The 72,089-nt window shown below is 36.5% G+C and overlaps 5 protein-coding genes across 5 annotated transcripts; all 5 read left to right on the top strand.

Moving 5' to 3' along the window:
* Positions 1–20,465: 20,465 nt before the first annotated feature.
* On the top strand, positions 20,466–32,976 carry LOC113775336 (SNF1-related protein kinase catalytic subunit alpha KIN10-like). Its single transcript, XM_027320166.1, has 11 exons — positions 20,466–20,730; positions 22,009–22,202; positions 24,518–24,702; positions 29,014–29,196; positions 29,272–29,403; positions 29,478–29,663; positions 30,887–30,976; positions 31,049–31,132; positions 31,533–31,613; positions 31,706–31,963; positions 32,565–32,976. Exons 2-11 carry the CDS (start codon positions 22,016–22,018, stop codon positions 32,676–32,678), a joined length of 1,500 nt encoding a protein of 499 aa, XP_027175967.1. The 5' UTR covers positions 20,466–20,730; positions 22,009–22,015; the 3' UTR covers positions 32,679–32,976.
* A 1,550-nt stretch (positions 32,977–34,526) lies between these two features.
* On the top strand, positions 34,527–36,237 carry LOC113774032. Its single transcript, XM_027318611.1, has 2 exons — positions 34,527–35,468; positions 35,623–36,237. The coding sequence occupies exons 1-2, from the start codon at positions 34,527–34,529 to the stop codon at positions 36,235–36,237; spliced, it is 1,557 nt and encodes a 518-aa protein (XP_027174412.1).
* Positions 36,238–37,955: 1,718 nt separating this feature from the next.
* On the top strand, positions 37,956–38,573 carry LOC113774031. Its single transcript, XM_027318610.1, has one exon. The coding sequence runs from the start codon at positions 37,956–37,958 to the stop codon at positions 38,571–38,573; it is 618 nt and encodes a 205-aa protein (XP_027174411.1).
* Positions 38,574–41,570: 2,997 nt separating this feature from the next.
* On the top strand, positions 41,571–41,921 carry LOC113774030 (protein FAR1-RELATED SEQUENCE 5-like). The gene has a single exon (XM_027318609.1). It carries the CDS (start codon positions 41,571–41,573, stop codon positions 41,919–41,921), a length of 351 nt encoding a protein of 116 aa, XP_027174410.1.
* A 9,674-nt stretch (positions 41,922–51,595) lies between these two features.
* On the top strand, positions 51,596–63,537 carry LOC113773013 (protein kinase and PP2C-like domain-containing protein). The gene is made up of 12 exons (XM_027317525.1): positions 51,596–51,776; positions 51,883–52,000; positions 52,157–52,323; positions 54,051–54,118; positions 54,334–54,557; positions 56,409–56,460; positions 57,500–58,034; positions 59,126–59,195; positions 59,285–59,504; positions 59,616–59,720; positions 60,652–60,747; positions 63,136–63,537. Exons 1-12 carry the CDS (start codon positions 51,662–51,664, stop codon positions 63,328–63,330), a joined length of 1,965 nt encoding a protein of 654 aa, XP_027173326.1. The 5' UTR covers positions 51,596–51,661; the 3' UTR covers positions 63,331–63,537.
* The last annotated feature ends 8,552 nt before the right edge of the window (positions 63,538–72,089 follow it).

Genomic DNA, 72,089 nt, shown 5'->3' with positions numbered 1-72,089 from the left:
CAACAATGTACTGGGATGTTAGGGAATATGTTAAAAATTGTGATGTTTGTCAAAAAATTGAAAACATATTAAGAAAAAATGAAATGCCTCTTACAACTTTTTTAGAAGTTGAATTAATTGATGTTTAGGGGATGAATTTTATGGGACCGTTTTCTAATTCTTTTAATAATAAGTACATCTTAGTAGTCGTAGATTATGTCTCCAAATGGGTGGAGTTGCTCGCTTCACCTATTAATGATACTAAGGTAGTATTTCTATTTTCTAAAAAAAAATATTTTTAATAGATTTGGTAGACCTAGAGTCATAGTAAGTGATGAAAGAAAGTATTTTTATAATAAAAAACTTGATTTCTTATTGATTAAGTATAGTTGTATGCACAAGACATCACTTCCATACTATTTTCAAGCAAATAGACAAGCGAAGTTAGCAAATTGAAAAATCAAACTCATCTTGGAGAAAATAGTGAACAAATCACAAAAAGATTGGACTAGAAAACTCGATAATACACTTTGAGCTTATTGGACGGCATTTAAGACACTATTGGAGATGTTGCCATATTGGTTGTATGCACAAGACATCACTTCCATACTATTTTCAAACAAATAGACAAGCGAAGTTAGCAAATTGAAAAATCAAACTCATCTTGGAGAAAATAGTTAACAAATCACAAAAAGATTGGACTAGAAAACTCGATAATACACTTTGACCTTATTGGACGGCATTTAAGACACTCTTGGAGATGTCGCCATATTGTTTGGTTTATGAAAAAGTTTATCATTTACCTGTGAAAATTGAACATAAAACATATTAGATGATTAAATCAATTAACATAGATTTTAATCTTGCAGATAGAAGAAGATTGCTTGAGTTAAGTGAATTAGAGTAACACCGACTACATGCTTTTGAAAATACCAAAATTTATAAAAAATAAGATCAAATGTTGATATGATAAGCATATTATCCCTAAACAATTTGAGGTGGAGCAAAAAGTACTTTTGTACAACTCACGCCTTAAATTATTTTCGAAAAAACTCAAGTCAAGATGGTCGGAACCATTTGAAATGACTCAAGTATTTCCTATTTGGAAAAAAAAAGTATTTCCTTATGGAGCGGTTGAAATAGTTAATGCAAGAAATGAACGGTTCAAGGTCAACGGAATTAAAACCCTATTTGGCGGGTGAAACATCCCTAAGGGACTTATATGTCCTTTGGGTGATTCTTCTTCAACCTAAGGAGTCAATGCTTTTGGATCGAGCCAGCAGCTATGAACAAAAGCGCTAATTGGGAGACAACTTAATGTTTTTATGATATATATTAATTTAGTGTGATTTTGTGTTTAAATTATGTATTTAAATTATGTATTATTTTTGTATTGTTGGTTTTGAATATAGAAGCAAGGATGATCATTTGATATGAAAAAGATGAACTTTAATCAAGGAACTCAACTCCTCGATTTGAGCAAATGTTGTTTTTGATTCGTTAAAAATGGGTAAAATGCATGTTTTGATCATTTTACATTGCGCGCATTGATTATTTTGACAAAAGAATGATTTAGAATGTATTTTGAGCAATTGGGGCAACAAGTATAATTTTAGGAAAGTTCGAAATTTCTGCAGAAAAAATGCAGAATGAAGCAAATGCGGGCTCAATACATGACTTAAGGGTGCGTTTTCATAGTCACGTATTGCATTTTGCAATTTTTCAACAGAAAATGTGGACATCAAAACGTGACCTAAGATAAAGTTTTCTTGAACCCGCGTTTTGTCTTTTGTAAATTTAAAGTAGAAAATGCGAGTTCAAAAATGTTAGCTCAAAGCCACATTTTCTTGCCGCATTTTCAATACTTCTTTTAAAGGCACTAAAGTGACTAAACGTGGGTTCATTTTTCTTCTTCTTCTTCTTCTCCTCCTCAAGGTCACGTATTCTCACACACTTCTCCCACACTATTACACACACTTTACAAATCTTCATTTTTATTCCAATTCCTTGCAAACAAATATCAACCCAACACCTTTTAACCTTCCTAGAGTCTTTTTTAACCAGTTGAAATTCAAGAAAAACAACCTATATTTTGATTTTTAAGAAATTCGAAGTTAGGGTTCTTAACTCTTAAATTCATCAATTGGGGTGTTTTTCATAGGGTTTTTTGTGACAGCTCCACCCTCTCCTAGGGCATACCCTAGAAGATAGCGGATTGCCTGTCTGGCTCTCGCCAGGACTCATTCACTAATATTAACTTCAGGGATAACATTATGGTATACTAAAACCACACGTTCAAATTTTTTACAATGCCAAGTTCAAAACAAAAATTTCAGCCGTGGTATGATACTAGATAATGTACAATTACAAAAGTCTTCTTGTTATCTACCTAAGATCCCTCGTTCGTTCCCCGACCACCAACTCCTGTAAGAAAAATAAAACTAAAGGGCTGAGCTAAAGCTCAGTGAGGTTTGCCAAGCAAGTAACATTTAATAAACACTTAAATCAGTACAATTAAACAAGTAGTGCACATTTCACTATACAATCACTTTCATTAAGCAATTGGGGAAACACTTTACTAAATAATCACTTTTAAAAGGATACGATGCTCGCATTAGAGCCACTTCAATGTCATTGAGCATTCATTTTAGTGTCAAGAGACACTCATTTCACTGTCATTGTACATTCAATTCAATATCATTGCACATTCCGCCAATTCACCTCCTTATGTCCTCCAAAATAATAAACAATCCCCTACATTCAATAATCAGTTCAACAATCTCCCAACCTCATGGTAATATTCGAGTATACTGAAACATTTATCCAAAGCTACCGTCCTACCCGACCAAGCCCTTTGTTGGCTCGAATAGCCCGTTGAACAGAGGGTTTTGGGGCCCAGTTCAGCCGATGCGACGAGACACACATACGGCTTACATTCATGCACACTTACAGTAACATTCAGTCAATTATCGACCTTCAAACTCAACTAAACCGAGTGCGATAAAATACACCCTCGATTTAGAAGGCGAGGGACAATTAAGATACACTTCGCAAGAAATCATTTAGTAATAATTCATAATGAGCACAGTTGTCACATAATTTCACTTAGATACACATAAACAGTTAAACACATAAATTCGGAAAACACTCACCCCAGTCAAAAGTTACACTTCGATCTCGGGATTGCTTTCGTGCACACCGCTGTCTCCTGAGACAAGTTATAATTACCATAATTATTTAACTACTCATTTGGTGAAGTTCTAAACTATAATCAACGTGTGTTTATATTCTAGCCTCAAGTCACCATTACACCCAAATTCTAAGTCATGGCTATATTCAAATAAGGCGACTAGTGCATTTTCTCACACTCACTTGTCACTTCGACCTTTAATGTCCAAAAGAAAGGAAGTTTATGTAGCAATTCCATTAATGTCACTTCACTACTTTTATTTTGTTAGATTTATTGTACTAAAACTCAACATTAACTTTTAACGAGGTAAGTTAGAAGTAGCTAACCTTAAGGTACTTTCTTGTCCCATTCTTCCATCTTTTATTAACCAAGACCACATGCATACCTAGTTTATTACCTTAAGATATGTATATGATTTATATAGAGCCTATTAAACCAAGTAATAGTTGGATATCTTCTTATATAAGTAACAAAGCTCCTTTGATTCTTATAGTTGCTATAGCAACCTTTCCCTTCCATTTTGACCATTTAGATTTTATTTCTGGCCACCAATCACTCACCAACAAACTCATAATACACAAACAAGTACAAATCAAGCATTTCCAGCAAATTTTATACCAAAATATCCATTCAAATTCCAAGAAATTCCATCGACTAAGCTGTAAATGGTTTATCAGCCTAACGGTCTTCCAAACAAGATTCCAGCCATAAAAATCAAATTTTCACCCAAAATTCACAAACATGACCATCTAATGATATCATAAGGTGTAATCAACTATAATATGAAATTTTACAGCCCAAAATCTATAGAGAAATATCAGAAAATAACCCCTTCTCTCTCTTGGCTGAGGTTGAAAAATTCCAGCAAGTAGGTAGTTTGGAAAACAAGTTTTCTCTACAAAATTCTTTATTTTACTCATTCAAACTCAACATGCAGGTGATAATTATTATTCTATGAGGTGTTTTGAACCACAATATAGAATTTACAGCCAAGGTTTGAGGATAAAAATTGAAGAATACTCTCTCGGCTAAAGCTGAGAAACTCCTGCAGCTTTCTTTGATAATTCATGTTAGGGCCGGCCCGGGAATAAACAAACTAAAGTTAGAACAAAATAAGCGGTATAACCGACCATATAATGGTTAGGCGGTAGACACCAGCCATCTAATAATTAGGCGGTAAAACCGACCATATAAAAGGATTGTGACAACTTAATAAAGACAAATAATAAAGCAAATAAAAGACACAAAAATTTACGTGGTTCGGTCAAATTGACCTACGTCTACGGGCGAGGGAGGAGCAATATTTCTACTATGAAGAAGAAATACAAAAGCTGTAGGAAAGTGGTTCCTAAGCCAATAAGGCACTTACAAAAAAGTTTAGAAAATATTCCTAAACTCAAAACAAGAGAACCTAAAATATTTGACTATAAATGGGCTAGATGACTCAAGAAACTAATAGCCCATATAATGCTCTCTTGAGTGGTGCAAATCAAACCTTCATAGGAGCCCTCTATTTATAACCTTCAGCAGCCGACTTTTCCTTGCCATTGTTCGATGTGGGATTAAAATTATGTCACACAAAATCAAGAATTGCGGCTGTAGCTTGAAGTCAAGAATTGCTGTTGTGGCTTGACAAATCAACAAATACCCACCTTGGCATAATTTTAGTTCCACCATCAACAATAATAAAACTGCTCCACCCTCTCCACATAAGCTCCAATGGGCGTAAATCACCAACAATGAATACCAATCAAGTCTAAGCACTGCTTGAACTTGTAAACTGGAAGATGTTTTGTAAACATATCGGCTGAATTGTCCTTAGTATTGATTTTCTAAATAAGGACTTTTTCCTCAACAATGATATCCCGAATGAAGTGATACTTCACATCAATGTGCTTCGTCCTCTCATGATACATCTGATCTTTAGTCAAGTGTATAGCACTTTGACTATCATAGTGAATAACAGTAACACCTTGATGTAGACTAAGTTCGCTAAACAAATTTTTCAGCCACAAGACTTCTTTGATTGCCTCGGTCACAGCCATATATTCTGCTTCTGTAGTAGACAAAGTTATGACAAGTTGTAGAGTAGCTTTCCAACTAACAGCACAACCGCCAATGCAAAATACATAGCCTGAAAGTGATCTTCTCCTGTCAAGATCCCCATCGTAGTCTGAGTCTACAAAACCAACCAAAGTGTTATTATTTCTTCCAAACTCCAAACTTGCATTTGAATTACCTCGCAAGTATTTGAGAATTCACTTCACAGTCTGCCAATGTGTTTTACCAGGACAAGAAATATATCTGCTAATAACACTGATTGCATGTGAGATATCTGGACGAGTACAAACCATTGCATACATAACACTGCCAACTGCACTGGAATAAGGAACTCGTGCCATATAATCTTCCTCTTCATTTGATTTTGGTGATTGAGCAGCAGATAACCGAAAATGGCTAGCAAGAGGAGTAGATACTGGTTTAGCATCTTTCATGCCAAAACGCTTCAAGACTTTCTCAAGGTAATTTTTCTGGGTCAAGAACAATTTCCCTACTTCTCGATCTCGCTTGATATCCATGCCAAAAATTTTCTTAGCTGCTCCCAAATCTTTCATTTCAAATTCACTATTTAACTACAGTTTCAAAATGTGAATTTCTAACAAATTCTTGGCAGTAATGAGCATGTCATCAACATAAAGCAGCAAATAAATGAAAGAATCATCATTTAATTTCCGGAAGTAAACACAACTATCATACATGCTCCTTAAATAACCATGACCCAACATAAAGGAATCAAACCTTTTATACCATTGTCTTGGAGACTGTTTCAATCCATATAAGAATTTCTTCAACAAGCAAACATGGTCTTCCTTACTTTCAATTTCAAAACCCTGGGGTTGTTTCATATAAATTTGTTCTTCAAGTTCACCATGCAAGAAAGCTGTCTTAACATCAAGCTGTTCTAACTCCAAATCATACATGGCAACTAAAGCAAACAAAACACGAATAGAGTTATGTTTAACAACAGGTGAAAAAACTTCATTAAAATCAACACCTTGTACCTGACTATAGCCCTTTGTAACTAATCGTACTTTATACCTTGCATCTTCAACCCCTGGAATACCTTCTTTCTTCTTGAAGACCCACTTGCATCAAACAATTTTCTTATTTGACGGCGGCTTTACAAGAAACCAAGTTTCATTCTGATGAAGAGATTCAATTTCTTCATTCATCGCAATCAACCACTTTGCAGAATCATCACAAGAAACTGTTTCTAAATAGGTGGAAGGCTCACCAACTGCATCAGTTTCTTCTGCAACAGACAAAGCATATGCAACTAAATTTGCATATCTTTGTGGTGGTCGAATGTCTCTCCTTGTTCTATTTCTGGCTATGGAATACTTTTCTTCTTCTGAACTATCTTCAATAGTAGATTCAGGTGCATCTACTGACACTTGCTGAATAGAAGATTTGGTCTGAGAAGGACCAGAACTGCCAATATCAAGCTCCACCTGCTTCTGTGTACTATCAGTAGTACAAGGACTAAAAGACTCCTTCTTGGAAGATAACATAGACAATTCATCAAAAGTAACATCTCTACTGATTACAAATTTTGGGAATTTAGGATTAGGACACCATAATCTGTATCCTTTCACCCCAGAAGCATACCGAAGAAAAATGCACTTTTTAGTCCTAGACTCCAATTTTTCATCATTTACGTGCATGTATGCTGGACACCCAAAAACTTTTAAATTGGAGTAATCAGCAGGAGTACCTGACCAAACTTCCTCAGGAGTTTTGAAATCAAGAGATGCAGAAGGAGAACGGTTGATAATATAACAGGCCATATTGATCGCCTCTATCCAAAAGTCATTTGTCAACCCTGCATTGGAGATCATACATCTCGCTCTCTCCAAAAGCGTTCTGTTCATACGCTAGGCCACACCATTTTGTTGAGGCATCATCCTGACGGTGTGATGCCGAACAATTCCTTCATTTTTACAAAATCTATCAAATTCACCTTCACAAAATTTCATGCCATTATCTGTTCTCAACCGCTTAATATGTTTTCCTGTTTGTTTCTCAATCAAAACTTTTCATTGTTTGAAAGTTAAGAAAACATCATTTTTATGCTTAAGAAAATTGACCCAAACTTTTCTTGAATAATCATCAATGAAAGTCAACATGTACCTGGCACCACCTTTAGAAGGAGCACAAGAAGGACCCCATAGATCTGAATGAATGTAATCAAGAGTACCTTTTGTCTTATGAATTGCTGGTGAACTGAAGCTGACTCTTTTCTGCTTCCAAAAAATACAATGTTCACAGAATTCCAATGGCCCGGTACTTTGTCCACAAAGAAGTCTTTTTTTGCTCAGTATGCCCAAACATTTTTCCCTCATGTGCTCCAAACGCATATGCCATAATTTGGTGATGTCTATAGCTGACAAAGATGATGTTGAAACAGCAGCAGCACCTGTAACAGTAGATCCCTGCAAAATATATAAAGTACCAGATCTGTGTGCCTTCATAATAACAAGAGCACCTCGAGTGATTTGGAGAACTTCACCTCCACTAGAATACCTGCACCCAATAGACTCAAGAGTGCCCAAAGAGATGAGATTTTTCTTCAAATCTGGAACATGTCTAACATCTGTGAGCGTCCTCACAATACTATCGTACATTTTAATCCGGATTGTGCCTTTGCCAACAACTTTACAAGCGGCATTATTACCCATTAAGACAACTCCACATTCAGTTGATTCATATGTTAAAAACCAATCCCTATTGGGACACATATGATACGAACAACCCGAATCTAAAATCCACTCATTGTTAGTCCTAAAATTATTTTTCATTGCACAGAAAATGGTTCTATCATTCTCATCAGCTGCTATACTAGCTTCAGCGGATTCAGCATTTTTCTCAACAAATTTTCCTTTTTGCTTTTCTTTATTTTTCAATTTAAAACAATCAGAGATAACATGACCCTTCTTTTTACAATAGTTGCGCACCACATTTTTATGTCTGGACTTGGATCTACTTCTATTTTCTGTGTTTCTCTTTTCAGATCTACCCCGAACAAACAAGCCATCGGCTTGACTCCCACTAGTTTCCCCAGTAATATCCCTATCTATCTGCTCTTTAAATTTTAATGCAGATTTAATTTTTCGATACGAAATTGTTTCCTTTCCATAAATCATAGTATCACGAAAATACTTAAAGGACTGGGGAAGGGAACATAAAAGTAATAGGGCCTGATCTTCATCATCAATTTTTGAATCTATATTCTCCAAATCCATAATAATGGAATCAAATTTATCAAGATGGGAGAGTATAGATGTATCTTCAGACATCCGAAACATATACAAACTCTGCTTCAAATATAGCCGATTCTCGACTGTCTACTTCATATACAAGGCTTTCAATTTATCCCACATAACCTTGGCCGAAATCTCCGTTGCTACCTCATGCAATACCTCATCGGAGAGATTTAAGATTATGCCGGATCTGGCCTTCTTATCCATATCGGCGAAATCCGCATCATTTACATCTTCTGGCTTTTTCTCAATTTCTTGAATTGCCAAGTCAATTCCGTCTTGAACAAGAATGGCCTCCATCTTGAGCTGGCACATTCTGAAATTGACATTCCTATCGAATTTCTCGACAACCGTCTTTGTTATCGTCATTGTTGCCACAAAAATTTGTAACCTGAAGTTTGTCTCAAAAAAACTGGCCAAACAAATATGCAAGTCTCGTGAGCGGGCCCCACAGGGTGAGCGGGCCCCACGGGATGAATGGACCCCATAAAGGTGAGCGGGTCCCACGGATAAACGGACCCCACAGGATGAGTGGGCCCCACAAGAAGAACGGGCCCACCAGATGAACCTGTCTTGCAAAATATATCAACCAACTCTGATATCAGTTTGTTAGGACCGGCCTAGGAATAAACAAACTAAAGTTAGAATAAAATAGGCGGTATAACCGACCATATAATGGTTAGGCGGTAGACACCAGCCATATAATAATTAGGCAGTAAAACCGACCATATAAAAGGGTTGTGGCAACCCAATAAAGACAAATAATAAAGCAAATAAAAGACACAGAAATTTACGTGGTTCGGTCAAATTGACCTACGTCCACGGGCGAGGAAGGAACAATATTTCTACTATGAAGAAGAAATACAAAAGCCGTAGGAAAGTGGTTCTTAGGCCAATAAGGCACTACCAAAAGAGTTTAGAAAATATTCCTAAACTCAAAACAAGAGAGCCTAAAATATTTGACTATAAATGGATTAGATGACCCAAGAAACTAATAGCTCATATAATACTCTCTTGAGTGGTGCAAATCAAACCTTCATAGGAGCCCTCTATTTATAACCTTCAGCAGCCGACTTTTCCTTACCATTGTTCGATGTGGGCTTAAAATTGTGCCACACAAAATCAAGAATTGCGGCTGTAGCTTGAAGTTAAGAATTGCGGCTGTGGCTTGACAAATCAACAATTCAAGCCAGTTTTACCAATGTTTTTACTAGTTTCACAGATAATTATCCTATGAGACCAGAGTCGAAGATGTTTCATGCATTCCTAGCATAATTCTCCAAATAAAATTCAGATTACATGCTGCAAGTCTAGTTCCATACTCCCTCGGCTATCACAGAATTTTTTCCAGCACATGGTCAGTCATTAAACAAGATTTCTTCAGCCAAAAACTCATTTTTCTTAGCTAAGACTCATTCCCTTACTAATATTCAACATGCAACCTAGGAAGTCAGCTATACCAGATGAGATTAAGGTTATTGCAATCACTTACCTCTTCCGTTCCTCCTACAGTTCGAAGAAAAAAAATGCAGACGGCACGCTTGGTTCCTGCTTCAGTTCCCCTACTGCTCCAAACTCCTTTTCGTACTCACTCTTGGCTCACAATTCTAAGGCTACAAACTAGAAGAATTGCAGTTAACAATATCTAATTCTCTCCTCCTCACTCTCTCGGTCGCAGCTGGATGAAAGAAAGGTGGTTTTGGTCTCTCTCTTGGTCTTGCTCCTAATATATGGTTGGTAAGAAAGGAAATGGAATGTGTTTCACTCGGCCACCGCCCAAGCATTGTCTCCGCTGTCTCCTTTCTCCCTTGGTCATCACTTCATTTAGCTAATGGACGGGCAGTTGTCATCATAGGTGTTATCCACCGCCCAAGATTACAAGCCAAGTCCTCCTAATTTCTTCCTTCCACCGTTTAACTTGGTAGGCAGCTACCTAGCTTTCATTTGGTTCCAATTCTTTCAAATATTTTCCCTTTCTGGGTTCTGGACTTGTGAATTTCTGAGGGTTGGTTTCGTAATTGCATGGTAGTTAGTCCGAAGTTACATGGTTGTTTTGGTCTTTTCATTTTAGTTTATTTGGTTACCCCGAGTCCGTAATTTTATTTGTCTCACACATTGACTCAAAATTTTGTTTGTTCTAATTTGTACGTACCTTGAAAAATTTTGCTTATATTGATCCAGTAGATTTTCACTCATTTGGCTTTAAAGAAAATTAATTAGTCATGTAACTTATTCAACTATATAATATATTCAAATGGCTCAAATTACAATATGCATGTCATATGTTTATTTGATTTATATAATTTTTTTTTACACCATTCTAGGATATTTCTAAGTTCTCAATTTTTATATGAATTCAATTAGGCATTTAATTTAACCATTTATTCGTTATATATAATATTTCTAATATCAAAGTAATTAAAATAAAAGAAATTCATAACATACATATAATTTTTCTCGAGTTCTCACACTTTTTGCATAATCTTCTTCTCCAAGCATCTTTTTACGTGATTGAGATAAGTTTCTTCATCAAATTTTTGTATTTTAGAAGTTGGCATTTTTCAATTTCTTAAGCTTTCTGGCATCTTCTAATTTCACATTTTTGATGATGTTTATTGATGTTTTTGGCTTCTAATAGGCTTATTAAGGTTGTTTAAGTATGTTTAAATATTCAAATGTAGCAGTTGAATGTTTTATTAGTTGTTTAAATTTTAAAGTTGCTATATTTGGATAAAATCGAAAAAGTAATTTAGATTGTTATTTGAGCCATTTTTATTGTTGATTATGACTAACAATGGTTGGTTGATAATGTTTTAGCATGTACATTGTGTATAGAGAGTAATTTTAATGAATTTTATGATTTTTGGGGTAATTTTTGCTTAATCATATTTATGGCTAAATGTGAATTATTGTTACTAATTAATGCTTGCTATAAATTTGGTTATTACCAAATTCATGAATTGGAAAATATTTGTTTCCATATTTTAATAAATTGGTGATTTTGACAAATTTTTGATAATTTGAATGTCATGTCTTTCATGTTATAATATTATGCATTATTGAATATTTAATTGATTCTTTATGACATGGAGATGTGTATTTGTGGATAATAGAGCCAATTTTAGTCCCTATATATGAATGATAATTCTATAATATGCTTATGGTTGCTATAGTGGCAAAATTCTTCTTTAAGCATTTTATAAGAATAACTTCTTGTATGATATGTGAGGTGTGCAAAATTTTGGTCTGGTATAAGAAACTGATTATACTTTCTTTCTTAGATACCATGACAAGAGGAAAAAGACATGTTATTCGTAAGCCTTCCTCTTCGAGCACCGAGGATAGTGAAGGAAGCGAAGAGATGGAGGTGAGTGAGGAGATTGAATAAAGTGAAGAAAGGTCTCCTTCACCCCAACCCATGATGAGGTGTCAATGGGAGAGTATATCTAGACACTCGGAGGCGAATGTTTATGATGGTGCTAGGTTTTCAAGTCGAAGGAATCAAGAGTAGCACGAAACACATGCTAATTTGGAGTTCGTCTTTGAAAAGCATATTAGTTCAGAAATTGAGACGGTTTATCATATTTGAGACGTTTACCCAGCTTGGTTGGGTGCCTATTCTCACTTTGCCGACTCATTACTATTCGGACTTAGTGCATAAATTTTATGCCAACATAGTCAACAAGGCAAGTCACAGTGGAGAGTTGGTGGACTCCTGGGTGCGCTGTACTCAGATTTGCTTAACTCGTGATCTCATCACGCATATTTTGGGTTGCAATACTGGTTCAGTTGTTGATTTGAAGAAAGGGTTTGTTGCTCCCAATAAGAGATGGGATCCATTACATGCCATGTCTCAATTTGATCTCGAGTACCAACCTTTCCGCTCCTCCAGGAAAGAGACAATAATTGCTAGCATTTTTGACACTCGCCATCGCCTCATTATCTATATGATAGCGCGCAATGTGATTCCAAAAAAGAGTGGTCACGGCGAGGTCTGAAAAAAGTGACATCTACTTTTTGGACTATATGTTTCACAATTGGAATCTTCCTACGCCTGCATTCCGCTACCAAACATCACCATCAGTTATATAAGGTTGACGGTGAGATAACGCACTACTTCTTTCAAACTTGCATTTTCCCATCTCCTATCGTTAGTGCTCAAGCGAGTGGGAGATAATTTGAATGGAGTAACTCGGATAGTTGTTCGTCCCAATATAGAGCTATTCGTTTTTTCATTTCGTGCCATGGGAATTGCTATAGAGCATATTCTTTCGCCTACTCAGGCGTGACCACAGAAGGCACGTTATAGCCAAGATGAAAGTGGACCATCAACTGCTGCTCCACCTCCACCATCTCAATCCAATTGGTAGCAACTTTTTAGTCGATTGAATACAATTGAATATTAGTTGGGGTCAATGGATATTCGCATGCAGTGAATTGAAGAGCATTTGGGCAATATCTCCACCTCACCGTGATGATGATGACACCGCCGATAATTGAAGATGCGCCGGCCTCTTGATACCTTTTGCTTTTGCTTCCATGTTTCTTAGTAGTTTTCTTTTTATCTTTTCCTTGTAGAATGTTTAACTTGCACTTGGGACTTGTGGCGGTTCTAATTGATTTTGGTCATTGATTGTCGATGAATCATGACTCAAGGTTGAACTGGATCTTAGCCATTGATTTGGAAAGTAACTTGTTATTATTTTCTTTATTTTCTTTCCCTACATATTGAGGACAATGTGTATATTAAGTGTGGGGGGAGGAATGTCCTAAGTAGAAGTTACTTTTGTATTTAAATGTTGGACATGTCATTGAAAATTTGTTTTGTGCTTTTGAATTGTTGATTAGTAGGTATTGCTAACAGGGAGTTTCGTCCAATTTTAAGGAGAAACTCTGTCAAAATTTTTCCAATAAATTCTTGTACTGAGTAACTGAGAATGTTCATCTACAAATATCAATTTTCACATAAAAAAAGTATTTAAATTAAGTATAAATAAGTGAAATGTTGAGTAACCGGGGGTTTTCATCTAAAAATGTCAATTTTTACATAAAACGACACTTTCACCCTTTTAAGAATGAACAAAAGAGAAGTAAAGTGAATAGTTCCCTCTTAAGGTTCGTAAAGTTAACATTTCATTTTAAAGGAAGACACTCTAAGGTGACTATATAGGTAAGTTATTTGTGAGACTACGTGAGATAGAGAGATTGACTTTGTTAGATTGAATTTTAGGTATGATTATCTTTCTTTTGCATGATATGATGAATATTGAGGGTGATATGAATGGTTACATCATGAAAGCTTGCCTAGTCAAGAGAGATTGATGTTCAAATTCATTTGATTCGTTTCATTTCTTAAATCATTGTTGGATCATTTTTCTTATTGCTTGATGATAAGCAATGATTTAAGTGTGGAAAAATTTGATAAGTGTTTATTATGAGTGTTTTTAAGTAGCATTTTATGCCTATTTTTGGTACAAATTAAGATGTTTTAAGATGTGACTTGCTCTCTAAGTTTCTAAATTTTATGAGTTTCAATTGAGCAACTTAATGTGCAAAGTTGGTTATATTTGCAGGAATTGAGGTGAATTATCAACGTTGGATTAAGATGGATTCAATTCAAACTCATTAGTGCTTGACTCAACGGCAATTTGGGAAATAGAAGAGCATCAAATGCAAGTATTACTGGTGCAATGCCTGAACAAACCCGGACATCTTGATGTGATGATAGCGATCAACTGAAGCATAAAAGAAGCAAGAAAACGTACATGAAGGCAATACGCGACCTCAAATATGTGGGCTTAGGTCGCGAATTACAGGGTCGCGTATTGTGTCCTGTTTTTCTACAATTTGTTTTGCAACTTGCTCGATTTTCTTACTGCTTTCCAGCTCAATTTTAATTCAGAATTTCGGCTGCACATGCTCAAGATTCCTTAGGGAAGAAAAAAAGAGGTTTATATTGTGAAGACTCACAAAATTTATCTATTTTAAACTCCTAATTCTAGCTCATTTAATTATTTATTTGGCCAATTGCCCCGAATATTATTTTCTAACCTTTTTAGACCTAATTATATGGATCTATAGCTTAGTTATATTTTTAAAGTGACTTGTTCAAAATTTAATTTTTGAAAGCTCGTTAAGTGAAAATAGTGAATACGCGATTGGAGTCAATAATCGATTCGAGGATACAATAAGATTGGAAAATTGGAGACTTGTACATTAGCCTTAAAATAGGTATTTTTATATTTAAGTGTTCAAGTGTTAGTTAGTTATACTATCGTTATAAGAATTTCTTGAAAATTTCACTTTATCGCGCACAAATCGGAAGTACGCGTTTTTATGCGCGCGATTAATTGAGGGACTTAAGACCTTTATTTTTAGATCATTAAGAGTGAATAATAATAGTATGAGAATAAGTACATTAGAGGTATAGTGCACAAGTGAAACAAACTCGAGAGGAATCGAGAACGCGCGCGGAGAGGGTTGACTTTTGAACGAATCGTAGCCACACATTAAAGCTTCTCTTGGAAGCTTCATTTCAGACCAAAACCTCTCTCTCTCTTGCTCTCTTCTAGCTGGCCACCCTCAAGAAGAAAACAACCAAGTTCTTCAACTTTTCCTTCATCAAATCTTTACCATTTCATCTCAAATTTCACCTACACTTAGCTAACCACTTGGAGACCACCTCAAGCTAGGAAGAGAGCTTGCTTTCCACGATTTTGTTGAGTTTCAAGAGGCCAAAAATTTCTGCTTTGTTCATCAAGAGAGGTAAACCACGATCAACTACAAGAATCTTAGTTTATGAAGACTATCTTGCACTTATAAGCTTATATAATCATGTGGGTAGCTTTATTTATGTTGAAAAGTTGGTGTGTGGGCTCTATGAACTCCCACTATGGCTTGATGGACTGATTTGTTGTGTTTTGATGTTATTAATGTTGGATTAGTGTTTAATCTAGTGGAAATTGGTTGTATTGTTGAAGGAAAACTCAAAGAAAGTGATGAGGGAATTTTTTCATTTCTGCCCCTGTACATGCCGTGGCCCTTAGAGCAACTTTTTGTGGTTCTAATAACTTGTTTATGATGTATACATGTTGTGTGGGTTGTGTAGAAAGTTTCATCAAAAAATTTCGGGATTTGGATGGGTAGATGTTGAGTTTTCGAAAGTCTAGTAAAACTGGAATTTTTCCCGAAACTGCTCTGGCAATGTTTTTCAAACGGCTATAACTTTTTACTCCGATGTCGAAATCGAGTGCTGTTTGCTGCACTGGAAACTAGACATTCCCAGATTTCCAATAGTATAAAATGTACATTCTGATTCCACCTGAGTAGTCTATACCAATCGTTTGAACATGACTGTCCTGTTTCGCGTCTACACTGGGAGCTCTGTTTTGAGCAGCGAATTGATGCTCAAATATGAGCTAGCTGTGGACAGATTTTGAAAATGATTTCTTCTAAGAAATTATAGCTTTATGAATGTAGTTTTCAACGCCACTGACCACACTCGATTTCAAGTTGAATTGAGTGAGTTGTGGCCGAAATTCAAAACTGACTCAATGATTGAAACCCTCTTTTTGGCTAGTAAATGTCTAAATCTTGATTGGGACTTGTTGTTTCGAAATTCTTGGTGTTAATCACCTACCAAATGCATCTTGGATGTTTCTTAGACATTACCTACAGAAAGGGACCGTGGTTGAGATATTTTTGTTGGCCAAACGTTTTGAAAACGGAAAACTCATGTACAAGGCAGATTTGCCTCGGAAATTTGGAAACTTTGGTGATCTGGTTAACCAACTTTCCATGTGTATTTTTCTATGAAAATTGATAGAGGAATACCCCTCATATGGTAGTATAATACTACCAAATTTGGTGCCATTCCGAGTTCATTTCGATACTCAAACAAAGTCCCAAAGTTTGTAAATTGAACCTGGAAATTTGCTTAACCGTCTCAATTTTTTAGCAGTTTTGAGCCACTATATCTTGGTGCTCAAAACTCCGATTCTTATTCCGCTTGTTTTGTTTCAAACTTTGATTGCAACTCTAATTGATTTTCAAATCTGAGAGGCTAGTTCAAATTCTGTGAATTTTTCCGAATTTCCAAAATTGGCGAAAAACCAACTTCAAAACTGTCTTGCAAGCCTAAAACAGTAATCTTGAGCCAATTTTTGAATGCCTTCCGTTAGGAATCATAGGAAAATGTATTCTAGGAACTTTTAGTACTTTGGAAGAAGTTTCCAACGGTACCAAGTTTTTCAATTTTGGACTTGTAATGAGTGAGATACGATTTTTCAAAGATCTCGTATCAAAGATGAAATTTTCGAAACTTAAGGAAATGGAGTTTTTCGAATTCTCCTTTTCCCCTCGATATCACTTGAACGTTTTACACTTGATTTCAAAGATGAAAACTCGATTTCTCTTGTGCTTTAAAAACCCCACTTTTGAGCCTTGATTCGGGAGTAATTTAGGCTCGCTTTCGTGAAATTTTCTTAGATTGTACAAGTGTACAATCATTCGGGATAATTGGGGTTTATACATGATAGTTCATTATTAATTGCTCAGGCTCGCACGAGAACTTTCAAGAGGATCCCACGGTGAACGCCTGAACTTCAAGTGACATTTCTTCCTTGTTTGCTCGGTGAGTGTCAAGTGTATGAATACTTGATACATGCTTAATTGCAATAATTGATTGGAGATTTTGAAAATGGAGTCGAGTGTGTACTTTACCGCACTCGTTCTTATTTGAAAAGAATGACTCATGATTGACATGAAATTAATGAATTATTAATGACTTGATTGAATGGAATGAAATGAAATTGTATGCTATGGCTGCATACGTCGTTGGAGTGAATCTCCTCGACTCTCAAATGTACATGGGGGACGCCCAAACTCATAGGCCGACCTTGGGACTCGAGCCGGCATGGGTTTGGTCGGGAATCTCGGTGAGCCATGAGAATAACATGATAAGCTTGATCTATTGAAGAGATCTTTCTTGGCCTACTCGTGCAGTAGCGCCTTTATCGTCGTTCGGGCCCGGTGGGGGTTTGTAAGGTGGACGGACATGAGAAGTAAGTGGAGTTCTACGGATTAGAAATATCGACCCGGTTGACGGAAAGTCATCACGGGAAGATATACGAATGAAATTTGCAAAGCAAGTGGAAATTAGCTCATGAAAGCTACAATATCCTTGAATTGTTTCTGTTTACTTTTCTCGCTCGAATTATTATTTATTGCAATATTATTGTTCTACTTGTTAAATTGGGATTGTTACTTGAACAACGTGCCTGCATGTGTGTTCTTGGCCTCACGAGCGTTTCGCTCACCCTGTAGATTTGTTTTCCTTAACAGGGAAAGATCTGGAGTGAACCTCGGAGAAACCCCTTTTGAATGTACTTTGGTATTAGGGTTTTCAATGTACTGGGTTAGACTTGATTATTGTATATTTTGGGATTTAATGTAACTTTTGAAAACTTGATGTAAGGATTGGATACTTGACGTATTTTAGGATCCGTGATGTAAGTTTGAATGTTATTTATGGGAGTGACCTCCCTTTCCTACTTATACCATCGTGATAGCTGGTATTTCATTAAGCTTGAACGGGATTTGTCTTGAGTCTTTGCGAGAGTTGGGCAGGCGTCCCGCGAATACCCTTTGGTTCGCCTTAGGGAGAAGTGGGGGCGTCACATATATCATATCATTTTCCACTTTTTGACTCTCCTAACATTATATATGTAACAACCATTGAAGAGAGAAAGAGTTCTTGAAAGTTCTTGCTAGTTCTTGGTAGAAATTAGTTGTAGTCTTTTCTTCTTCTCTCTAGTTAGAAACTTATAAGAAAAACTTGGAGAACTCATTGTATCACTCATTTTTTTGAAGAAATAGAAGATTGGGAGTTTGTTCATCACTTTGGCTAAATTTTCTCTATCTTTCTTTTCACTTGTGATTTATTATGTTTGAAATGCAATGAAGTTATGCTCTTTATGATCTTATATCACATGAGTGGCTAAATTTCTAAATCTAGAGAGCAGATGAAACTTATAACTACTCGATATGAGCTGAATATAATTTACACTTGCTACCTCTTGTATTAACTTGTTCATTTATGCATGCTTATTATTTGTTATAGCTTGATCGTCAATAACAAGTTTTTAGTTGTTCTTATTCAATGAAAATTGGTAATAATGATGGAACAACATAAATCGAGTTTAAGAAGCAGACTCATAAGAATAGAGGTACACTTAAGTGAATTAACCTTGCATTTCATGAAGAACGAAAGAGTAGATCTAGTTATTCACCATGAGAATAAGAAAAACTAAACTATTCTAAGCTACTATATCATAAGAGTGAGTTTTGATAAATTTGGAAATAAATCTCTAGTTAAATAAGAGTAGTGACAAGAGGTAAATCTATTCACTTGTATCTTTTGTGCAATAAGTGGACTCTATTTTTCTAACTCAAGTATTTAGCGACATTTCTCCATTATTATCTTGCAAGTTATTTAGTTAAAATAGTTAGTAAATATTGTTATTTCTATTACCTTTATTTGATAGATCGTCTAAATAATAGATCAAGCAAAGGATCTAGTACTTGTAATAGTTGCTCCTCTTGGGATCGACTCGATATATGCCAAAAACTACTATTTAACATGTATGCTTGCACTCAAATGAGTATATTTTGGATTAACTTGCACTTATATTGAGAACCCGTTAACTGCATTATTTATCATAATTTAAATTAACGTTAAAACCAAAAAATTCAAAAATGGAGGACTTGGGCAAATTTCATTTTAAATTAATTTTGTATTTTCAATTGGAACCTAAAGAAATTTTGAAAGGATGATTGATCACCGTTTACGAAAATAGCACAATTTTTAGGAGAATTTTTGTTGTACGTAATATCAGATTGTAGGATTTGGGGTTTATGGGTTTGGGTTTATGGTTTATGGTTTAGACTCTAGGGTTTAGTACTACAAAAATTAAAATTTTATATTTAAAATAAAAAAATGGTAGCCACTATGAATAAAAATGCTTCACCGCATGTCAAATGGGTGGCAAAGCCTTTTCAACAAATAAAAAAAATCGTTCATTTTTACTTCCTTAGCAGCAAAAAATAAAAGAAATTTAAATCAAATTTTTAATGAAGCCTCAATTGTCAATTGCGGCGACCCTTAGATTAGAAACCAACCTCAAATACATCACTTTTGTGATATTTTCTTGTAGGGACAATATATAGAGAAATTCGCCTACAAAACACCAAAATTGTGATTTTTTAAATTAAATATTATTGGTTGAAATTTGTCTCTTTCTAATGTACGCTCTGAGTACTTGTTAATACATCTAAATTACATTTAATTTATCATGTGAGTGTACAAACTCACATTTATTGTACTCCTGCATAGGAGTGCAAATGAGTTTAAATATATTGAACACCCTAGTGTTCAAGTTTATTTGATTATTTTGACGAAATTGAATTTTGTTCAAATTTGTCTTGTTTTCTTCTCGGGTCGAGATCGAACAAACTTTCATCGAATCGAACTCAAGTCAAGTTCGAGTTGCTTGAATTTTTTACACATACATTTTACTTATATGCTAATCAAGCTGAGTTCGAATTAAATTTAAAAGTTTATTAAACGCAAGTTTTTATTCAAACTTGATTTGATAAATTAGCGAATCAAATTTGAACGAGTTTTAACTCGATTCTAGTAATTGTATTTGTCTTTTAATTCTACTCTTATATTTAAATACTCTTTCGAATTTATTTACAAAAAATAAAGACGCTTAACGGGTGCCAATTAATGTCCCTTAGCCAAACTCAATAATAAATAAGTACTTTAAAGTATGGGATGCTTGAGTGTCTCACATTTTTTTTCCCACCGAATAAAGCTCTCAGGCAGTGCGAGTGTAGAATTCCAGCAACTAGAAAGCAAACACATATGGCTTTCTTGGCATGGAACATTTTCTAGTACAAGAACTACTATTACTTGTAGTATTCTATATTGCCTTGTCACCGTCTTTTCTTCACTTTATTTTTCCTTTCTCTGTCGTTTTCTCTAGCTCCGCTCATGTAATTTGTTACTATTCGCGTTGGTCTGACGTTGTACCCAAGATGAAAAGATATGCTCAATTGATTTTGTTAGCTTCTCCTGCTCATCAACAGATACATAATTGTCCCAATTCAGTTGCATCTATGCATTTCCAAGGCGTCTACAACTCCTTTCCTCTTCTCTGTTCCTGGATTTTGGACTAGGTTTGTATCAGTATGTTTAGTTGATTTGAATTCTGATGCATGCATGATTAAAGTTCTTGTTTAGTTTCTATGGGTACATGTGTCGAACTGGTGTTTTGTTTTGTGTAATTCTTTAAAGCTGGATTGAGCTAATCAGTTGTTTCTCTGTGGCTCTGCTATGCTGGCTTTGTTCTGAGACGATTCTTGCTTCTATGTTTGTGATTTTTTGAGTTTTGAGCATACAGTTCTTGAAACTTGCTTCTTTAGGATCATAATTTCTTTGAAAACGGCCACTCTGCTCTGTATTCAAAACTCATCAGTTGAAAATTTTTATTTTATTATGTGCAATTCTTTGTAATTTGAATGAACAAATCAACTACGTCTTCCCCCCTCTGCTACATTGCTTTAGTCTAATGGCTTTATTCTGAAATAATTCTCGGTTTTAGTTATGTGGTTGATTGTTTTTTGACTATACAGATTTTGAAATTTTTTTTCCGTTAAGATCATAATGTCTTTGCTCTGTTCTGTATTCTAGTCTCATGAGGTGTGATCAGTTTAAAGCCCTTATCAACTGGTTTTTTTTCGATGGGCCATTTACTAATCGTACACAGGACAGCAATCAAAAATTAAACTTGTTAGATTTAGAATTTTCAGAAGAAAGTATATATCTAACTCTTTAATTTGGAATAACAAAAAAATAAAAATAATGAATGGTGGAAAAACGCACTGTATGATATAAAAGAGAGTCTGTGATCCTCAAACAAATTGGTAGAAGCAATATGCAAGAAAAGAAAAGACAGTCTTAAAGGAGATGGCTCTAAAGGAAAACTGATAGCTGATGGAAGTAAAAGTTATTTGGTCCTTAAAACCCTTAGTTGTGTTTTAGCGCTTGCAAAATCTCTGAAGAAAAAAATGAAAATGAAAAGGGAAAAGTACAAATTCAGTGTTCCTCTCAATAATATCTGAGTGTTGTCAATTATTTTTGATCTATTCAAGTGACAAGGTGATTGAACTTACTTTTGCTGATGTTGGACTTCAATATTCAAAGTGATTGTGTCATAGCTATTCAATGTTTTCAATTAAGTATTACAATAAGGATATGTTGATGTCTATTCAGAACTTTTGAATGGTGTACATAGATCAAAGAGCATAGGGTACTTCTTCTTTTTCTTTTTCTTTTTAACATTGATAGATTTCTTGAGTGGCTATTGTGCAAAAGCATATTTAGCTGCCAGTTATGTGATTATGAATTTCTTTTCATTTTGGAAACCTTAGCAACTGAATGGTTAATTGGTGCAGCTTCAAGATGGAGGGAAAAGCAAGTAAGGAACGCAAGTCCTATAGGAGTGTTCTATCAAACTACAGGCTGGGCAAGACATTGGGTGTCGGATGCTTTGCTAAAGTCAAACTAGCTGTTCATAATTTGACAGGGATTAAAGTTGCCATAAAGATCCTTGATCGTCAAACGCTTGATGAGTTTGAAACTATGAAAGGTACATTTTAAAGTTACAAGTCTTCTGATAAATGGACCACTGCGTATGCTTCATTGTTTATCGGGTCTTTGCAAGAATCTGGTTTTATCTTGCACTTAAACAGACTTCTTGATGACATGCATGTAACAGCAGTAGAAAAGAAACAAAATCTGTTGCAGTCCATTCCTAATTGTCTAATGATGAAATTATGTTAATGAACATTAAAGTAAAAGGACTAAACATATATTGTCTGCATGTTTACCATTCTAAGTGTTCCAACTGAATTGGTTAATTTTGAATATGATAGGGAATAAAGTTTCTAAGTCACTCTCTGATAGACAGCTATTGAACCTGAAACAATAGACCAGTGGACCCTCCAAAGCATTTATACATCAGTGTCATTACGGTTATTTGTTGGACATACTGAGAGTTCTTTCTTGAGAGCAGGTTTATAACATAAATTTCTTGTATTTTAGTTCCTTTTTATTTTCTTTTTGTTGGTGAATTTTGGTGGGACAAGCAGTACAGCCTGTAACTCAGAAATAGGCCCGCCTATTTTCCCTTTATGCTTAATCATTCTATATGGAGGCACAAAGCAGGGAGCAAAATTTGTAAGATAAAGCTTTAAGGAGTTATCAGTGAATGGACCATCTTCTTCAGTAGAGTAAATTCTCAGCACGAAAAGAGTACTTAATTTTGATTTAAAATACCGAAAGTGAATCTGGTGCTGTGTATAGTAAATAATTCAGAATCTAACATCACTGTCCACCAAAATTTCATCTTTTCATATGGTCTGAATTAGACTCTAATTTAGTCCAATAAAAATATTTTATTTTTTTTTTGTATATTCACTTGCAATGTATATCTTCAAAACATTTAATGTCCTTCTAAAGTAAAGTGTTCTATATGGCAATGTTCATCAATAAGGTACCTTTGATTAGTTTGAGCCCACAACATATTAATAAGATTATTTCATAAGATTTTTCATCAGTCCAAGATTTGCAATTTTAGGTATACAGTTCACTTGCCTTAACTTCTATGCCAGCTATCTGTGTTTGATAGGCATTAAATATTCATTGCAACAATGAATACTCTAGTCATGTATGGACTTTGATTAGAAACTGTGAGCAGTAATTTGTTCTTGTACTTAAGCTCAGTCCATTTGACGAAATTCCAGTGCATTTAAACCAACATGGGTATTTGTTGTTTCAATAATATATCTTTAAGCAGAATATGTTCTTACTTAAACTTGATGATTGTGAAGTTTAGGTTGGCTTTATTGCTTATGTTCTCCATGATTATCAGAAAGCAGCAGAATTTGGGTTGTGAAATGCATGTTTAAGAACATTTAGGCGACAGAATTTGACTGGATTCACATTCTGAGTGTGTATCTAATCATCCTGACGACACAACTATTTTGAATAACCACATAAGTTTTTTCGAATAGATGCAGTCGAATGGTTTTCCAATTTTATGACAGCAAATGCGCTTTAGCCACTAGCTTTATCCTGAAGCTTTTGGGAATTTTTTTTCCTCCACTGTTCCAAGCTCACCATTGCCTCCTTAACTTGATAACCACCACAGCAAGTTTGATATGTGCCTTGTCCCTGACGAATTCCATGGTATTATTCTTGTTAATCTTTATTCATCAGTTAGCTAGATCTATCTTGAGTTTGGATTAAATATCCAAATTTGTCAACTGATTCCAGGTCTGTGACAGTGGGCGTTGGATTTAAACCAGTAGAATAAAGATGGTCTTATGTGCTCTCTGGTTGAAATGTTGTTGCATATATCATTATCTGAATTGGATATGTGAATCTGAGCTATCAATTGATCATATTCTCCTCTAACTTGTTTTCAAGTTTGTGCCTCCTACTTTTCACCAACAACCAGGAACTCCACTTGGTGAAGCTCTGCCTCTTACCTATCCCATATATCTCTTCTCTATTTTTCCATCTTGTGTTTGAAATGAACTCAAAATTTTAATGAGCAAATAAAATTCCAGAAACATGGCACTTGGAATTACTGGAAATTTTGAGATTATAAATTTCAAGTATGCTTGCATTAGAGGAAGACTGTCAAAATTTGACGGAAGTCATGGCTTTCTTGGTTCTGTCGATATGCAATTTCAGTATTTCCTGTCATTCGCAGTATGCATGACCTATGGAAAAAATTACTCAGTGTCGAACCAATATTCTGTTCAAAGCGTTTCATGCCACCAAAAAACTTGCTTCTTGATATAATTGATCTTTTGTCCTAATTTATTACTAGAAGGCTGAAGCCTTTCTAAATTTAATATTTGACCAAATAAACATCCTTTTCCTCTTCTGGTCCAGTTAGAAGAGAAGTTAATATAATGAGGCAGCTTTCACATCCTCATATTGTTCGGCTCTTTGAAGTTATAGAAACAACTTCCCACATATATGTGGTTATGGAGTATATGAATTCTGGTGAACTATTTTACTACATCACAGAGAAAGGTAGATTGAATGAGGATGAAGCCCGCCACTTCTTTCAACAGGTACGTTCAGTAGCTGTAATGGAAAATTCATCCCACTATTCATTTTCTATATGCTTATATGTTATTTTATTCAGACACGTGTTATTGACTAAACAAGCATGCACCTTGAATAGTTTAAGTTTCTGCACATCTTGGTTAGTTTGATTCAAGTAGCTTTTTTGTTTCATCTGCTTTGATATTTTATGCAGCTGACATCAAATATAAGTGGACAATCAGAAATCACTAGCTTGGTCTTTTCAACTAAAATCTTCTCATTCATTAACTTAAAGGGATGGGACAGATGACAAATGTGCCATAAAAACTGAAAAGGAGCTCCCATATATGCAAACAAAGAGAATCTTAGATTATGTAAGAATGGAAAAGGGAAACAGGAGCATCACCTGAGATGAATCAATCATTCAAGTACTTTCACAAGCCAAAACCAAGATATGATTCTTATTCATAATTAAGAGATTGAGAAGGTCGAAATTGTAACACTAATAAGATATATGAATATTTACTCCAATGAACATAAGACTATTATCTGGAAATAGAATTTGAAAAGTCATTTATCTAGGAAAGCTAGAGTTAGTAGCAGAAACATATTTAGCAGGGCAAGGCAACCTGGATAGGAGGCAGAAAATAAATGTGTAAAGGGAGTCAGATGCTGGTCCTATGCATATTCTCTACTTAGACCTTTTTTTTACCCTTTTCTCCTGAAGTTTGAAACAAAATGGTTGCAAAAGATGTCAAAGCAGATCAATGTGCAAGAGTTCAATGAAGTATGGATGAAACTCTAGTGGCTATTAATGAAATGAGGGTTTTCTTTTGGTTAGTGAAAAGTTCAACCAAAAAAATCCTCAAATTGTCAGCTTGAACTTTATGGTGGCACTAGCTGTGATTATAAAATAGCTCACCAAAAGAAGGTGTCAACTTTCTTGGGGTGAATGAACCCAGAAACATGTTGAAGCCAAAATCAATGGCCTAAAGTGGTTGGTCCCTAGTTGCTATTAATGTATTGGCTGTAGTTTACAACTTTAGTTGCAGAATTAGAGTATTTCTCAAGTGTTGAATTGGAATGTACTGGGGAGTACTAATTCTCATCTAAACACTAGTACCAATCAATATGCTTTATGGTACTGGAAGGAAAGTTGGATGGGTACTATAAGGAGCTAAGACTCCGACCTATGCAGCAGATAGTGAAAAGTTTTGGGAATAGAACTGTTTTGGGCATAGAACTGTTTTTCTTTGTTTGAAAAGTTTTGGGCATCACTTTCTTTATACCTCTTGCAATGGCTTGGGTATAGATGGTCAATAATGAAGGCTCAAACCACTTGTCTAAAACTCCTTAAGCACAAGTCTGCATAGAACCATTGTAACCATCTCCATAGAATATATGTCTGACAACGTATTACATTTCAGTTATGCTAATGGTTGAATTAAGCCACAATATCACTTGAGATTTTTCTGTCCTAGTTGACTTCTACATGTGATTAATCAACTTAAAAGTTTGACTTCTAACAGTGAACGAACCAAACAGAAGCATATCATGTAAGGGGCAGAGAAAGACTGGGATAGAAAACACTCATAGGCACTTTATTGGCATTAATGTTTGGTATGTAATTTCTCGTGCAAGTAACATAAAAGTTTGTAGTCAAACTTCTCCTTGGATGTAATTCATCTCAGAATTTGGATTCAAGAGATAACTTAAATGTGTTTCTTTCAAGTGTTATAGAAGTTACAGTTGGCCTGAAAATGGACTGATTAAGATAAATAAACATTTGAACTTCATTTGAACTCTTTTCTTCCAGGTTGAAGCATTTTTTTTTTATTTCAATTTCCAATAATACTGTCATACACTAACAAGGATTGTAGCCATACAAGTCTGAGAGAGCATATGCATGTGGAAGAGAAGAAACATCTCGCTGGTATAAAAGAATGATTGCCATTATATACGTGTAACTCATACTTCTGGCCCAAAAACATTTTGATTACTGATAACAGAGATTTTAAAGGAATTGCTTATTTTAGTTTCTCGTATTCTGGAATAAAGCTTTCTGCTTCTTTGGCCTGAAAGTATGTTTAAACAACATATCACGGACTTCACGCCAAATTGGAGACTCTGAATTTGGACTAGATAATTATTACTAAAAAGTTTCACATCAATTATTTGTGGATCCTCCTTAGCAAAAGATTCAAGTCCTTCGGCTCGAGGACAACATAGTGGAGAATCTTCACTTTAACCTCCCAAGCAAGAAAATCTTCTGGTCCTGTCAAACTCTTGCTGTAAATAATAGTTATGTTTGCCATGTAAATAATAGTTATGATGTTACATGGCAAGCAAAGCGGGCCCTGACTAGTCTAGGGTGCAGAGATGCGCTCATAGTCAAACACAAGCAAGATATAAATTGTTTTGTTGACAATTACACAGATAATTCAAAATTTCTTCAAAGAGTGCCATTCATTTGAAAGTAGTTGAAGTATGAATCTTTCTTACAGGTTGTTTGTGGGAAAGAGAGCGGTGGAGAGGCACAAGGAGGAGAACTATTATACAAAATACTGAACTGCATTATATTATATTACAGATGTGGAGTTGCTTGTATGTGGGGTTGGGGGATGGGAACCTGTGAACGCCTTGCTCACATGTTTACTTAGTATATGGTGTCACTCATACCGTAGACTTAGCTAAAACCTAATGCATTAGCCTCTGATGTTTATGAAGCTTGCAATCTATTAAATATGCTTTATCATCTTTGCAAGTTAATGCACATATAATTCCTTGTATAATAGTACGCAATGAGATTGAATGCTTGGAAAAGTAGTAGTTAGGGAACAGATACAATGGGACGTTCTTTATGTTAAAGCATCCTTCAACAGTTTAAACTTAGGATAAATTATATTGCTCAAGCTTTTTTGGATGGTTTCACACTTGGATGTGTTGGATTCTTTACTGTGGATGACTTATATGCCACAGTTCATAATACTTAATTAAAGGGTTAAAAACATAAAAGCCCCCTGTAGTATATCTATTACACATAAAAACCCCTTGTGGTTTCAAATCATACCTATCGGTACCCTATGGTTTGAAAGAAAGTGCATTTTCGACGGAAATCGTTAAAGGAAACGGAGGTCAGTGAAAAGACATAAATGCCCTAACAATATAAGCGAAAAATTGGTGAAGGAATTAGTGCCCTCGCGAAAAATTGATAATTGCCCTCGCGGTTCTTATCAAAGTAGGAAGAAATCCATGTTAGTATGAGTGCCAGCTCCAGTCTTCCTCATGGGGGTAAAAGGAAAGTCATGAGGAATAAATCAAAACACATTGGCGGAACTCCTTTTTTCATGCCGAAGTTAAGCTGGCTGGCTCGACCATGGGGAGAAGAAGGGAAGTAATGAATTTCCTTCCTTGCTTGTCTGGTAGTTGAATGGAGAGCGAGAGAGAGATAAGGCATGCAGCCAGGGAAGCGGATGATAGACCTGCAGAGGCGATCACTTTGATTCAGTATCTCAGATGTTGAGGGCGGCTTAATGAAAGGCTGCGGGCTCCGCCGGGGCCTACTCGCTCGAATCGCCCGGGATTCCGTTTTTTTTTTATGGATCGAGGAGAGGTATTCACTTCGAGGGTTCAATGCAGCTAGAGAGCTGCTGCACCAGAGCTTCTATGGCTGCATGTCCATTTATGGCTATCTAGTCCCAGGGAATGGAAGGTGAGAAGCATCATTTTAATCCCGATTGCCAGGTACAGTTTCATCTCTATCATCCGAATCCCCAGCTCCATCTCTAGTAACCGAGAGAGAGAGAGAGAGGCAATTATCAGCCAAATTCCCGATTGTTATAGCAATCAAACTCCGACAGCGACAGGGAAAGCCTGCAGATTTTCCTCCTCGATCTTAAGGAGGCAAGAGCTTGAGCAATTCTTCGGTCAAAGAAGCTGGGTTGCTGCAAAATGCCGAAGAAGCTGATTGGCTTGAAGTTTTAATAAGTTGTCAAGGGCACAAGAGGTATATCAGCTCAAACTTTGAGTTAAAAAACCATTTTCCGAAGCAACCACGCTCCTTTTCAGTGCGTGGTTGATAATCGCGTTTACTTTAACGATTTCCGTCGAAAATGCATTTTCTTTCAAACCATGGGGTATCGATAGGTATGATTTGAAACCACAAGGAGTTTTTATGTGTAATAGCTATAGCACAGGGGGCTTTTATGTTTTTAACCCTTAATTAAATAAGAAAATGTTTCAACTTTAATTCTTTGGATGTAATCTAATATGCTTTCTAGATTTTGTTTAAGAGATAAATGAGGTTGTCTGTACTAATCAGATAAAGTTTAAAGTAGATAATCTCAGGTATTGAGTATTGCCACCATCACATGGTGGTTCATCGGGACCTCAAGCCAGAAAACCTACTGTTGGATTCTAAACGCAATGTCAAAATTGCTGACTTTGGACTTGGGAATATAATGCGTGATGGCCATTTCCTCAAAACAAGCTGTGGGAGCCCAAATTATGCTGCTCCAGAGGTTGGGTCTACATTCTTAATTGGTTACAACTATATAATGTTGTGCACAATGACAATTGCATTGTTCTGAACTCAGGTTGTGGGTAATCGACTTTATGCTGGTCCTGAAGCTGATGTATGGAGTTGTGGAGTTATCTTATATGCTCTAATCTGCGGAAGGCTTCCTTTTGATGATGATAACCTTCCTGGATTATATGCAAAAATAAGGGTAGGTTAGATAATTGAAATTCTTTTCCTAAATGTTCACTTTTCACTCAGCAGTCTTGGTTCTTTTGCTGCTAGAATGGTAGTTACACAGTCTCAAATCACATGTCAAGGGGTGCAAATGACTTGATTGCAAGGATTTTTGAGGTCAACCCTGTGGACCGCATATCCATTCCTGAAATACGCCAGCATCCATGGTTTCAGCAACACATCCCGCGGTATATATCAAATGCAACAATTGAGTCATTATATGATACAACAAAGGTGATATGAGCAGTCTCTCGATCACAAAGTAGTCCAATTTTTGGTAGATTGCATGTCTGCCATTGTTATAATTTTAGTTTTTTAATTGGCAATACTGCAATAGCAACTTATTATAGGAGGAAAACATGAAGGATATTTGCCTTAGAAATGAGGAACATTTTGAAACATAATGAGTTAGTTTCTTTCAGGCTTAGATCTCATCATTGGATTCATGCTATTATTTATCCATCATATTCTACAACCTGGTAATGCAGTTGCATTGATAGGATTAGTAAGGTGCTTAACTTTATTTTGTTTCTCTTTTGTTGTTTTTGTTAAAAGCCAGTGTTTAAAAGTAAAAGGTAATTATTTGTCAGATAGGATTGGTGTCATAATTAATAAGAATCACATTACCTGTCTCAATAATGATTTCCTTCTTATGCAAGGGCATGCATGTTAAACTTTGTCTCTGTCACTGACACTGTCACAATAATTTACCTATGTGATTTCTCTAACCAATGCTTATGCGCACAAGAAACATTAATCAGTGCCCCGGAATTTTGAGTATTTTTCTCCAACTGCTTGTTATATGTTTGGTACCAACTATTTTATTTCCTGCATATTTCCAGTAGCACTTGTCTTAACTATAATACCCTTTGGTTTTCCCTAACAGGACTTCAAAATTTTCTTCCCAGAATATAAATACACTGGACATTGAAATGTTTTTCTAAAATATATATTTCCAAAAGCTCTGATAAAAACAGAATCATGTTCCTTAATTCAACTTTAGGTCAACTTGAAGGTTTCTTTTTCTTCTTGAAGTATATTATGAAGCCATAGTCCCATATATATGGAATCGCACCTTACATTAATTATGTAAACAATGAAGTGCTTGACTTGAATATCATTCCATATTTGGTGTTGTGGATTATGCTTAACAGCCATTTCTGAAGGACTTATCTTCTTTACATGAATATTACACGCAATCCCAAGCGTAATTGACTTAAATTATTTCACAAATGGTGATAAGTCCAATAACTTTATTACACTTGCATGCTCAAATATTCTATTCATTTTTCTTGGTCTATTTTAAACATTGTTAGGATTAAATCTTAAATTATTATGCATTTGTATGGTGAATTTTGTATTGCAACAAGTTTCTGCTCTCTAATTATTGCATGTACTTGGTGATGTCTGATCAACAATTTCCAGCAATTAACCAAGTTTTCTGTTGACTTTGACAGGTAGATGAGGAAGTTGTTAGAGAAATGGTTAACATGGGCTTTGATATTTGTGAAGTGATTGGGTCTGTTCTCAATCATCTGCAAAATGAGGTGTTAAAGCTTTATCAATTACAATCTGAATTCTCAATTTGATTGGTCGTCTGACATGCTGTAAAATTTCAGATCACAGTCACATATTATCTGCTGTTGCATCGTCAGTTTCAAGGTCGCTTTAGTTATGGTAGAAGCGAGCTTCGGGAATCTTCCGTAAGTTGATTCTTTCCTCAATCCCATCTGCACCAAAGGAGGGGAAGAGAAAAAAGCAACCTAATTGAAAAAAAATTATTTTGTTATGTAGATGAAAACCATTTTCTTATGATTTTTCAGTGGAAGTTGTGATAGGAATATTTATATAAATGGCCTGGGAAGGTGGGGTGGGAAGGTAAAGCTGGAAAATGAAGGTAGACTAGAGCACCACTTTGTCTTTGATAATTGACAGATTCCTTGTAATTCCTGTATAAAGTTCTATTTGACTAGCAAAATTGTCCAAGGCCAAATATTTTCTGACAGTAACAACAGATCCTTGAGACAAAACTACATAGAAAACCATATCATGCACTAGTAAATTACTTAGCAAAGACTTTCAGTTGAAGTAATTTTGTTGTAGTCGCAGGAGTTGTTCGACCACACTCGAATTTTCTTGAGGTCTGTTTCTGCTCTTGAACAGAAGTGGACACTTGGGTTTAAGGTAACATTGATCAATCATGCCAACATAATTTTAGTTGTGATAACGGATATTCTTCTCTGAATTTAAACATTGCTGGTTTCATTTATGTCCAGTCTCAGGCATCTCCGCATCAAACTATGATGGATGTTTTAAAAGTTTTTCATAGCATAAATGTGCAGTGGAAGCGAATAGGACCTTATAACATGAAATGTCTATGGAACCCTCCATCTTCCAAAGCTTTAAATGGAAAATTTGTTGATCAGTTCCCCCAAATACCTCAAACAAAGCCTGTCGATGGCAAAACAGAGCCAAGTACAGCTGCTAATGGGATGGGCATTAGAAAGCATGATGTTGTTAAGTTTGAATTGCAGGTGAGAAACAGTTTTTGGTTTTCTACTTATGTTCTTGAACTTGAGAAATGGAAGATCATGAGAAAATGTTGTTACCATTTGGTTATAAGTTTACTGCATAATCCACAAGGCAGCATGGTACAGCATGTTGTACTTGACTACAATAGCCACTTTATGTTCAAACAAAAGTGGCTCTGATAAGCAGTTTTTCTTGATTTTGAGTCAAAGTTGATTAGGGCCTTCTAATTAGTCTGAACTTGTGTGATCTTTGATCAGCGTCAGGCACTAATTGTACCAGTCGTTGAGTTTATGTGCTTGCTTGTTGAGGTAAAGCTATTCCTTCTAATGGATGAATTAAACAATAAGAATAATGCAGTGTGTAAGAAGAAAAGCATCATTATGCACTAACAAGAAAGATGAGATTTCCTTGTTTTCATATTTAGCCAGTAGCTGGTTTACTCGTTTTTGATACTTGAGGAACTAGCAATGTTCAGTAATCACTCAGCTAAAGCATAGAAACTGTGCAATAAATTGCAACGTTCTTCAGGACTTGTCTGTAACATATTTTTCTTTTGCATGAGATCATATAATTTCATGAATTAACATTCCTTTTTCCCTACAGCTTTACCGAGGTAGCACAGAGTTGTACGTTGTGGATTTGCAATGGTTGAACGGGCCACCATTTCTCTTCCTTGAAATCTGTGCATCGTTTCTTTTTGCTGTTGGAGTAATGTAGCCTGCTGGATGCAGAGTGCAGAATGATTTACAGCTCCCTGAGAAGCTTTTGGCAGTCTGCTGTCTTCTTTGCTGAAGAATTTAACCTATACAGGTGGACTGATAGGTTAATTCATAACCTCTTGCTGTTTCATGAGGGTACATCTTATATTGGTGCTACCTTTGGATGTTTTAGCATGATGATTATACAATAACTAGTGACTTCTACAGATGAGAAATCTTAACGTGTATTTGACGAGTGCTATGGTCATTGCTCAACATTTCACGTATACAGAAATTTGTCTTTGATTTATTCGAAATTTTTGCCTCTTATATGTGGGACTTTGTTACTTTCCTTTGTTTCTGGTTCAAGATTCTGTTCAGTTTGGAGAGCTTCCATGCATACAACAGCCTATATGCTTAATTGCTTATGCAAAGATTAGACAAGTGATGAAAAGGTCCTATGTCGATGGCAATAGTTGATAAGGAACCATAGATTTTTGTTTTCTAAGACCTCTAACAGGATGAAATTCTGTTTAGTCATTGTGTGCCTGAATCAAGGACAAAACCTTGCATGGAGAGACATCTCTTGGTTATTAACCAAGTTCCCCCTTCCAGCTTCCACTTCTTGAGAAAAATAGAGGTGTCATGACTCGTTAAAGTTATTTTTAGCAAGATTTGATGAGACAATGCCTCTGTACCTCCCTCGCTTCTCCAGAGCTTCAAGGGGCAGCCCTAACTAAAAGGGGAAAAGTTTCCAATTGCAATCCGAACAGCATAACGTGAGTATTACCATTACAAAGGGCAATCCCTTGATCGAGAAAGTTTGTCATCCAAGTATGTAACCTTGTCCATGTCATGAAGCAGAACTTAAGCTACAGGAAATGTGAAGGCGTGGTTCCAGAAGAGAAGACGTGGAATGAAGTGAAGAGGAGCTACGGAAGGCGTAGAAGTGAAGTCAAGCTTTCACTGGGAAAACAACTCAGAGAACGTGACGTGACTGCAACAGTGTAACAAATTCTAACATCAGCAGGACACGTGGACCAATAGGATTGTAGCAATAGGAAGTTAGTTATCAGTCGTTGGCTTTATATAGGAGCTTTTTGTATGGTTAAGGGCAGAGAATATTCAGAATTCAGTGTATTGATTTGAGAGATTTTCCTCTCATTCTTTACTTTCCTTTTCTCTAGTTTTCCTGCATTTCTGTTCATCTTCTTCACTGTAACCACCAATTCTATATCTGAGCTTATTTCCTAATACAATCTTATTCACAATTCACTCAAGTTAGCTTTACTTCTGTTATTATTCCATTGCTTCAACCTTAAGCTGCTAGAGTTAGTTGCCCTCTGGTTTGATACCATTACAGTGGTATCAGAGTCACCTACGAGCCATTGGGATGACTAAATCACAGGAAGACATCAGGAAGGACCTTACTGACTTGGGGAGTGTTATGAGAACCTTTGCCAATAAGAGTGATGGACTGGAACAGGCAGTGAGGGCCATAGAACATCGACAGGAAGGTACCGATAAAGCTATTAAAAGTCTGGACCAAAAGTATGAAGGGATGATGAATATGATGGCTCAGATCATGGCCAAATTGAATGACAAGGGAAAGGAGGTAGAAGGGGGTAGTTCTGGGAATGATCCAAGGATGGACACAACCACAAATAAGGCTGAGAGGATGGGGGGAAAATGGGGAGCCAGGTTACCAAAGATGGATTTCCCTTCATTTGATGGAGATAACCCCAGAGAATGGGTCAGGAGGGCAAACAAGTATTTCCAGATCCACGGAGTAGAAAAGGGGATGAAATCAGACATTGCTTAGCTCTATTTCAAGGAGAAGGCAGATATCTGGTTCCATGAGAGGGGAATGGTTCCATGGAAGGAGCTTGCAGTAGCAGTGTGCGAGAGGTTTGGAGAAGGAGATCCAGAAGAGGCCATAGAAGAGTTTAACAAGCTGATGCAGACTGGAAGTGTAGCTGAGTACCTGGAGAGGTTTGAGCAGCTGAAATCCATGGTAATGATATCCCTTCCTGGACAACCTGATTCTTATTATAAATCATGTTTTCTCAGTGGCTTGAAGGAGGAAATAGTGAGTATGGTTAGGATGACAAAACCCCTTACCTTAGCAGACACCATTGAAGCTGCTAAACTGCAGGAGAAGAACCTGGAAGCCATTAGGAAAACACAGGGGACGTTGATGCAAAAATACTCTTCCTCATCCACTAACCCACCTGTTAACAAACAGAACTTCCCCCCACATACTAAAATGAAGTGGCCTAACTTCCAACATAAGAGGCTGGAACCCATTCCCAATAAAAATATTAGAATAGGAGCTCATACAACAGATCATTTCAAAAGGATCACTCCATCTGAACTTAGCTACAGGAGGGAAAAAGGGTTGTGTTTTAAGTGTGATGAACCATATACCTTGGGACATGTTTGCAAACAAGCTCACATGAATTATATACTGGTGGATGAGTCTGTGGGTATAGGGGGGACTCAAGAGGAACAAGGGAACGATGCAGAAGAATTCTGTGACTGTCCTGAGGAGGAGTTGAGTAATGAAAACATAGAAGTGTCTATCCATGCATTGGCAGGGGGAACTGAACATAAGACTCTTAAACTGAATGGTAGACTAGCAGGGAGAGAGATCATAATACTGGTAGACAGTGGCAGTACTCACTGTTTTGTTGATGAAAAGTTGGCAGAGACCTTACAACTACATGCCATTGGGACACCCTTGATTGTCAAGGTTGCCAATGGAGAAAAATTGGAATCTAGACAGTTGCATGGGACTTTGCGGTGGGAAGTACAGGGGTATAAATTCGAACATCAGTTCAATACATTAAAACTGGGGAGCTGTCACATGGTTTTGGGAGTAGATTGTCTAGCCAGGTATAGCCCTATTGAGTTTGATTTCAGACAACTCTCCATGAGGACAACTCTCCATGAGGTTTCTGCAGGGGAGGCAACCAGTGGAGTTGAAGGGGGAAGTTAGTGAGCTAAAACTTAGGGCCATCAAGGGAAGTAAATTAGCCAAATGGAAGAGAAAACAAGCATATGGGATAACTGCCCAGCTATATGTAGTAGAGGAGGAAGGTGAGGACCCTGAAGTGATACCAGCAGAAATGAAAGATTTACTAGGCAGATTTGAAGGAGTATTTGCTGAGCCACAAGGCATGCCTCCAATTAGGAGCCATGACCACAGTATTCCATTGAAGGAAGGAGCTGCCCCATTCCAGATTAGGCCATACAGATGCCTCTACGTACAAAAATCAGAGATAGAGAGGTTGGTGAAGGAGATGCTACAAATGGGAATTATACAACCTAGCAATAGCCTTTTTGCATCCCCAGTGCAGCTAGTTAAGAAGAAGGATGGTAGCTGGAGGTTTTGTGTGGACTATAGACAGCTTAATGAGCTTACACTAAAGCACAAATTCCCTATGCCACTGATAGATGAACTGATTGATGAACTACATGGATCCAGATATTTCACCGAAATCGACTTGAGGGCTGGTTACGATCAAATCAGAGTTAAGATAGAGGATAGACACAAGACAGCCTTCAGGACTCACTAAGGACTATATGAGTTCAAGGTCATGCCCTTTGGCCTGACCAATGCTCCGGCAACATTCCAGAACCTCATGAATCACATTTTCAGGGATCAGTTGAGGAAATATGTCTTGGTTTTCTTTGATGACATATTGATCTACAGCTTCTCCTTGGAAGTACACATCCAGTAGGTAGCAAAAGTGCTGAACATACTGAAGGAGCAACAGTTGTATGCCAAAAGAAGTAAATATTCCTTTGCACAGACAGAGGTGGAGTACCTTGGCCATATTATCTTAGAAAAAGGAGTAATGGCAGATCCTAAGAAGGTGGAGAGTATGATGAACTAGCCCAAGCCAGTCTCTGTTAAAGAACTTAAAGGGTTCTTTGGCTTAACAGGGTATTACAGGAAGTTTGTGAAGGGGTATGGAACGATTGCAAAACCTCTCACCATATTACTGAAGAAGGAGGGATTTCACTGGAGTGCAGAAGCAGATGAGGCTTTTCAAAAACTCAAGTTAGCAATGTGCAGCACCCCTGTGCTGGCCTTACCTGATTTCACTAAGCCTTTTGAAATGGAGACTGATGCTTGCTATGGAGGTATTGGAGCAGTGTTAATGCAGGACAGGAGGCCAATAGCATTCTTAAGCCAGAATTTGGGACCCAAAAATTTGGGAATGTCCATTTATGAGAAGGAATTTCTAGCCTTGGTAACTGCTATCAGAAATGGAGGCACTACCTGGAGGGGAATCACTTCATCATTAGGACTGATCATCAGAGCTTTAAGTACCTCCTAGACCAGAGAGTCACCACAACACTTCAGCAGAAATGGCTCACCAAGCTATTAGGACTGAGCTATGAAATCCAATACAGGAAGGGGAAAGAGAATGTGGCTGCAGATGCTCTATCCAGAAGAGCAAGCAAGGAGGAAGGAGACTGTACTGAATTGACTTGTGTTGTTCCAGAATGGATGAAGAAAGTCATAGAGAGTTATCAAGGGGATGAAGAGGTACAGAATCTGATCAGGCAGCTGTTACTCACACCTGGTAGTCCACCAGACTACTCTTTATCAGGATGAAGTGCTCAAGTACAAAGGCAGGATAGTAGTTGGCACAGCAGGAGAAGTAAGAAGGAAAGATCATTGCTACACTACATGAGTCCCAGCTAGGAGGACACTCGGGAGTACAAGCCAGCTATCTCAGGGCCAGGCATGTATAGGGACATCAGGAGTATTGTGCTGCAATGTGATACATGTAGAAAGTGCAAGGATGAGCACACAGCCTATCCAGGACTCCTACAGCCACTCCCTATTCCCCAATACTCTTGGAGCCATGTCACCATGGACTTCATTGAGGGGCTACCCACATCTGAGAAGAAGGACACAATTATGGTAGTAGTAGACAGATTCACCAAGTCAGCTCACTTTATCAGCTTATCACACCCCTTTGATGCACCAACAGTGGCTAGGTTATTCCTAGATCAAGTCTGTAAACTACATGGATTGCCTCTCAGCATGCTTTCTGATAGAGACAAGGTATTCACTAGCCAATTGTGGACTGAGATGTTCACTCTGCTGGGGTCTAAATTGGACCTAACCACTGCATACCACCCTTAAACAGATGGCCAATCTGAGAGGGTGAATCAAGTGCTGGAGATGTACCTGAGGTGTATGACTCACCTAGAGCCTAAGAGCTGGCTCTCTCTCGCGGAATGGTGGTGTAACACCACCTACCACACTGGCATTCAAATGAGTCCATTTGAAGCTCTATATGGAATACCCCCTCCCCAACTGGCACTAGGACCTTACACTCATCCCAAGGTGGCCACTGTAGAAGACCATTTGAAAGACAGGCAGAAACTGGATGAGCTACTTAAAAGGAATCTACAGGAGGCTCAAGACAGAATGAAACTGTATGCTGACCAAAAGAGGAGTGCGAGAACCTTCAGTGTAGGAGACTGGGTGTACTTGAAGTTGCAGCCTCACAGACAGACTACTGTGGAGCTCAGGGGAAACACCAAGTTGTCTGCCAAATATTTTGGACCTTATCAAGTGATACAGAAGATAAGGAAGATAGCATACAAGCTTAAGCTGCCTGAAGGATCCAAAATACATCATGTCTTCCATGTGTCCTTGTTAAAGAAGAAGGTGGGAAACAATACAACTCCTGTACTCCAGCTGCCAAATGTGGACGAAAAGGGACATCTTAGAGTTGAACCAATGGCTGTACTAGATCGAAGAATTGTCAAGAAGAAGAATGTTGCAGCTGTGCCATGGCTCATTCACTGGTGGGATACTACACCAGCTGAAGCTATGTGGGAAGATGCTGAACGAATTGAAAGGGAATTCCCTGAGTTTGAATCTTGAGGACAAGATTGTATAAGAAGGGGCAATTGTCATGAAGCAGAACTTAAGCTACAGGAAATGTGAAGGCGTGGTTCTAGAAGAGAACGTGGAATGAAGTGAAGAGGAGCTACGGAAGGCGTGGAAGTCAAGTCACGCTTTCACTGGGAAAACAACTCAAAGAACGTGATTGCAACGGTGTAACAAATTCTGACATCAGCAGGACACGTGGACCAATAGGATTGTAGCAATAGGAAGTTAGTTATCAGTCATTGGCTTTATATAGGAGCTTTTTGTATGGTTAAGGGCAGAGAATATTCAGAATTCAGTGTATTGATTTGAAAGATTTTCCTCTCATTCTTTACTTTCCTTTTCTCTAGTTTTCCTGCATTTCTGTTCATCTCTTCACTGTAACCACCAATTCTATATCTGAACTTATTTCTTAATACAATCTTATTCACAATTCATTCAAGTTAGCTTTACTTCTGTTATTATTTCATTGCTTTAACCTTAAGCTGCTAGAGTTAGTTGCCCTCTAGTTCGATACCATACAGTCCACTTTACAGATTTCACATAATTAATGTTTGTGCTAAAATTTTTCTTAAACTCGCAAGCAAACAAGTTAATTATGAAAGATCGTGGACATGAGTGACCTTCCAAATGATTACACTAATTAACAAACTGCTGCAGATGAAACGTTTGTATACTTGCATAAACTATACAATGATTAACATTCTGTATCAATGAATCTATACAATAAAATACTAGTCATTGCTTCCGCGCAATGCACGGGTGAATGATACCTATGTAAGGTCTTTGGGTTGGTTTGGTTTTAGCGTTTTAATTCGATGTATCCTTGAGTTGTTGTATATTTTATGTTTTATTTTGGTGAAATTCATATCAGAAATTAAATGATGAAAATTATTTTACATGGTGTTAAACTCGCTATTTACTTTAAAAAATATTATGAAGTGTTTGTTGTTTTGAACATTTAAAACATTTATCATTCATTAAAATTGAGATTTGTTGTAGTAGATAATTACTCCTTCCATTTTCTTTTGCTAGATTGGTGGAAGGGGCAGGATGGCGAGGGACACAAAGAGGAAGGAGAGGAAAGGGTAGGAAAAAATAAAAATGGCAAAAGGAAAGATAGCGGGAATCGGGGAGGGAAGAAAGCGGCAAGTGGGAGTTGGTGGAGGAAGAAGTAGGTGGGGCAGAGGAGAGAGGGGCAGAGGCTTAGGTTGGGGGGTTTTTGAAAAAATATTTCAAAAATGCTTAAAACATATAAATTTAAAGTAAACAAATACTTTAAAACTACGTGTCGAGACTAAAAAATATTAGTATTAATTTGCACAAATTACATACTTTGGGATACGGGGCAGGAGCGGTCGTCAGGCCGACCGCTCCTGAACGGTCCTCTCACAAGCAAAAACATGAGGAGAAAAATGATCCACGTCAAGAAGGCTTAAGAAGGGGCAAAAACGACGCCGTTCCAAATTAAAAAATTTGGGCTTCCAAACGGAATCAGACGGAGCAAACGGTAGAGTTGAAATTTTGAAAAGCAAATTGAAATTTTGAATTAGCCGCACAAAACGAAATTGAGGGAAGAGGCTTGGCGTACTCCGTCTGAAGATAGGGAGCTCAGTTTTCTTTTTTCAGAAACCTCGTATCTCAGTTTTCTTTCTTAGAAAACTGTAGCACAAAATTCACAGAGCTGAAGGAAGAGGCTTGGCGTGCTCCGTCTGAAGATAGGGAGTTGACAGAAAACTCTTATCTTAGTTTTCTTTTCTCAGAAAACTCGACACAATTTCCGTCCGAGAGTGTTACCGAGAAACTGAGAAGAGACTTTGGTGACTGGGTCAGCAAATGTTGTATCCATTTTAAATGCTTACAAGGCTTGCAGGAAGGTAGAAGCAAACAGAGGAAATTCAACATGTCATAAAACACCAGATTCTGTCCTTCAACTTAATAGCAGAAGCAGCTGCACTCTCTGAATTTGGTGAAATGTAGAGTGTATTAGCAGACGAAGGTAACGTGACTGAACCATATAACTAACTGTGGCCAATTATTTGTCATCCAAATGCACATCTGTTAAATGAAAGATGAAATTAGATTCACTGAAGACATCATATGAAGATGATAGAAGAATAGTAAAATTGTACCGTATCTGTGTGTGTGTGTGTGAGCATTTAGCTTTTCAGTGATGAACTATAATGGGATAGTAGTCATCGGAAGACCCAGGGGTATGTATTGAAATCAAGCGGAATTAGTGAAAGATGAGAGAAATAAAGTCACATTTAACAAGTGAACGAATGTACATCCTGTTGTAAATTAGTTACAGGTTATAGGTACTGTATTACAATTGATATGAATCATTGTGCATCTAATAGTTGGTCCATACTCATGACACAATCTTAGTTTGCCCTTCTCTCCTGACCATGCAGTGTGTATATAATGGAGGTGCAGAATTAAATGAGGTAAAACAGAGGAAAAGACCGACCTATGTGAATAATAAATGGGTGTACCTGGTGTTGTAAGTAAATTACATGATGTAATAAATATATTACAATGAGTAGAAAATGCTTATTTGGCCCTCAAAATATAGAAATAGTAAAAAATACGGAGTTGGCTTAGGCGGTTGTCATTGACGAATGACATAAGGTCCAGTGAACAAAGTACCTAGAACCTAAATATAATCATCCGAGTGGATGTACATACAGTTAAAATATACTTACAACATGTGACCAACACATTACAATATGTATAACTTATTGTACACGGAGTTGTATTTGTACATACATAATATCGTTGTCTTAGAGTATAATAGGATTTGGTGTACGAGTATTTGTACAATATTAATCATATCGATGAACGTAATAATAGGATTTGGTATACGAATAATGTGTGTAACATAACACATTATGAATGGTAATATACATTTATGTTGTCGTTTATGTACATACCATTCATGAACTGCTGCAAATTAAGGTGTTTGATGCATAATTAGTAGGAGCAGAAGTAATGGATTGTAACAAATTGGTAGAAGATAGGACCCCTAAATTAGAAATGGAGTTCAATAGTGAAGAGGATGCGCACAAGTTTTACAACAACTATGCCTTTAAAACGGATTTTAATGTATGCAAAGACTATCTAAATAAAGACAAAGACGGTGTGACGACGTCTAGGAGATATAGTTACTGCAAGGAAGGTGTAAAACGCAAGTACGAAGGTGATGTGATGCCAAAAAGGACACGAGCGCCGACGAAAACAGGGTGTGGAACTAAAATGGTTATTGTGTTGCTTAGAGAGATAATGAAGTACCGTGTACATGACCTTATCTTAGAACATAACCATGAGTTGCACATTGCTTAATGTTCGCACATGATGCCATTACAAAGAAAAGTGAGTGAGGCTCAAGGATTCCAAGTTGAAACAAGCGAGGATGCTGGGATTTCATTGAAACAGAGCCATGAGCTTATGGGAAAGGAGGCAGGTGGGATGAAAAATGTGGGATATACTCGGGAAGACCTGAAACGATATCTTCTTACTCGATGGGAAAGGAGTTTGAAATATAGAGAAGCAGGTAGCATGCTGAATTATTTTCAAGAGCAAACACTCTAGAATCCATCCTTTTTTCATGCCGTACAGCTGAATTGTGAAGGGCAGATAACTAATATCTTTTGGCCTGATGTAGGAATGTTAATTGATTACAACTTTTTTGGAGACGTAGTCACATTCGACACAACCTACAAAATAAATAAAGAATACCTCCCACTTGGAGTGTTTGTGGGTTTTAACCAACATAGGCGAATTGTGATATTCGGTGCTGCCCTTATGTGTGATGAGACTATAGATTCTTTCAAATAGGTATTTGGTACATTTCTAGAAGTAATGTGCGGAAAGCGTCCAAATACCATATTAACCGATCAAGATCACGCCATGGCAGCCGCTCTTTCAGTTGTCATGCCAGAAACATTTCACGATCTATGTACGTTTCACATAAGGCGTAATTTTATGAAACATCTTGGCAATCATTACAAGAAAAATAGTGATATTCCATACATGTTTGGTGCCTGCATGTATGAGTTTGAAGAAGTGGAACAGTTCAATAGGGTGTGGGAGGCGATGGTGAAAAAATACAATCTTGAAAATAATAAATGGCTTTTCGAGTTGTATCGAATTCGTGATGAGTGGGCAAGGTGTATGATGAAAGAAAGATAGACCGCGGGAATGCAAAGCACCCAATTTAGCGAAAGCCTAAATGTAGCAATTAAAAATCATTTGAAACTGGATCATGATCTTGTGCAGTTCTTTAGACATTTCAATCGAGTGATTGATGATAAGAGACATAATGAACTCATCGCAGATTATGAAATGAGGCAAAAGCTCCCTATGGTTGGGTTGAGACAAACACCTGTGCTTGTACATGCAGCAGAGACGTATTCACCCATCGTATTTGTTGCATTCCAAAATGAATATGGCGAGTCAACAGCTATGGTTATATTGAGACAACAAGATGCAGGGATGTTTGTAGAGTTTGCGGTCATGAGATATGATGGAGGATGTGAAAGAATAGTGGTATTCAATCGGAATGATCTAAGTGTACATTGTAGTTGCAAAAAATACGAGAATGAAGGAATTTTGTGTGGACACTCATTGAAGGTGTTTGATACCGTAGGCATAAAGACAATTCCTTTTGAATACGTTAAGAGACGATGGACAAGAAGAGCTCGAGCTGGAGACTGTTTTGATCGGTAAGGACGGGAAATTATAGCTGATCCAAAAGCAATCATTTCAACTAGTTATCGGGAGCTCGCTCCAGCCATGATTAAGGTCGCAACTCGAACAGCAATGTCGGAGGACACCAGTAAAATAGCAATCACTGTCACATCCGATTTGGCAAAGAGAGTTGAACTCTTCCTCTCAGAAAGCGAAGAGCAACCTTTGCAAAATCAAAAAAATCTGAATGTCGAGAAATAGGATAAAATTGAAATTGTAAATGAAATGAGGGAGGCAGTAGTCGCAAGAGGCATTAAAAAATGAGGTGGTGGGAAGAAAATTAGAATGATGCGAAGTTGGGTTGATAAATTTGACAGAGTAAAAAGAAAATCTAGACTGTCAAGGACTACACAGACTACGGTATGGATCAAATTTTGGTACTAGGGGAACATTTATGCTAAAACTAAGTTATCGTTATACTATTAACTAAAGTTTAGGTACCATTAATTATGAAATAATATTATTGCCGTGTCAATACTGTAGGTCTCAGAATCGGAGCCGACATCTGTTTCATTTGAGGAATACATGTTTATGGGATGCTGTTCATCTACTGATTCTGTTTCGATTAGTATAAAATGGACATGACTGTTGCTTTTATTTAGATGTTTCTAACAGCATAAATAGTTACATTGATGTTACATTGTGTGACAATGTTGTTATGGCCGTCATCCCTTCTGATATACCTATTTTATTTGTCTTATACAATGAATTGGCCCATACGAAACTCGTAGACCCATTCAATGAGTCAGACAGTGAATGGCCCTCCAAACGCTGTTGCTCCTGATATCGATGAAAGTGAAACGGTATGCATATATTTAGTAGTTAAAATAAAGACCTTCTTATTCGTGTAGTAGAACTATCTTTTTTTCTTTAATTGTAATTGTGGGCACCCGAACGTTGTCAAATCATGCAAATTATGTAGTTAACGTCTGTTCGCTTTAATAACATATTATTTTTTATTATGCGAACCTCCACCGTTTGACTAATCAGGGGCCTCCTGCAAGTGTCCCTACAGAATGGATGCATCCCAAATTATCTATTTTTTTCAACCATAACGCCGTCAGAGATATTTTAATGGTCTGATATATCATTTTTGTTATAATGTCTAGTCTAATTTAACGTTATAAGTGAGCAATATAGGCACTGGTAATGATTTGTGGACAGCCAATTACTTATACTACGTAATGTAAGAGGAGCGTGCGGCAATTTCAACACACTGTGATGTTGATGCATATCATGTATTTGCACCATCACCGCAGGTGACAAACTTTTATCATTAAAGCACATGTTTATGTAATATTGTTAATTGGAGACTTGGATATCGTATATCATTAATTGTATGTTTCATTAATAATATTTGCTGATTTGCCATCGTTTCGCATTTCAGGGAGGAAATAACACTCAGGGATTGCAACTACGCGTTGATGTGGCCTCTCCCGAGAATGAGATTGATGAATGATGTGTAACTATACTTTTTGAACGAGACATTAAGTGGCTGTTCCAACCTGAAAATTCTGCATATGTATGTTACAAGCAATTAATAATCTGTTACAACTTATTGACGAGGTTGTACAGGCACCATTGATGTACGAGGATCTTTGTATTACAAGGATGAGTATTACGGATAGTATCACAAGCTTATATCAGTAGGTATTACTCCTTCAGTATAGAAATGAAGTTACAATTGATGGCTCGGCTTGGTTCCCATTGACCACATAATAAGTAACAGTTTCGTAGAAGAACATGATATTTCGTTGGAACTAATTTGAAAATAGGGTAACTAATATTTAAAATACAACAAATTTTGATTACGCGATGTACATTTTGAGTTACAACCAGTTATGTATATTTTACAAATCATTACAACTAATGAATTTGCAATTGACAGTTTTTCGGATATCTAGTTAAAACTAGTGATATTATAATTAGAAATTCCCTGATATTACAACTAGTGATACTACAACTAGTTAATATCCGACGAACATTTCCTCTTTTCTTGTATGTGCTATTGCCCTCGGTACAAACAATAAGTCCTCCCCCCAACACATAAAATTTCTTAGACACTTTAGTAAGTATCTAATAAGAACATAGAGATGGCCGATTTGAACCCCAAAACAATTGATGTAGCGAGATCTTCTCGAACATTTCATTAAATTAGCGAGATCTTCCTGAACATCATGCAATCTACTGGCTGTTCTTTGGCACCCAAGAATTTGATTTCTGTGTGAACCCTCTATTGATGACACTGCAATTGAAGTTAGAGGAGGATTGAAGAATACTAATAACAAATTTCAGGCACGGGTTCATTGTTACCCTTCAGTAGAATAAAATGGAAAGTGTGAAGAATAAAACGAAAAAAATTTTCTCTAACTGGGATATAATACTGCAACCACGCCCTTTTACAGTGCGCAGGACCCTCACAATGTGCTAAAATATGCCTAGACAACGCATTCCAGGCCAAACAATTTTGTCATGGCAGTAGAAACTGTAGAGTTCGATGTATGCCATTGAACTATGTCAAATCTGTTCAGACAATAAAACAAATTATGCAGATTTTGTAATGAAATGACCTGTGCACCAATATTTAGAGTCACGTGTATAAAGAGTTACACATCAGTGACCTGTACGTTTCACTATGTACGGATTGTATTACAACCAGTTAGGTGTGTGTTACAATTCATTATAACCAATGAATTTGCAATCAGCAGCTTTTCGTCTGCTGTATTTAAAACTGAATAATATTCCAACTAGATATTCCCCGATGTTACAACTAGTGATAATACAACTAGTTAATATTGGATTAACCTTTCCTCTTCTCTTGTTTGTGCTATTACCCTTCAGATAAGCTGGCAGATAAGCTAGCATCAGACAGCTTATTGAATTTTTTCATTTTTAAAATTCCTTCCTGCAACCAATAACATGGACGAGTATGAGCAGTGTAAAAGACATCAGTAATAGTGCGTTGGCTCGTAATACCAATTTAGATATGATGCTGACAAAATTTAGCACATAATAGGATACAGTCCAAATTTCAAACTCACAACTGCTAGAGGTTCAACGATGTAGCATTCAAACTTCATACTTTTGGTAGTTTTTCCACCCCAATTCATGAGAAGGGCAAACATGTCAACCACCTAATCAATATCTAATGGTTTCCAAAACATGTAATTGACTGTTACAATTGCGTTTACGTATCACTAATCAATCAATAAATTGACGCTCAAAATTTTTTAATAAACATAATAAACTACTGACCCGATTCGATACATGCATGCCATTTTCGAGTGTCTTCAAGTCAAGCCGTGTCAGTGAGAATTGAAACATTTGAATAAGTATGTCCCTATCAAATCCGAGCCACAATTGAACGATTTACTAATAAAAAATAATCGTACTCCAAAAAACGGACATGTAATAATGAAGTCAATTCTCATCCATTTTCATACTATTTTCCTGGGCCATCTTACAATGAACCACATGCGTACTTATCGAAGAAAATGGCTCACAAGATCGAATTAATAGTTTTGTCAAGAATCTTACTTGGGATTTTTGTTGGGGTCCCATGCATATGCAACCACATTTTTATCGTACATGCTTACTGTCACAGGTGCAGGTAGAATGAACTCCGCTGACCGCAGAACGATGCTCTTCTTTGTTGCACGTGTAGACTTGTGCTTCATCTCAACGTCAGGACCTCCTAAAAAATAAAGAACATGCATTTCACATACAATTTATCTGTTGTTGTGTAACAAATTGTAAAGCATTTTGTAACAGTATTCAAACACAATGTAACTAACAGTCTAGAAACATCAATCGATTAATTTTCAAACTCACTGTAACTGTCCCAATAACTATTTTGTAACGCCCTTCAAACACACTGTAACTAACACTCTTCAAACAGTTTTGTATTAATTTTCAAACACACTATAACTTCCCAATAACTATTTTGTAACAACCTACAATCACACTGTAACATGTAATCATCAAACATGGAGTTTTGTATTAGTTTTCACATTCTAACTTCCCAATGAAGTATTTTGTAACAACTTTCAATAACATTTAACTTTCTAATAACTATTTTGTAGCAACCTACAAACACTTCGTAACTAACAGTTTACGAATATGGAGTTCTGTACTAATTTGCAAACTATACCTTCCCAAATAACTATTTTGTAACAATTTTTGAACATACTGTAACTTCCCAATAACTATTTTGTAACAACCGACAAACACTTCGTAACCAATAGTCTTCAAATATGGAGTTTTGTATTAATTTTCAAACTGCAACTTCTCAAATAACTATTTTGTAACAGTCTTTGAACGCACTATAACTTTCCAATAACTATTTTGTAACAACCTACAAACAATTCGTAACTAACAGTCATCATATATGAAGTTTTGTATTAATTTTTAAACTGTAACTTCCCAATAACTAATTTTATAACAAACTATAAACCCACTGTAAACAGTCTTTAAATATGAAGTTTTGTATTAATTTTTAATCTGTAACGTCCCAAGTAATTTTTTTCGTAACAATCTTTAAACACACTGTAACTTCTTAATAACTATTTTATAACAATCTTCAAACACGATGTAACTAACAGTTTTTCAAACACACTGTAACTTCCCAATTGGCTTAACATGACATTAGGCTTATCTGGATGTGGTTGAAATAAAGTCATACTTAATTATTATACTCAATTCAGTTTGTCGTGTCCGTTTTATATGCAGCTGACATTGGTGTGTTATAACACTATGCCTACAAGTTTTGAATGATGACTAGTGACAATTCAGACCCATATACATAGCATCATGATGGTATAAACAGAGTTACCGTGTGTGTATATAGTTGTTACAGTCATGTTATTTGAATTAGAACCTTATGAATATTATAACTGTACCAACCTTTCCACTTTCGACCATATGATCGCAACCTACATGGTGCTTCTAGCGGATGTAGATGTGACGTCGATGCACTAGCGTTCAAAGGTGGTTGCACCGTTGATTGATCTTTTTCGGCAAGTTCTATGACATTTGACCTATATTGCTCATGCTCTTGCTCTTGAAGGTGTATAATGCTTCCTTGCTCAGTTGTTGTCATGGTGGCCCCTTGTTGCAATCCCTGACTGATGTTATCGGATACGACTGATGAGGTAGGAATTGGATTCTCCATGCCCATTACATCTTTATTCAGCTCTAGGTTTGGAATGGCTTCAATATTTGTCCTCGTATTAGCATCGTCTTCTTCACTCTGCAATGCATTATACTCAACTTCTTCAGACCCTTCCGCATCAAATTCATCAGCATCATCCTCCTCATCGTTGCCCCCTTCTTTGGCAGATTGAAATTCCAGCTCTTCTTCGGTATCAGGACTCTTGTGCATTGTATAGTCCTCCTGTATAGGTTTTTTTTCCTTTGTCCAATGCTTCAGGCCCAGAAGTGGAAGCTTTTGCTCTTGGCTGAGAAGCGAGCATTTCTGCAATCTTTAATATTCTTCGTTGGCTGCTAACAGCAACGTTATACAGCTCATTTAACTCAACCTGCAGTTACATGACGACATTATCAATCCATAAATGACCCACATGCTCTCAAGAATGGAATACAATACATGCATATACAATACTACATTTAAGTGAAAGTTCTTAATTTAATATTTGTACTGCTGGCTTAGATTCTATAACTTTAAATTCTATGGTATTAAATAAAATGGTCAACGCGAACATCAGGCCAAAAGATATTAGTTATTTGCCCTTCACAATTCAGCTGTACGGCATGAAAAAAGGATGGATTTTCGAGTGTTTGCTCTTGAAAATAATTCAGCATGTTACCTGCTTCTCCATATTTCAAACTCCTTTCCCGTCGAGTACGAAGATATCGTTTCAGGTCTTTCCGAGTATATCCCACATTTTCCATCCCACCTGCCTCCTTTCCCATAAGCTCATGGCTCTGTTTCAATGAAATCCCAGCATCCTCGCTTGTTTCAACTTGGAATCCTTGAGCCTCACTCACTTTTCTTTGTAATGGCATCATGTGCGAACATTAAGCAATGTGCAACTCATGGTTATGTTCTAAGATAAGGTCATGTACACGGTACTTCATTATCTCTCTAAGCAACACAATAACCATTTTAGTTCCACACCCTGTTTTCGTCGGCGCTCGTGTCCTTTTTGGCATCACATCACCTTCGTACTTGCGTTTTACACCTTCCTTGCAGTAACTATATTTTCTAGACGTCGTCACACCGTCTTTGTCTTTATTTAGATAGTCTTTGCATACATTAAAATTCGTTTTAAAGGCATAGTTGTTGTAAAACTTGTGCGCATCCTCTTCACTATTGAACTCCATTTCTAATTCAGGGGTCCTATCTTCTACCAATTTGTTACAATCTGTTACTTCTGCTCCTACTAATTATGCATCAAACACCTTAATTTGCAGCAGTTCATGAATGGTATGTACATAAACGACAACATAAATGTATATTACCATTCATAATGTGTTATGTTACACACATTATTCGTATACCAAATCCTATTATTACGTTCATCGATATGATTAATATTGTACAAATACTCGTACACCAAATCCTATTATACTCTAAGACAACGATATTATGTATGTACAAATACAACTCCGTGTACAATAAGTTATACATATTGTAATGTATTGGTCACATGTTGTAAGTATATTTTAACTGTATGTACATCCACTCGGATGATTATATTTAGGTTCTAGGTACTTTGTTCACTGGACCTTATGTCATTCGTCAATGACAACCGCCTAAGCCAACTCCGTATTTTTTACTATTTCTATATTTTGAGGGCCAAATAAGCATTTTCTACTCATTGTAATATATTTATTACATCATGTAATTTACTTACAACACCAGGTACACCCATTTATTATTCACATAGGTCGGTCTTTTCCTCTGTTTTACCTCATTTAATTCTGCACCTCCATTATATACACACTGCATGGTCAGGAGAGAAGGGCAAACTAAGATTGTGTCATGAGTATGGACCAACTATTAGATGCACAATGATTCATATCAATTGTAATACAGTACCTATAACCTGTAACTAATTTACAACAGGATGTACATTCGTTCACTTGTTAAATGTGACTTTATTTCTCTCATCTTTCACTAATTCCGCTTGATTTCAATACATACCCCTGGGTCTTCCGATGACTACTATCCCATTATAGTTCATCACTGAAAAGCTAAATGCTCACACACACACACACAGATACGGTACAATTTTACTATTCTTCTATCATCTTCATATGATGTCTTCAGTGAATCTAATTTCATCTTTCATTTAACAGATGTGCATTTGGATGACAAATAATTGGCCACAGTTAGTTATATGGTTCAGTCACGTTACCTTCGTCTGCTAATACACTCTACATTTCACCAAATTCAGAGAGTGCAGCTGTTTCTGCTATTAAGTTGAAGGACAGAATCTGGTGTTTTATGACATGTTGAATTTTCTCTGTTTGCTTCTACCTTCCTGCAAGCCTTGTAAGCATTTAAAATGGATACAACATTTGCTGACCCAGTCACCAAAGTCTCTTCTCAGTTTCTCGGTAACACTCTCGGACGGAAATTGTGTCGAGTTTTCTGAGAAAAGAAAACTAAGATAAGAGTTTTCTGTCAACTCCCTATCTTCAGACGGAGCACGCCAAGCCTCTTCCTTCAGCTCTGTGAATTTTGTGCTACAGTTTTCTAAGAAAGAAAACTGAGATACGAGGTTTCTGAAAAAAGAAAACTGAGCTCCCTATCTTCAGACGGAGTACGCCAAGCCTCTTCCCTCAATTTCGTTTTGTGCGGCTAATTCAAAATTTCAATTTGCTTTTCAAAATTTCAACTCTACCGTTTGCTCCGTCTGATTCCGTTTGGAAGCCCAAATTTTTTAATTTGGAACGGCGTCGTTTTTGCCCCTTCTTAAGCCTTCTTGACGTGGATCATTTTTCTCCTCATGTTTTTGCTTGTGAGAGGACCGTTCAGGAGCGGTCGGCCTGACGACCGCTCCTGCCCCGTATCCCATACTTTGGGACTAAATACATTTGGCCGAAATATCAAAAGACTGGAAAGCAGTTTGGTTCAAAATTTTGACCCAAAAAAAAATGGTTTAATTGCATTTCCAATTAGATGTAGAAACGAAACTTCCTTTTGTCATAACTAACTTGCCATCCAAATTTTTTTGTCTTTAAACTAACTTGCTTCCAACCTTTTTCTTTTTTGCTTAAACTAATTAGCTTGCGAGTAAAATATTCCTTCACAGCAATTCAATACACAATAAAACAACACATTCTACGCAGAGGAGGCTAAGGCAGAAATGGGACTGGAAATTGTGGAACCAAACACATGCATTCGGGGTTGTTGTCACAGCCAAACAATCCCTCTTCATCTCCCGCCTTCTTCTTACTCCCTCTCATCCCCAATTGCTCGAGGTAGTAGATTGAATCCACCAATTTCCCAATTGTTTTTTTTTCTGTGAAAATATGAACTTGACGAGATTGATGCGGTTACTTGCTTTGTGTTGAATTTGATTTGCAGGGGCGGAGAGTGTGGTGTATGATGCTATTCTTGATGGTAAAAAATTGGCAGTGAAAAAGCCCATTTTGTCCACCTCTGAAGACATTGATAAGTTCCATAAGCAATTGCAATTACTCTGGTCAAATTTCTCTTTACTAACCCTTTTACCCATTAGATATGATTATGCAATTTTTATTTGTTTTTGTGAAGATTGAACTTTGTTGCTGATTCTTTTCATTTTTACTTTTCTGTTCCTTTTGTTGCTGGGGGGCTTTTGATGTTTTGACTAATAAAGCAAGTTGGATCATACGGGGATAGCTAAGCTAGTAGCAGCGCATGCTCGGCCGCCAAATTATATGTTCTTCTTCGAGTTTTATGAGTGTGGAAATCTTGCGGAGAAATTACATGTGGATGAATGGGTACCAACCTTCGATCAAGTGATTCACATTGCGTTGGATTTAGGTATATTCTGTTCGTGTGAATTTTGGTAGCATTTTGTTGGTCTATGTTTTTGTTTGTTCGATCTCACGTGCATAGACAGGAAGTTTGGGATTGAGTTGGAATGATGACAAGTGTGATGAACTTTTTACGGTAAAATGTGAGCTTTGATTATCCATTTAGGGTACTTGGGAATTAAGAACTGAAGAGCATTAGCATAGGCCTTCGGGTAGAGAATTTAACTGGGTCAAGATTGAAGAAATTCTTGTACTTGCTTATTCACTTCTGTATTTTACTGTTAAAAATTTTCATGCGGAGGACTCATAGAATGACACTGAGTAAAAAGATTTGTGTGGTGTGCTAAGAATCCAACTTTGCGATGGACAGAATGACTGATCCTCCTCCTTATTTGAAGTTCATTTGACATTTGGATCTTTTGAAGTCTGTTTTCTACCATGCTCAGCACATTTGTGCCCTTGAATTTTGGTCAACAGCATTTGGCCATCAAATATGATAATAAGTTAAAGTAGTAGAACAATATGAAACTGGCTCATATGAGGGAAAAAAGCAAAATTTGGAGGCCAGTTGTTCAGTCATAGATTTGGTTTTTGCTTGTTACTAATTGATGTTGGTGAACTGATCACTTTTTGAATCTAAAGATTTTTATAGAAACAAAAATTTCACTTTTGATGCTGTAAAAAATGAGCTATGCCAGACAGAGCTGAATATTTCATCAAAACATAAGCAAACCGAGCTGGAGCACCATTTCAAGATAGCTTGGGATCTCAAGTTGGTTATTTGTACTCTGCTTAGCTGACTAAATTAGAAACAGACACTCCATTGATCTGTTTGATTGACCATAAACTCTAAATTGTAACAGAGAGTGCCAGAAATACAGTATTGAAGTCTGCAAATTAATCATTCCACTTCTGCAGAAAGTTTGTGAGTTATGTGACAGTTCACACTACTTCACAGAGACCATTTATTGATTAAAAGTATATTTGGAGTCAGTTGTCTGGCACAGATACTGTATAGCATTTAATGTGCCAAACTTTGTTGTAGCCGTTGTATGTTGCCTTATTTGACCTACAGGCACCCCATATATGACTTTTTAGATAGAACTTTGTGCTGTATTGAAGGACTTAAGTTTTATAATATCAAGCATTCATGTGCATCCTTCATGTTTTAGATTTGGTTTGAATTACCTGCATTCCTGACCCTTTACAATAGTTCGAGTATCTGCATGAATTTTTGTCCTAGGATTTGTTCATTTACAGGTCAAACATTTTTTCCCTTTGATCTGTAAAACACCTGTAAGCTCCATTATGCATCTCTTGCTTTATCTAGAAGCATGATAGCTTCTTTCCTTTCTTCTTCTTGTGTAGATGCTGCGTTCTTTCTATAGGTATCTAATTTTGAAGGCTGGAAAAGAAACAAGAACTACTTTGGGGAAATAGATATTTTTTCTTAAGATCATATGACATCTTATCAATGTAGGAAATGATGTGTTAGAAGAATATTTGATAAATACAGGACTTGAGATGATGCTTTTCTGTTGATATGCTAACGTCTTAAAGATGGACGAACTTTAAAGTACTTGTTCAACATAGCAAGATATTAGAACAATTTGGAAAGCTCAAATTCCCAGTTTTTATGCAAATCCTGTCATAAAGTTCCTATTGAATCAACAGAATTTGAGAACTGCATCCATGATGGTGGTTTATTACAGTGCTTCTTGTTTCTGTTTACAGCAAAATCTCTGAAGTATCTACATAGTCTTGGGATTGTACATAGAGATGTGAAACCGTCAAATATTCTTGTAAGGTTTTTGCCAACTTTCTAATTTTCCTGCACAAGTGCTATGTGTCAGGAATATGTATTTTTGGTTATTCCCTCAAAAACATAGTTATACTTGACTGGTCCAACTGGAAGTTGCAAATTACTTTGTACAAGAAAACTACTTTGTTTTATTGGCTGTTAAAGTTTGTAGTGTTGTATTAATATATTTGGATAACAGACATTTGGGTCATGCAGCTTGACAGGAACCTCCGTCCACATTTGGCAGACTTTGGTTTGGCAGAATACTTGAGAGATCTTAAGCAAGTTTCAATTGGTAATTGGAAACCATCAGGTAAACCAACCGGAGGTTTCCACAAAAGGAATATGGTTGGCACCCTCATATACATGGCACCTGAAATACTGACGAAAGATTTACAGACAGAAAAATCTGATGTCTACAGTTTTGGTGTATCATTGAAGTAAGTACTGGTGAAAGCTAATCTTCATGTATTATGGATGAACCTGTTAACAAATTTAACTAAAATGCATGTGTACTAGAATTAATTTTGCAAACTAAACATTCCTGACAAGGTATCCTTTTGGTTCCGGAGATTGAATGTTTTTTTGATGTCACGGTGTTTTCATGGCATAGTTTTTCTCTAGGTCTTTTGGTAGCTACAAATGCATTTCAGCATTACATTGCATATATTTTGGTATCTCCTCATCATTTGACACGGCAACTATATATATCCAAATTTCATTTTCAATTTAAGGCAGTTGTGTTGAACTATCATGGAAGTTGTATCATTACAGGAAAAATGAGAAATACCTCTACCAGACCATCCAATCTGCTGTCTATTTAAAAGATCAATTATAATTCCTAGGCATAAATCGACTTCTCCTAGACATTTCCTCTCCATTAGTTTGGTAAACAGCCAGAAACAGGTAAATGTGCAGAAGCTTCTAAAGATTGAGAACTGGAAAATCTACAGCAGTTCTTGTCTTGAACTTTCATGGAAGTTACACAATCACAGGAAAGACAAGAATTGCCTCTAGCATGTTATCCAATGTGGTGTGCATTTACTGAATCTAGCAATAAACCTGTTCTTTTTAGACATTACATCTCCGTTACTTCAGTGAAAATCCAAAGACAGGCCAAGGTGCAGAGCCCCTGTAGGTTGTGAATTAACAATCTGCTCTGCTCAGGTTCTTGTTCGGGGGGGATATAGTGCTATTTGGAATAAGGAATTAAACGTCATATGAAACTGATCTTATGCAGTTAAGTGAAATGGAAAAAGGGTAGTAAAATTCTTTTGGAGGATGTGCAGAATGCTAATGCTTTAACCCAATGTCTGTGCATTTAGTGGCTATAATAAACTGTGCCTGCATTTATTTATTTACTTCTTTTGGTGTGAACTTTTACTATTCAATAGTAACTGGTACCTTTGGGTGAGTACAACAATAGGAAACAAAAAAATGGGGTCATTGAATGGACGAATCAAGGTTAACAAGGCCGTGTTTATTGTTGGAATGCCTTCATTCTGTTTTGTTTTGCCTATTTCTAAAACCTGTTATCTTGGTGGGGACATTGATAGAATGGAACGGAACAAAATATGGGTTCATTGAGTGAGAAAATTTTGATGTTTACAACCTTATGGTATTTTTTGAATACCTGAGCAGTGTTTTATTTTTGACAAATATATCCTGGTTTGGCTGGTTCTTTGTACAAATTGAGAGTAAACAGTACCAAATGATGCTTTCTGATGGTAAGAGACACCTACAAACCATCTATGATATTTTAAATAGGTCATAGTCAAGAAAGCATGAAACCTGAAACTCTTAGTTCCTGTGTTTCATTCTTATTTTAGATAAATAATAACTAACTTTTTTTTAATTTCGCTGAAATGTTAAGCTGATGTTCAATAAATTCCTCGACCTAGATTGTCACTTATTCTGTTTAACAAGAATTGCAGAACAATCCATGAAGAGCATGTTAGCTTCTGAAAAATGTTCACAGTGTCGTCTAAGCAAAATGCATCTTCAATTTCTTTTGTTGTATGTACTTAATAAAACTTGGCTGAAGTTAATTTTTTAGTTATTATCATCTTGCTCACACAAATGCGACTGCTAGTTTGGTATTAGAAAAAGACTTAACTAATGATATGTGCATTTATTATCATCTGTACTTTCTATTAGCTATGTTCTATTTTGTGTTGGTGCCTGATCCTGAAATTTATACTTTCACTCTTCTTTTATCAACAACAATTTTTTGTCATCATTTTTTCTGATTATTCCATATGTTTGATTTCTTGGAATTTTGTCTACTGCAGCGAGCTTCTTACTGGGGTTGTCCCATATACTGATCTTCGTGCAGAAGCCCAGGTTAACTTTCTCAGTGTTTCCTTTTTGATACTTCTTACCATTATGATGATAGCAATAAGTATTTATTTCTTGTGGCTCATGTTCGTTTCGTCTACAAGCTGTATTGCCTATTCTTTTCTTCTTTTAACCCAGAAACTGAGACTTGAGATTCATTGAAGTGGGAGTTTTGTTACCTAACGGGAATTGATATGTCTCGAACACAAGCTGATCGATTAGTTTTATAATCCATTAGCATAATGATAATTATGTGAAAGTTTTTTTTTTTAATTTTATCTACGTGAATGGTATTTGTACTAAAATGGCTGATAAGTGGAATACTTTTATGAGAACTCCTAGCAATTGACTTTCTCATTATGCTTTTCACCTTGCTGTAAATTTTTTAGAGTATATAACGGTTGAAGAAGATGAACGAGTTTAGAATGTGTTGTTTTGTGTGAAACTGGATTTTGATTTTTGCTAAGGTTCTCTTCCTGGCCATCTTCATGATAAGTCAGGCGTGTTTAAGGCTAAAGAACTGGCTGGTTTTAAAGGGGTTGCAAGCTATGGTTTTGGTGAAACTATGCTGTTTAGAAGGTTAAAGAATGAAGCCTGTATCTCAGATAATGATATTCAATGTTCTTAGTTTTTGAATCAGCTGATGAGATTTCGTTTCGAGATGTATCACAGGGTGGGTGCCATGTTGAGAGAGGATTTGTCCCACCCCTCCCCCTTTCCTTGGGCTTTATGGCTTAAGTGTACCTATCAAAGCCTTATGTAGTTTAGCAGTTTATTTGCAATTTAAGCAGGATGTCTCTTAACGATATGGTCCTCCAATGTCCTGTTGTCTGTCAAACTTCTGCTTAAAGAGTTCTTTTCAATGTCGTGGTGATACTTTTAACCCTTCTCTCCTTCAAAGAAAAGAAGGAAAGAGCAAGGAATTTATTTATTTGTCTTTCAAGTGCTTTTCTGTTCTATGCAAAATTAAGTAGCTCTATATTGCTAACTTTATAAGTCTACTTGTTCTGTTAACTAAGTGATCTTAGGCAACTTTGCTTTATAGGCCCACACTGTGCTAGAAATGAACTATACTGAGCAAAAACTTACAGCAGCTGTTGTATCTGAAGGATTGCGACCTGTACTTGCTAGTAGTAAATTGGGTGCATCAGCAAGTGTGTTGTCTTTAATTGAGAGATGCTGGGATGCAGATCCTGAAAGTAGGCCTTCTTTTGATGATATAGTTGTGGAACTGGATGCAATTCTTGAAAACAGCAATAATAGAGAGGAAATGGCCGTAATTCAACCTTCTGTAACCCCAGAGCATTCAAATGTTACAAATTCTAGAAGTTTTCATGAGAGCATAAACTGGTTCACGCAAGGAAAATATTCTTCAAAAGAAGCATCTATTATGCCAGAGTCCTTTTTCAGAGTCTCGGTTGATTCATCTGCTGATTCTTTTGCTTATTCTCCAGTAGTATCTTGGGGTTCCTTTGCAACGTGTGGAAGAAGGGAAACTATGGAGGATAGGCACTTTCTTATGCCTCATTTGTGTGATGAAAAGGATATTCATGCCTTTGGAATTTTTGACGGCCATCGTGGTATGTACCTACTTTCTAATTCTGATGACGTGCCTTTGATACCCTTCTAGAAACCATAGGCTTTACTGATTTCTGTTTTTGGATGGGAACTGGAAGATGGATTAAGTTGCTTCAGTACTATGCTTACTTTCATTCTTCTCTTTGTTTGAATGGTTAGTAGTATCTGGTTTGAGTGTTTGCCAAAGTTTATTCATGTTATGGGACTGAAGATTAACTTTCTTGTTGGGGAAGAAAGATTAGAGTAAATAAAACAAAAAAGAAAAAAAAGTAGAGGACAGCTATTTCCGTCATTTTATGTGCCTAAGAACTTTCTGTTGCTCTCCTGTCTTTATCTGTTTATCGTATCTATTTTGCAATATTTTCTTTCATGCTCTTAATTAATGGCTATCAAGCTCTAGAATGAACCTGAAAACTCTGAATTGCTCTCTTCCCTTCATCTGTTGTTCCTAGCTAGTTTGCAATCGTTTCTTTTCTGCTAGTTAAAAGGCCATTATGCTGAAGAAGTGATCTGTTAGTTATCACAGTTCTTAAGTCAGATACTTAGTGGACATCATTGAATAAAATCTGTTAGCTAATTTGTCCTTTTATTCATTAAGAGGAATGCGAAGAGGTTTGAAAGATGTGCTCCATAAAATTACTTTCTAGAAACCAATCTTTTGTTGCTTATGTAGAAAACGTATTTAACTGTGCATCCTCAAAGACAAACTTTAAATTTCTTGTATCTACTTGGAGCCTTTTTTGTTTTTCTCTAGAAGACTTACCTTTCATGGTAAAGAGTAGATGGGGAAAGATGTATTCAGAGGGTTGGTAGCTCTCCGCCAGTAAATAAATTCCAACAACTAGATGCAACAGAAGTGCAATTTCTACATACAGTTTTTGTGCATTCACAGACTAGTTAGCCTATCTCTTAGTCAGAAAAGTGGAAGGTAGTTTTGCTTTGAGCCCATATCCGTTTACCCATCATGAGTTGATATTGGAGATTGTTCTCACAAGTGTTAAGGTGTTTGTGGCAATAATATTTAAAAGTTCTTGTAATATTTTGAGGGACTATAAGCTCAAGAATACTAGGTAATCAACTGAAGGACATGTAGGTGCAGCAGCTGCAGAGTTTTCAGCTGGAGCACTACCTGGATTTCTGCAAACTTTAGCTTCCATGAGCAGGTTTTTCTTGCCCTATTTGACTATATATTTTATGTATATCCTGATTGTTACCAGAAAAAATCTGTCTTATTTTCTGTTTTGTTGATAAGCCCATCTGATGCCCTTTACGAAGCATTCGTCAAGACAGACTCTGCATTCAGGGAAGAACTAGATTCTCGTCGCAAATCCAAGGGAGTTATTAAGAAAGACTGGCATCCTGGTTGTACTGCAGTCACTGCTCTTATTGTAAAAAATAGGCTTTTTGTTGCTAATGCTGGTGACTGCAGAACCATGTTGTGCCGCTCTGGTCATCCATATTCTTTAAGCAGGGTGAGTTGGGACTTGACTTTCTAATAAGTGAGAGACCTTGTATCCTTGTCTTGGTGGTGCCTTGTTGCACAAAGTTTCAGGTTTACCAATTAAGTGACGTTAATATAGTAGGATCATGTTGCAAGTTGGTCTGAAGAGAGAGAACGTGTCATTAGTGCTGGTGGCCAAGTCAAATGGCAAATTGATACATGGAGGGTTGGTCAAGCTGCTCTCCAGGTTTCTCCAATCTTTTGCCTTTTAACACTGTTTTTTTGTATCTTTTTGGCTTATTAATAATAGTGAGTGTTGGTCTCTCCAATGGACTTTTTCCTATTTTTTTCCCATCCATACTGCAATATACAAGTGACACTTTCACAACAAAAAGGAGAAAATAATGATATTGCTGTAGCACCCAAAGTTGACTATGTAGGTAGGAAATTTGGTAGGGCACAAAATACCAATTAAGAAACAATCAGGGGCTGCAAGCAAAAAGAGGCAAAGAGCTGCAGCAAAAAATGGTGCTAGAATAAGACAGGAGGAGTCTTGGAAATTGTCTTAGAAACCTTTAGGCATCACAGAGCTAAGGCAATAATTGCATCAGGAATCTCAAGAAAGTTTCCAAAATCCTAAGGACATTTTGTAAATGGTCGTATCAGTGAACTTAGTCTTGTTCCTTTTCAATTTCCTTCAATCCATATAAATATCACAATTTTAGTTTGTTTTCCAGTTGGAACAAGAATCATAAATTTGAATTAACTTGAATTTTATAGGACTTTTTGTTGAAAGGAAAATTCTTATTAGAGGTAGTTATCATTTGAGTTTTTGATGAATTAAGCGACTATATGGTGATGTTGATGCAGTTCTTTATCCTTATGGGTTCTCTTATGTTTTCACCATTTGAAAAGCATAACAAGATACATACCCTTATGTGGCGAGGATAAGGTAAACATCTCCTTTCAATGCATCCCAAAAATGCTTCACCATTGAACAAATCGAACAATTTTCATGCAATTTCTATCTTGCAAAACAACTCCATTTTCAGACGTCTAAAGAAGAAAAGCAGTTGATGTTTACAAATATCAAGAAAGGCAATTTTGTGATTAACTTTTGCATATTGAAAGAATTATGTGGTTTTTCAACTGACTGATCAAACGTTTTCCCTCAACAGGTTACACGGTCTATTGGAGATGATGATCTGAAGCCTGCTGTAACAGCTGAACCTGAGATAACTGAAACCATACTCTCTGCAGCAGATGAATACATTGTAAGAAATTGAGTTTTGGTAACTTGATGACCTTTAGAATTTGGATTCAGCAGAGGATTAACGATATTAATGCTTCCTAATTTCTAATTTTGGCATTTCTTGATGAGTCATTACTGTTATTTCTTCAAAATTCAAGGCCAAATTTTGCAAACTGTGACTATTTGAATCTTTCTCTGTTTTGTTGTTTGGAATTGTTTCTAATGAAGATGCAGCTAGCATAGTTATACTACTGCTATATTGCAGCTGTAAATAACTTCAAGAACTTCATGGTAAACGGTTTTGCATGTTCTGTGGTGGAAATCCCCCTTCTGCTCCTTTTTACCAAAAAGGAGAAAAGGAAAGGAAGGAAAGCTTTATAGCAATCATCTCAATTCAGGTGTCTTTGTACCTTGAAGTGGCATAGATTTGCTTTTACTTAGTATTGAAGTCCATTTAGTTTTACCCAAGTGTTAGCACTTAATCCAGAATAACAAAGTATTTTTTATTAGACAAAATTAGATTGACGTCGGAGTAAAACTGCTGTTAGAAATTGACACCTTGGTGTTTTCACTTTAAAAAAAAAAAAAATACAAACTACTACTGTTGATTAGCCAAGAATTTTCGAAGAGGGGGAAACCTCTTAAATTATATAGAGTATCTGCAATAATAGGTAAAATGGAGGCTGTGTAGCCTGCCTATGGAAGATTTTTTTCATTTGATAAATTCAAACGAAATCCTATGCTCAACAATCTCCACTTGCATGGAGAAATCCCAATTTATCTTGGTTTAATAGATTTTCAGCTAGCTACTAGACACTGAATATCAGTTCTTGTTCTATTAGCCATTAGAGGAGCAGCTAAAGTAGTTATCTCCTGATTGTGACAATTCATTCACGGTATTTAGTGGCAGCTGTAGCAAGTTTGAGAACCTTACACAGAAAGGAGTTCTGAGGAAAGCTGAAGGAGCCAACCAAACTCAGTATGCCATTACTGAGCTGTTCTGATCATAGGATAGTGATAAGTTTCTTGCAGGTAGCTGTGTTATTACTGTTAAATAGAGAGGATTAATGGATTTCTCAGCCTGATTAAAATGAGAAACTGTACTAGCAAGTTGATACCCCATTGTTCCAGCTTGTCCAGTCCAGGTAAACTTCTATAAGCCAGCCACAACTTGAAGACAAACCAAGGAACAATTGTAAAAAATCATGCCAGATATAGCTAAAGACCATTGTAAAGAATCCTGAATTTGTGGATTGGGAGTAAAGGTGGCCGGTAATTTTTACCAATTATCTGAATATAAACTAAGAAACAAGTGTAGAAATTATGCCAGGTTTAGCTAAAGACCATTTCAAAGAATCCTGAAATTGAAGTTTAAGAGTAAATGAGACCAATAACTAGTAATTTTAATCAATTATCTGACTTCATGAGTTACCCTCCTCCCTTCAGGACACTACCAATTAATTTCTTGAATAATAGAAGAAAGCATTGCTTGTGTTTTTGCCAGTGAAGTATCCAGCCATCTTCTTAGGAAATATTGTAGAATTGAGCCTCATAAGTGCCAATTATGAAATTAGAGGTGAGAACATTTCCAACCTAAACTTTAAACTGGAAGCTTTTTTCCTTGCTAATGGATTATAGAATCTAAAGATATTCCTCCTCCAGAAAAACAAAATCCTCACATGGTTCAGAGACTTCTATTCCTGGTACAGATTCTGGTGAAGGCCTGGAACCCCATTCTGATGGCGTCATACTTTAGTCTGCAGAGGATGATTCCTCTGTCCCAGGTCATAAACTAGCTTCTAATCCTCTCGAGTGTGGTTGTGGGCAGCACTAATTTGATGAGTTGCGGCCCTCCTAGTCTCTTATGGGCCCAGCTTTTAGTCCTGGCAAGTACTTCCTCCAAAATGGGCTGGCAATCTCTGATTTTCAAACTAGTCAGTATATATGCAATGCCCAATTATCTTGCCAGCAATACAGCTTTTGGCAATTCCCACTGGATATTGTACAGAATAGCCTCTCTTTCATCTTTAATCCCCAGAGAGCAGCAATTACTCTTCTGAAGGCTTGGTGAAATAGAATTGAGGATTGAATAGAATTCTGGATGGATAAAGAGGATTTAAAGTTCATAATCCTGATATATGCTGTTTAAATAATACGTGTCTTGATGCTAGCTTAATTCTATAGTGTCATTTGAGTTTGTGCTTGAAATTATTAAATCATGTATTTGGCATGTATAAGTTGTATGTCACTAGTCCATACAAGTGAATCATGGAGTATGATTCATTCACGGTAATCACCTTAATGTCAATCATTGCGTGTTTTGTTAAGACTTCTTCTTTCTCTATCTCTACCCCTTTTTTTTTTTTATTATTATTTTTGTTTGGCTGCAAGTGACTTGTTTGATTGTCAGGTAATGGCCAGTGATGGGCTTTGGGATGTTATGAACGAAGCAGATGTAATAAGCATAATCAAGGATACTGTTAAAGAACCTGGAATGTGCTCAAAAAGATTGGCTACTGAAGCTGCTGAACGAGGCAGCAAAGATAACATAACAGTTATCATTATTTTCCTCCGCCCAGTCTCCACAGCAGAGAGAATTTACTAGCTTTTAAAGAGTTCTGCACGGTGCAAATTACAAAAATTTACATGTTTTACCCTGTATTTTACAGCTTCTTGTGTTGTAGCTACCATTATTTATTCTTTGAATTTGCGTTTACAATGCAGCACGAAGGATCATACTCTCAAATCATGTTCTTCCGTGTTATTAAACATACTGTTGCTATTTTGTCTGCTGTCATAGTTTTTTACATTCCATGCCTGCTTCTAGGTTGATTGAAGTCTGATGTGTGTTTTTCGGCAATTTTTGAGCTTCTGAAAGGAGACTCGTACAGGTTTAGGACAATTTTTTGTCATCTTTTGTTCTTAGTTCTAGGATTCAAAACCAAAGGTACAAAAGTTTTGAGGCAATTTTGCAATGTTTCCGGGAAATTGTTCATAAAACCTGATATCTATGTTTGTTTTGGCTAATTATGAGGTTGCACGGAACAGAATCGCACTACAGTTTGGTTTTCATTCCCTAACAGATGGGCAAAGTGAAAGATTCAATCAATGCTTGGAGCCTTTTCTTAGATGCATGACTAGTGAACTACCATCACAATGAAGTAAATGGCTTAGCATGGCAGAGTGATGGTATAATATATCTTATCACTCTAGCTGGAAACTCTCTGTGTTTGAAGCACACACTATGGCTACAAGATGCCGCCACTTCCAATGGTACCTTGTTATAATACTATAATCCCTGCTGCAAATGCTGGGCTGCTGATGCTGTAAACAATCGAGGAACATCTAGACAAAGCTGAGAATAGAATGAAGGTTTTTGCTGGTAAGCATAGAACAGAAAGACAACTGAAATGGATGATTGGTTGTATCTAAAATTACAGCATATAGACAACAATCCATTGCAGCTAGAAGATATCTCAAGTTGGCTTCCAAATTCCATGGACTATTTCAAGATACAAAAAAGATCAGTGCTGTGGCTTATAAACTAAAACTGCTAGCAGGTGCTAGAATGCACCTTGTTTTTCATGTTTCTCTTCTGAAAAAGAAGATAGGACCCGCTCAGCAACTGACTCTCACTGTCCCTGAACTGGACAGCAATAATCACTGCTGGCTGGAACCTGCTGCTGTGTTGAAAAGATGAATGATATTAAGAAATTCTCAACCTGCGATCCAGTACTTGATCAAATGGTACCAGCTGAGTGAAGAGGAAGCATCTTAGGAGGATATATCTTTCATTCTCAGGCAGATTCCAAGTTCCAGCCTTGGCCAAGACGAATTCTTGTTCAGAGGGGGGAAAGTTGTCAAGCTTTAAAGAATTAGTACTGAATTTCTAGTTGTGTTAATAGTAGTAGTCATATGGGGGTGGGGGGATTTAAGTGTTACGGTGTTGTTTGGGGTGTTAATTCAGTGGTTAACCAATTAGTTTAAGACTGTTACTGCATTAATAATGAGTGAGTTAATCAATTGGGAATTTGTTACTCATTAGAGTATAAATCCAACATGTACACATCATTTTGGCATCTTGGAAGAAATAACAGAAACTCTCTCTCTCTCTCTCTCTCTCTCTCTCGGTTTTTCTTCCTCTTAACTGTATCTTCATTCCTTTATCAATTGAAGGAATAATTTTCAAGAAAACCATAAATATCCTCACACCTGGCTCTTGCTTTGACCTTGCACAAGTCTGCCTTGGTTAACATTATTTTCTTTTTACACCCATCTCAAATTCCTTAACAATCCAGCCATTGTACTGTTGGTCATCTTCGAAATAGGTGGACCATACCACTTCAAAAAATTACCACAATTGACAATTGCACATGTTCAACTGGTTATGAGACATTTAAGAATTAAAAACATTCAAGCTTTTAAAGATCAAAATTACCACGTGTAACAACTGAATTCGGGTTGTTGCTGATGAAGATCAAACCAAAACTCCCAACTAGCATGCTCATGGAAACTGTCACTCAACCGCACCAATGTCTGTGTAGCAGTCACATGACCGCTTTTGACTAATCTTCTGTCCAGAATTGCCACTAGTTCCCGTAGCAAATGACCTTGAGCAATCAAATCGGAGGGAATTTGCTGCTGAACCATCTGAGATCCAACCTTCTTTTTTAGCATAGAAACATAGAAAGTGGAGTGTTTCTTAGCAATTGTTGGTAACCATGGTTCAAAGTCACGGTCGCGGTCGCGGCTGCGGCCCGGAACGTTCCACATCGATCTCGACATATCGATCGCGGTCTCGGTGAGACGCAAATTTTAAAGTATTTAATATTCTAAAAATTGTTAATAATATAAAAAATTATGCTAAATAAAAATAATTAAAAAATAGCAAAAGAAACGGCCAAGTCAATCTGTCACGGTGTGACTCGGCTGATTTCTCGTCTTGACTTGGGATAAGTCGGAGTGACTCGGCCGAGTCAATCCGTCGCGGTGACGACTCGGCCGATTTCTCAGCGAGTCAAGTATTTCAGTATCGTTTCGTCACGGTATCGTATCGGTAGGAGTCGAGACGGTGACGACTCGGCCGAGTCGTCTCGGTCTCGGCCGAGACTTCGAACCATATTATGGTAACTGAAATTGATAATAAGCTACAGGTCCAACTCTTTCCAGAAAGGCACAAAGTGATGCGGTGATAGCTTCTGATTCTTGTTTCAGCGAATGCAGCCTATAAGGCTGAAGCTTGACATAAACCAAATCTCCGATGTCTAATTGCCTTATCTGTTATGCATAAATCAGCCTATTGCTGCCTTGGACATACTTCTGTCAACACTATGGTTCAAAGATGCAGCCGAGTCCAAGATGACTCGGCCGATTCATCACCAAAACGGAGGACTGTGGTCCACAACCATTTCGAGTCTCCTCGCAGATAGAAGAATCATTGAGAAGTCGGCCAAAACTCGATTGACGCGGACTGAGTCATTTTCGAGTCCAACAGAAACAGATTCGTCCGAATCAAGTCAGGCCAAACAAAAACTCGACGACAAAAAAGAAAAAAGAGAAAAAAAGTCCCAATAGCCTTTCAACTCTTTTCCAAATAAAGTTTTAACCCTCCAACAATTAACGATAAAGTTTTGCCCTCGATCTAATAAAATAGCATATTCATGACCTTCTGTCAAACCCAACAGTTAAAATTAACGGAAAGCATTATCTCGTGAGATGCACGATTAAATATCAAGGGCATTTTAATCTCTAAAGGAGGAACCTGCAAATCTAGAAAAGGAGAATCTTCTAACTTTGGCTGACCCTTCAAGATCGCAGACCTGGATTATAAATTTGAGGCTTGAAGTAGCAGAAGGGGTGGAAATTGTTGGCAGCTGGCAAATCACGGTTCATCAATTTTTGGAACAGCAGGGCAAGAACGTAGGCAGTATGCGCCTGCACCACAACCTGCCATGCCTGCAATAACATTACTACAAAAAGTTGCTCAGATTGGAGCAGCAGCAACTAATGTTTCACTCCTGAAAGGGTTCGGGATTGTTTCTTCGGCGTCAGCTTCCAGCGGCCAGCAGGAGTGGAGTGGGAGGGCAATTGAGTCTGATAGTGCATCATTGGCAACAGGCCTAGGACTTGGGCTGCCATGTGATAGTGGGTCTAGCTTGAAGGAACTGACGTTGGGAACTCCATCTGTATTTGGTCCTAAGCATACTGCACTTAACCTTCTTGGATTAGGGATGGCAGCTGGTGGAGGCCCATCAGGCGGATTTTCTGCTTTAATGACATCAATTGGTGGCGGCCTTGATGTTGCTGCTGCAGCGGCATCATTTGGTGGCAGCGACGAGTATTCTGGTAAAGATATGGGAAGGGGATCATGACCATAGTTATTAAACCCGGCCCGGCCCGGCGGTCGAACCGGTCAAACCGGTGAACCGGGCATGAGACCGGGCTGGGTTTCAAATTGGATCGTTTAAACAGTCAAACCGTTGATTAGTCAACGAACCGGCGGTTCGACCGGACTAAACCGGGAACCCGGCCAAAACCGGCCGGTTTTGTCTAAGAACCAGGTTTCGTATAAAAATTTTATGCCTATGCCGAGAATCGAACCTTGTACCTGTGATACATTGCAACAACAACGCAACCGCTAGGCTACTTCATGAGATGGTGATAAGTTTGCTTACTTATACTATATAAACATTTTCAATTTTATCTTTCTTTTTCATTTCTCTAAAACAAATTTATTTGGAATCTTTTAATAAAAATTTATGACCCCCAAACTTATGAAATGGACTTAAAAAATAACATATTACATAATTCATTTTAAAAACATATATTATTTTTAATAATTTTTTGCACTTAAAATTTATAAATAAGTTAGATAATTACACTAAACATAGATAAAATTTTATACTTGAAATTTGGTGTATTACTAAATAACTTTATATTATTGATTCTTATATGAATTAATTTCTTTATAGCAAATTAAATTATATGAGCATTTGCTATGACATTATTTATTATAATTTATGTCGTATATCCTATATCAACATTTATAATATATAATATTTAAATATATGTAGTGACCCACTGGTTCAACCACTCACCCACCGGTTGAACCAGTGACCCGTTGACCCACCTCCTTCGCCGGTCTCCCCTCCGGGCCGAGTTTAATAACTATGATCATGACACAATTAGAACATTTGTTTTCATGAAAGTCAAGGCTTTCATAGTTGACATATTGGGAGTGTGATTTGTGAGGTGGCATCGAGCTTTATTATCAATTAATCTTGCAGTAGCAAATAGCGACTCTTGGCCCGGCAATGCTCCTTAAAAAATTAAACAATTGGCCCTGCATATTGGTTTGCCAGCTGACAGACAGCAATATATACATCGACTAGGTAGAACTGGGCGCAAAGGCAAAGAAGGTCAAGGCATGTTACTATTGGCCCCTTGGGAGGAATTCTTCTTGTCAACCATTAAAGACTTGCCAACAACGAAGGCAGAGGTACCTTTGGTTGATCCAGACACAAGGAAAAAGGTATGTCTGAGATTTAATACTTCCACTTTTGCAACACCAAGATACTCTGCCACTTCCGCAAGTACTTTGTCAGTTAGCTTGGGATCCGCCAGTTTCTGGACATAAATATTAAACATGGGGAATGCAGTGTCTTTTCCATCTTTCAATTACCATATTAGCTTGACACTAAGTTTCTTGGACCCTTCAGAACCTGAACTCCATTTTATGTATTTACCTCCAACAGCCCAAGATGCAGATGGTGGGAAATTTGAGTTCTGTGAAGGCGTATGGACATGGAGATGCCCAAGCACTGCAAAATACTTGAATTGACTAAGAGCAAGCGATGAATTGTGACCATCTGGTTCCAGTTGATGCACAGCAATTAGCACTTTCGCTGCAGCATCCGGATCGAATAGTTTGATTTTTTCGCACTAGGGTTTTGGAGCAAAAGGGGTGGAAATTGTTGGAGGGAAAATCAGTGGTGAAAGAGTTTTTACTCTTTCTTTGTTCAGAGACTATAATGCCCTTAATATTTGACCTTGCATCTCGCGAGATGATGCTTCCCGTCAAATTTAATTACTAGGTTTGATAGAAGGGCCACGAATATTCTATTTTATTAGATTGAGGGTCAAAACTTTACCGTTAATTGTTGAAAGGCCAAAACTTTACTTGGAAAAGAGTTGAAAGGCATTGTAACCTTTTTCCCAAGAAAAAATGATTACATCTGAAAATCTGACAAACGAAGCTCAAAAGGCCAAATGAGGACAATAATTCAAGCCGACAAACAGAATGCAAAAGAAAACTTTATCAGGACAATAATTCAATCAACGACAATAATTCGAATCACAAAACTTCATCACTACACCTTTTTCTTTCCCCTCATCTGGAAATGTTTGCATACTAAATCAAGTTTAGAAGTATTTATTTATTTATTTATTAGTTTTATTGGAATTAGCTTTTAGTAATTGTGTGATTTAGAAATTTGTGTTTTATTTGATATTTCCTATGCAAGTGATTTCATTCCCAACAAGTGTAGTAGATTATAAATAAGACATTATTTATGATGTTTTCTAGAGAGAGAATCTAGAAGAGTCTATCAAATTTTCTATTGTTGCGTGACTTTTTCCATTGTTTGAGATTTCAATAATATTGTGAATTGAGTTTATTATTTTCTTCTCTCCCACATTTATTTTGAGTGTCTGTTTTATCCCTTCAATTTTGTAACCCTACATGCATTGCTTATTATTAGAACTCTAAAATTTGGGTTCTCAATTAGCATCAAAACCAAACTATGAGATTAGTTTTGAGCGTTTCCGCTATCAGAGAATTAGGGCACAAAGTTGCAAAAATGTATTCAATTAATCGAGTTAGTCCACAAAGTTGGTCCTAAAATGTGTAGTTGGTGAAAAATTCGACCATAAGATTGGTCTAAAAATTGTTAGATTACTGCAGGTGTGAAGACAGATATCAGAGAGGAATTATGTCAGATTTATTGATTGCCGTGAGTAGTCAGATTAAAAGATTTGATTGATCAATCAACTAGGGAGACCAGGAAACATGACAGAAAGGAGAAAAAATTTATTCACGTATATGAATTATTAAATAATGGAATATTATAGAGATCTCATTAATGGTGAAAAATTTTTATGTTGACTCCCATAAGTACAAATAGATATACATATTTTGGTTGCATTTTAATAATGAAAAAATATCTCAAATAATGTAATTTAAATGATATTCTTTGTTGGGTTGATGCAAGTGAGTTGCCAAAACATGTTTTCAAGAAGAAAGCACGATTATTTTTTCAAATAATGCGTAAAACAATGGCAAAATGTATTTACAAAATTTTTGTTCGTCGTACTAAAATACCTTAGAGATTTTAGAAGGATATTTACTATGTTTTGCAGACGATTGAAAAGAATTATGCTTTCAAACCGAAGTCTGGTTGTTGGAGATGGTTTGTGAATTTTGAGAATGATAAATTTATTGATGATATAGGAAAGATTGAGAATTATAGTTTTGATTTGCATACTTTGTTTGGAGAAATTGAGAGTGATGAATTTATTGAAGGAAAAGAATGCAGTAATTTGGTAAAAGAAGAAGAGAATTCTGATTTGGTATGTGAAGAAAAAAAATTATTATTGAAAAAATCATTGGTTTCAACTCTCCTCAAAATGATGGAAAGATATTTGATTTGATAGATATGGATTTCATTGGAATTCAAAAAATTTTACTCCAAAAAAATTTATTGACAGTATGAAATTTTTGGTTAATTATGGTAGTGGCTATTTTGAATTATTTGGTGATGATAATTTTGGTAAGAGAGCAATCTATGATTTTTGTATTTTTTGGGCACTTACATTGGTGGTAAATATGGTGACTCTAATGATGAATGGATTTGTATGAATGAGTACTTTGATCAAGAAGAAATTGCTTGCAAAATACAAAGTGCTTCCACTACTACGTGTAAAGATGAAGTTAATAACTTGCAACAAGATGGAGTTGCATGTCAATTATACAGCGATAGAATTTTGCATAGAAATTGTTGTTCGAGATGGTGTTGAACCTATGTCAATAGAGAGGTTGGTTTAAGGGAGGCAATGTTGGCATATTAAACCAAACCTAGAAGTATTTATTTATTTATTTATTAGTTTTATTGGAATTAGATTTTTAGTAGTTGTGTGGTTTAGAAATTTGTGTTTCATTTAGTAATTTCTTATGCAAGTGATTTCTTTTCCAACAAGTGAAGTAAATTATAAATAAGACATTATTTAGGATGTTTTCTAGAGAGAGAGTCTATAAGAGTTTGTCAGATTTTCTATTGTAATGTGACTTTCTTCATTATTTGAAATTTCAATAATATTGTGAATTGAGTTTATTATTTTCTTCTCTCTCACATTTATTTTGAGTGTCTGTCTTACCCCTTCAATTTACGCATTGATTATTATTAGAACCTTCTATACCAAACTTCAATTGTCCAAGTGAAGAAGTAGAGAACAAAACTCCAATCATCCATTGAAGAAGTTACAATGTAAAAGGAGCAGAGGTGAAGGGAGGTGAAAAAATTCATCATCCTCTGAAGCTCAACTCTTTGATGCATTCCCTGGCTTCTTTATTCGAGCAATCACAACTGGACCAAGCAGTTTCACAGAGGCTAAATTGATAACAATCTCTCCACACCCGAACTGAAGATACAGAACCTGTGTAGGGGGAGGAGAGCACAAGCGAACATACAGAGAGCTCAGGTCTGGTTTTGATTTTTGATTTTTGATTTTGTTTTTTTTTAAAGTTTGGTACGTGTGTAATTTTTGGTTATAAATTAGAAATCCATTTTGAATTGATTGTGGCCTTTGTGTATTGGGGGCTTCTATGCTAATTAAAGTTTAGGAATTTGGATTAGTGTAACTTATTTCTTTTGTTAGATCAATTTGGAATGTAATCCGTTTATCTATTTGATAGGTAGTGAAAATAAAAATATTCTTACTATACCTTTCATATAATTTTTCTCATCTAGTAATTGACTTTTACTAAATATTTAGTGGTAAAGGTTTCGTTTTTATTGACTTTTAATGCTTGAGTTTCTGAAGTGATTTTGTAATATATACTAATTATTACAATAAACATTTAAAATTTACTAAAAATTTCTTCAAAAAAATGAACAAATGATCATGCAAATAAATTAATATTGTAGATGATATTTTTAACTTAGTAATATAATCACAAGAAGTTATTATCTTTGTAAAATGTCTTAAATTACTTATAATATTTTTTGACACATTATTATTTATTTCATGTGGGACTAGTTAATTATGATGGTATGTATAATAGTTGAAATGACAAATAAGGATAGTGAT

The sequence above is a fragment of the Coffea eugenioides genome, chromosome 6 (assembly GCF_003713205.1).
Source record: "Coffea eugenioides isolate CCC68of chromosome 6, Ceug_1.0, whole genome shotgun sequence".
NCBI classification, from domain to species: Eukaryota; Viridiplantae; Streptophyta; class Magnoliopsida; order Gentianales; family Rubiaceae; genus Coffea; species Coffea eugenioides.
This window is presented reverse-complemented; position numbering and strand designations above follow the sequence as displayed.

Excerpts from the sequence above, each read along its gene's own strand:
- LOC113775336 (XM_027320166.1), top strand. The coding sequence starts at position 22,016 with ATGGAGGGAAAAGCAAGTAAGGAACGCAAGTCCTATAGGAGTGTTCTA. Across the intron at positions 29,197-29,271 it reads CAAATTATGCTGCTCCAGAG|GTTGTGGGTAATCGACTTTA; the intron begins GTTGGGTCTACA and ends TTCTGAACTCAG. Across the intron at positions 31,964-32,564 it reads TTGTTAAGTTTGAATTGCAG|CTTTACCGAGGTAGCACAGA; the intron begins GTGAGAAACAGT and ends TTTTCCCTACAG.
- LOC113774032 (XM_027318611.1), top strand. The coding sequence starts at position 34,527 with ATGGTTCCATGGAAGGAGCTTGCAGTAGCAGTGTGCGAGAGGTTTGGA. Across the intron at positions 35,469-35,622 it reads ATGGGACTTTGCGGTGGGAA|GGGAGGCAACCAGTGGAGTT; the intron begins GTACAGGGGTAT and ends AGGTTTCTGCAG.
- LOC113774031 (XM_027318610.1), top strand. The coding sequence starts at position 37,956 with ATGAGTCCATTTGAAGCTCTATATGGAATACCCCCTCCCCAACTGGCA.
- LOC113773013 (XM_027317525.1), top strand. The coding sequence starts at position 51,662 with ATGGGACTGGAAATTGTGGAACCAAACACATGCATTCGGGGTTGTTGT. Across the intron at positions 59,196-59,284 it reads ACTTTAGCTTCCATGAGCAG|CCCATCTGATGCCCTTTACG; the intron begins GTTTTTCTTGCC and ends TTTGTTGATAAG. Across the intron at positions 60,748-63,135 it reads CTGCAGCAGATGAATACATT|GTAATGGCCAGTGATGGGCT; the intron begins GTAAGAAATTGA and ends TTTGATTGTCAG.
- LOC113774030 (XM_027318609.1), top strand. The coding sequence starts at position 41,571 with ATGGATTGTAACAAATTGGTAGAAGATAGGACCCCTAAATTAGAAATG.